Source organism: Rhinatrema bivittatum, chromosome 2, assembly GCF_901001135.1.
Source record: "Rhinatrema bivittatum chromosome 2, aRhiBiv1.1, whole genome shotgun sequence".
Taxonomy (NCBI): Eukaryota; Metazoa; Chordata; class Amphibia; order Gymnophiona; family Rhinatrematidae; genus Rhinatrema; species Rhinatrema bivittatum.
The window spans coordinates 215,257,276-215,328,920 of NC_042616.1; the positions used below are offsets into that span (position 1 = coordinate 215,257,276).

The 71,645-nt window shown below is 46.4% G+C and overlaps 1 protein-coding gene and 1 long non-coding RNA gene across 3 annotated transcripts; both read left to right on the forward strand.

Moving 5' to 3' along the window:
- Positions 1-10,653: 10,653 nt before the first annotated feature.
- Positions 10,654-36,669, forward strand: LOC115084357 (G2/mitotic-specific cyclin-B2-like). Of its 2 annotated transcripts, none has more exons than XM_029589137.1 (6): positions 10,654-10,660; positions 26,212-26,340; positions 26,538-26,615; positions 28,508-28,675; positions 35,690-35,848; positions 36,305-36,669. In XM_029589137.1, exons 3-6 carry the CDS (start codon positions 26,595-26,597, stop codon positions 36,569-36,571), a joined length of 615 nt encoding a protein of 204 aa, XP_029444997.1. In that variant the 5' UTR covers positions 10,654-10,660; positions 26,212-26,340; positions 26,538-26,594; the 3' UTR covers positions 36,572-36,669. The 2 variants fall into 2 exon arrangements, with proteins under 2 accessions (XP_029444997.1, XP_029444996.1); XM_029589136.1 differs by lacking the exon at positions 10,654-10,660 and adding an exon at positions 10,727-10,884 and having other exon boundaries at positions 36,305-36,667.
- Positions 36,670-37,981: 1,312 nt separating this feature from the next.
- LOC115084358 lies at positions 37,982-51,132 on the forward strand. The gene is made up of 3 exons (XR_003854529.1): positions 37,982-38,000; positions 38,410-38,521; positions 50,872-51,132. It is a non-coding gene; the product is annotated as an uncharacterized LOC115084358 (long non-coding RNA).
- Positions 51,133-71,645: the final 20,513 nt, after the last annotated feature.

The following is a 71,645-nucleotide window of genomic DNA, read 5'->3' on the forward strand; positions in this document are numbered from 1 at the left end:
TAACAAAAACGCTTGAAAACAGCGGAGTGATAATTGGCAGGCTTGGGATGTAGCTCAGTCAGCAATTCCCAGGCTCCACTGTCTTGCTAATAACAAAATCTTGAATAAAGAACCAATTTGAGTTCTGAATAGAAATCTAGTTTTCCACAGCTTTAACTCCAGTGCCAAGAAGCAGAAGCTTATCAAATAAAATAAAGGCAGGTCTGTATCTGGTAAGTTCTTCAATATATGCACGTGTGCACGTACACAGCCACCTAGTGTAACATTAGTATTCTCCTTCCCTCACCACCACGTTGGAACAGTTGAATGCTACCAAGAACATCATAAGAAAATTACTTCTTGCCTGCTAATTTTCGACCCTGTAGTACTATGGATCAGTCCAGATGGTGGGTTATGTCCCCCGTCCAGCAGATGGAGTCAGAACAGAACTTTCGAGGGTGCTGCTCTATAAGCCAGTGCACCCTCCGTATGCTCTCAGTATATAGAATATCAAAGCCAAAGCCAGATACATGCGAACAATGTTGAATCAAGCTGTATAAATCCACTGAGTATGGGCAACTCACAAACTATCATTAACAGAGTGATAACGAACCAACTTGCAAAAAGAACTGTGGAGTGAAGCCCCTGAACATAGGTGTGAGACAGTTAAACCGAAGAACTAGAGACAGAGGTTAGTTTGAGCCCTCTAGACTTGATGTGGATCCATCAAGTCTAGAGGGCGTGAATAAAGTGGAGGCAGCAAAACACTGCACGGAGCGGCAGTAGCCACAGAGGCATTCACGGAGCGGGATGCCAGTGGCCAGTAGTTAGTGTTCCACCTTCACGGAGCGGAAGGATGGAGGGCTGCTATCTCCAAAAAAATAAATAAAAACAGGGGTGGGTAAGAGTATGGGGCAGGGGTGTGGCCTGCTTGTTACGGCAGTTGCTACCCCTAATTGAGCTGGATGTCACTTGGATGCAGATACGGCACTGCTCTCTAGATTGGTGGTGGGGTGTAGGGGAATTAGGGCTGGAGGGTACTGGAAGCCAATAGTAGCAGGTGGGAGAGAGAAAAAGGGAAAAAAAATGGATAAAGTGTGTGGCTTGCTGGGCAGACTGGATGGGCCATTTGGTCTTCTTCTGCCGTCGTTTCTATGTTTCTATGAGCAGTAAATCCCCCAACTTTTCCTGAGGGAGGGTGTCTGGACTGATCCTTGGTACTACAGGAATGAAAATTAGCAGGTAAGAAGTAATTTTCTTTTCCTTGTACGTACCAGGATCAGTCCAGACGGTTGGATGTATCCAAGCATCCCTAAAGAGGGTGGGTCCCTAAGAGCCCTGCTCGAACTACCCTGTCCCCAAAGTAGCCGGAAGACGGCGATGGAAGCTACAAACGGTAGTGTTGCGCGAAGGTATGTAGAGACTTCCAGGTTGCTGCTCGGCAGATCTCCTGAACGGAAACCGACTGACTTTCTGCCCAGGAAGCCGCCTGTGAACGAAGAGAATGCACTTTTACCCCCAATGGGGGCTCCTTACCTACTCCAATGTAGGACACAACCATGGCCTCCTTGAGCCAGTGAGCGATGGTTGTCTTTGTGGCCTTATGACCCTTTCATGGCCCTGACAGAGGACAAAGAGGTGATCTGAGAGGCGAAAGTCATTGGTGACCTCCAGGTAGCGAAGTAGTGAGTGCTTGACATCGAGCCTTTGGAGGTCCCGTGAGTCCTCTGCAGAGGAGGGCAGCTCTACCGTCTGATTCAAGTGAAAGGACGAGACCACCTTCGGAAGAAAGGAGGGTACCGTGCGCAACGACACACCAGAGTCAGTGAAGCGGAGGTAAGGCTCTCTGCAGGATAGAGCTTGCAATTCCGACACTCAACATGCAGAGCAGATAGCCACGAGGAAAACCGTTTTGAGAGTGAGATCCTTGAGAGTAGAGAATCGCAGAGGCTCAAAGGGAGACCCCGCGAGGGAACGAAGGACCAAATTGAGGCTCCAGGAGGGACAAGGAGAGTGTACCGGCGGCCTCAAGTGTTTGACACCCTGGAGAAAACGAACTATGTCAGGATGAAAAGTCAAGGACCTGTGTTCCTGCAGACAAACCAAGGAACCTAGGGCTGCCACCTGAACCCGTATCGAATTGTAGGCTAGTCCTTTGTCCACGCCGTCCTGAAGAAACTGAAGGATCTGAGGCACAGGAGCCATCCTTGGACGTATAGAGAGTGAACTGCATCAGGACTCAAATACGTGCCAAACGCGGACATACGCGATAGAGGTGGATGGTTTCCTAGACTTCAGTAGGGTCTCGACTACGGGATCCAGATACCCCCGGTGTTGAAGGCTCTGCCTTTCAAAAGCCAAGCCGCAAGACAACAGCGTTCTGCCTGGTCAAAAAATACTGGACCTTGGTGCAGGAGACGTGGCAGATGTCCCAGGCGAAGCTGTCCGTCCACCGCTAAGTTGATCAGGTCCGCGAACCATGGCCGGCACGGCCACTCCGGTGCTACAAGAATGACCGGACCCTGGTGCCTCTCTATTCTTTGGAGAACCTTGCCCACTAGCGGCCAGGGTGGGAATACATAGAGCAGGAGGCGGGGGGGGGGGGGGGGGGGCCAAGGGAGGACCAGCGCGTCCACTCCTCCTGCGGCTGAAGAATCTGACCGCCTTGGCGTTTTGAGCGGTGACCATGATATCTATGTGGGGGGGTCCCCCAGCGCTGGATGATAAGCTGCATTGCCTCCTCTGAAAGCTCCCACTCTCCTGGATCCAGATGTTGCCGACTCAGAAAATCCGCCCTGGATATTGTCCACCCCGCAATGTGCGAGGCTTCCAGATGGGAGAGATGCCTCTCCGCCCAGGACATCAGACTGTCTGCTTCCAGGGAGACTTGTTGGCTGTTTGTGCCCCTCTGACAATTGATGTATGCCATCGTGGTCGCGTTGTCGGACAATATCCGGACCACTCAATGCTGGACAAGCGGGAGAAACTGTTCCAATGCCAGACGTACCGCCCTTGTTTCCAGCCGATTGATGGACCTCTTGGACTGCTCTGGTGTCCACAACCCCTGTGCCGACCGAGACTGGCAGATTGCCCCCCAGCCGGTAAGGCTGGCATCTGTGGTGAACACCACCCAGTCCGGAACCTCCAGGGGCATTCCCTGGGCCAGCCACCACTGGAAACTGTCTATTAGTTAAAATTTGTAACCTATCATTAAAATCATCCATTGTACCTGAAGACTGGGGGGTGGCCAATGTAACCCCAATATTTAAAAAAGGATCCAGGGGCGATCCGGGTAACTATAGACCAGTGAGCCTAACTTCAGTGCCGGGAGAAATAGTGGAAACTATTCTCAAGTTCAAAATCGTAGAGCATATAGAAAGACATGATTTAATGGGACACAGTCAACATGGATTTATCCAAGGAAAGTCTTGCCTAACAAATCTGCTTCATTTTTTTGAAGGGGTTAATAAACATGTGGATAAAGGTGAACCGATAGATGTAGTGTATTTGGATTTTCAGAAGGCGTTTGACAAAGTCCCTCATGAGAGGCTTCTACGAAAACTAAAAAGTCATGGGATAGGAGGCGATGTCCTTTCGTGGATTACAAACTGGTTAAAAGACAGGAAACGGAGAATAGGATTAAATGGTAAATTTTCTCAGTGGAAAAAGGTAAACAGTGGAGTGCCTCAGGGATCTGTACTTGGACCGGTGCTTTTCAATATATATATATATATATATATATATATATATATATATATATATATATATATAAATGATCTGGAAAGGAATACGACGAGTGAGGCTATCAAATTTGCGGATGATACAAAATTATTCAGAGTAGTTAAATCACAAGCAGACTGTGATACATTACAGGAGGACCTTGCAAGGCTGGAAGATTGGGCATCCAAATGGCAGATGAAATTTAATGTGGACAAGTGCAAGGTGTTGCATATAGGGAAAAATAACCCTTGTTGTAGTTACACGATGTTAGGTTCTATATTAGGAGCTACCACCCAGGAAAAAGATCTAGGCATCATCATGGATAATACTTTAAAATCGTCGGCTCAGTGTGCTGCAGCAGTCAAAAAAGCAAATAGAATGTTAGGAATTATTAGGAACGGAATGGTTAATAGAACGGAAAATGTCATAATGCCTCTGTATCGCTCCATGGTGAGACCGCACCTTGAATACTGTGTACAATTCTGGTCACCGCATCTCAAAAAAGATATAGTTGTGATGGAGAAGGTACAGAGAAGGGCAACCAAAATGATAAAGGGGATGGAACAGTTCCCCCTATGAGGAAAGGGCTGTTCAGCTTGGAGAAGAGACTGCTGAGGGGGGATATGATAGAGATCTTTAAGATCATGAGAGGTCTTGAACGAATAGACGTGACTCGGTTATTTACACTTTCGAATAATAGATGGACTAGGGGGCATTCCATGAAGTTAGCAAGTAACACATTTAAGACTAATCGGAGAAAATTCTTTTTCACTCAACGCACAATAAAGCTCTGGAATTTGTTGCCAGAGGATGTGGTTAGTGCAGTTAGTGTTGCTGGGTTCAAAAAAGGTTTGGATAAGTTCTTGGAGGAGAAGTCCATTAACGGCTATTAATCAATTTTACTTAGGGAATAGCCACTGCTATTAATTGCATCAGTAGCTTGGGATCTTCTTAGTGTTTGGGTAATTGCCAGGTTCTTGTGGCCTGGTTTGGCCTCTGTTGGAAACAGGATGCTGGGCTTGATGGACCCTTGGTCTGACCCCCCAGCATGGCAATTTCTTATGTTCTTATGTCCCTGGCGCACTGGGGAAGCGGAAGGATAAGCTGATAGTCTCGAGACACCAGTTTCCAGCGAGAGAGTAGTGCCCTCTGCAAGGGGTGTAGATGTGCGAAGGCCCAGGATACAAGATCTATGGTGGATGCCATGGACCCGAGGAGCTGCAGGTAATCCCAAGCCGTGGAAGCTGTGAGGGTAGAGAAGCGATGGACCTGCTCCCGGATAGACTGCGCCCGATCCGGCCGCAGATAGACCCTGCCCTTGGCCGGGTCGAAGTGTGCTTCCAGAAAATCCAAGATCTGCGACGGTAGGAGAGTGCTCTTGGAGAAGTTGATGACCTAACCCAAGGATTGGAGGAGCTGTACCACCTGCGAGACCGCAGCATGTCCCTGAGCAAGAGTCTTGGCACAGATAGGCCAATCGTCTAGGTATGGGTGCACCAAGATGCCCTCCTGCCGGAGGGCTGCCGCTACCACCACCATAACTTTGGAAAATGTTCGAGGAGCAGTCGCAAGGCCGAACAGGAGCTCTTGGAATTGGAAGTGTCCCAGAATCTTGAATCGAAGGAACCGCTGGTGCTCCTGAAGGATGGGTATGTGTAGGTAAGCTTCCGTCAAATCCAGCGATGCAAGGAATTCCCGTGTGAACCGCCGCTATTACGGACCATAGGGTCTCCATCCGGAAGTGTAGCACCCTGAGAGACTTGTTGACCGTCTTGAGATCCAGGATCTGGCGAAAGGAACCATCCTTTTTGGGGACCACAAAATAGATTGAATAGTGGCCGGAGCCCACTTCCCGTGGGGGTACAGGTATGATGGCTCCAAGATCTAGGAGTCTGTTGAGGGTCTGACCGACCGCTAGCTGCTTGTGTGGGGATCCGCAGGGGGAGAAAAAGAACCTGTTTCTCAGGGGTCTTACAAATTCCAATGCGTAGCCTCATCTTAAGATGTCCAAGATCCACTGATCCGAGGTGATGTGAGCCCACTCCCCGTAGAAGAGCGAGATGCATCCCCTGATCCTGGGTGTCGAGGAGTGGGACCCTCTGGCATCATTGGGCGGCCTTATTGGCAGCCCCGTGGGGCACCCCGTCCCTGGATGGCCTGCGGCCCCGAAAGGACCGGATCCACGACTGAGACCTGGTGGAAGGAGGCCGGGGTTTCGACTGCCTGGTGGCGCGGGACCTACGCTGCGTTCGGAAGCGGTTTCTGGTGAGAGTGAAGGACCTGGGCCCGAAGATCTAGGTCTATCCGCAGGTAGCCGGTGTACTGCATTTTCCCCCAGAAGTTTGATGATCTGATCCAGATCCTCCCCGAACAGAAACTTACCCTTGAACGGCAGAGATCCCAACCGCGCCTTAGACAATGAGTCCGCTGACCAGTTCCGAAGCCACAGGAGCCGACGTGCCGAGACTAACAAGACCATGGATCTAGCCAGTACTCTCACAAGGTCGTAAAGGGCATCTGCTCCATAAGCGACCACTGCTTCTAGACCAGAGCTTTCCAAACTTTTCATGTTGGTGACACACTTTTTAGACAAACATAATTTCACGACACGGTAATTCAGTCTACTAGTAAACCAGAGGTTAAAGGTTAAACGAACGAAACATATTTTGACAATTTATGTATGTTTCCTTAAATATATACATAAATAAAATGTTTCACGACACAACCTATCTCATGAAAACCTTAAATTTATATTAAAAATATATATTCCAAGATTCATGTTATTGTTATAATTTATGAGAAACAATAATAAAACAAATTGTCTGTCCCCCACACACTCATCTCTCTCCTCCCCCCAGCACGTTTGCCCCCCACTCACTCATCTCTCTCCCCCCGGCACATGTCTGGCCCCCACACTCATGTACCTCGTCTTTTTGATTGTTGCCAGTTAAGTGCTTCACTCCCTTCCATGATCACCAGACACTGCTGCTTGCAGTCAGTACTCCTCATGGCCAGGCCTCATCGGCAGCAGCAGCCAGTGCAAGGATGGCTGGGCTCGTTCCACCCACCAAGCCCCCAAAAAAAACGCGATTGACAGCAAAAATCACCCAATAATAAGCAACCCATAAACTGAAAAAAAAAAGTGAATCTCTAGAAAAAAAAAAGCCCAAACTCGCATCAGAGTTGACCGGGCTTGCGCGACACACCTGCACACTGCAGGCGACACACTAACGTGTCCCAACACACAGTTTGGAAAGCTCTGTTCTAGACGATCTGCCTGTGAGGATTCCTCGGGCGGGAGAGCCTGCGAAATCAACAACTGTTGTACCCAACGAAGACCCGCCCGCTGCGCCAGGGAAGTACAGAGTGCTGCCCGAAGCCCAAGGGCGGAGACCTCAAAGCCCTCTTGAGATAGACCTCCAGCTTCCAGTCCTGCAGGTCTCGCAGCGCCGTGCCTCCAGTTACCAGAATGGTTGTATGTTTCGTAACTGCCGAGACTGCTGAGTCCACCGTTGGGACCCTAAGGAGGTCCAGTACCTCCTCCGGGAGGGGGTAGAGCTTTTCCATCGCTCTGCTGACCTTTAGAGAAGATTCGGGAGCATCCCATTCCCTGGCTATCAGTTGCATAAAGGTGGGGTGATTAGGGAAGGCCCTCGCTAAGGGTCGGAGCCCCACCAGGACGGGGTCCCCCTTCTTCCCCGAAACGGAGGGCCCTGGCCCTTCCTGTGGCGGGTCAGTGTCCAGCTCCTGGAGAATATGAGGAATGAGATCATCTAACTCTTCCTTCTGAAAAATACGCAACACTCTGGGGTCGTCACCTTCCAGGTGGGCCATCAGGAGAGGGTCATCCAGACCCTACAGCGGGTCCCTGAGAGCTGGATCGGCCCCCAGGGACCAAGGGCTGAACTGGGGTGAGAATCGGGGGAGAAATGTCCAGGAGATCCTCCATCTCCTCTTCCTCCGTTCCTGCACACGTTGCCTCTAAACCCAAAATGGCCACCGTTCCTGCAAAGACGGGTTAGGGGCTGACCCAGGCAGAGGCAGGCATGCCGCAGCGTGCGAAGAAGGCCGTCTTGCCGGCAAAGAGGTGCCCTCCCCACCAGGGCGGCACTGCGAACATACCCCCTCTTGGGAGAACCAGGACTCCGGCTCTCCACAGGCAACGCCTCGCTCGGATCGCGGCATCGCCACCGCTATTTCGGGCCGGAGGAGAGGGGGGGCCGTGAGGTAACCAGTGCCGCGGGCAGCAGGCAAACGCTTCTGCTGTCCCCGGCCCCACAGTAGAGAACTTGTTCTCCCCAGTCGGCAGTCCCGAGGAATGCGTGTCTCGGGACCGCGGGCCGAATCGCAGCACGGGGGCAGAGGCTGAGCCCGCCAGCAGTCACCTCCCAGGAGAAAGCAGGTCCAGCCACAGAAAAAAAAAATCTGAAAGAAATCCCACAAACTTACCCCAAGATCGGGAAACAGGGAGAACAAGTGCTGAAGGGGCAGAGCCTGAAAGAAAACCGACCTGCCTTTGCTTTCTTCTTTTTTTTTTGTAAACAAACTTGATTCACCAACAAACAGAAATTGTATAGAAACAGGGAGGGAATACAAATTCTACAATCCCAGGGGAGTTAAGGCTCCCCAGCTCCTATCTGCTGGAGTCAGAAGAATACTGAGAGCATACTGAGGGTGCACTGGCTTATACAGCAGCACCCTCGAAAGTTCTGTTCTGACTCCATCTGCTGGACGGGGGACATAATCCACAGTCTGGACTGATCCTGGTACGTACAGGGAATTCTTGTTCATTCTATTCTGACCTTAGGAAGAGAGTAGTAGCTTTCAAAAGCTAGACAAGAAATATTTCAGTCCAATTAAAATATATCACCTTGTGTATATATTATGTTTTATATTTAATATGTATTTCTGTGCAAGAATAGCAAATACTCAGAGCGTCTATACAAGAGAGGAAACCGGAACCAGCCTTGCCCGGGCAGCAGAGACTTTTGCTGGTATTCCAGAAGATTTTAGACCACTTATCCTGAAGTACACCGCTATCCGGCTGTAACCCATTCTGTGGCATAATCTCCCCCTTTAGCCGCTGATATGGGACTGTTTCAAGGAGTAGCGACCACCCAACTCACAAAGCGGGAAAAATGAAGCAACACTGAAAACTTTCAAGGGGACTGAGCAGTGTTGCCAAGTTTTCATGAAAGAACAAGCACTTTTCTCCAAAAAAACAAGCCCAAAAAAAGTCCAAAACACGTGAGATTGAAACTTTTTATTTTTATAGCATTTAACGCCCTCGCATACTCATTTCCCTCTCCCCACCCCCCTCCGAGCACATCTCTGGCCCCCACACACTCATTCCCCCCTCCCTAACCCCTCCGAGCACATCTCTGGCCCCCACACATTCATTCCCCCCTCCCTAACCCCTCCGAGCACATCTCTGGCCCCGCACACACTGATTCTCCCCTCCGAGCACATCTCTGGCCCCCACACTCTCATTCCCCCCTCCCTAGCCCCTCAGAGCACATCTCTGGCCCCGCACACACAGATTCCCCCCTCTGAGCATATCTCTGGCCCCCACATACTCATTCCCCCCTCCCTAACCCCTCAGAGCACATATCTGGCCCCACACACACTGATTCCCCCCTCCCTAACCCCTCAGAGCACATCTCTGGCCCCGCACACACTGATTCCCCCCTCCCTAACCCCTCAGAGCACATCTCTGGCCCTCACATACTCATTCCCCATTCCCCACCAAGCACATCTCTGGCCTCCACACTCTCATTCCCCCCCTCCCTAACCCCTCCAAGCACATATCTGGCCCCACACACAATGATTCCCCCCCTCTGAGCACATCTCTGGCCCCCACATACTCATTCCCCCCTCCCTAACCCCTCCAAGCACATATCTGGCCCCACACACACTGATTCCCCCCTCCCTAACCCCTCAGAGCACATCTCTGGCCCCGCACACACTGATTCCCCCTCCCTAACCCCTCTGAGCACATCTCTGGCCCTCACATACTCATTCCCCACCCCCCACCAAGCACATCTCTGGCCTCCACACTCTCATTCCCCCCTCCCTAACCCCTCCAAGCACATATCTGGCCCCACACACACTGATTCCCCCCCCCCCCCCGAGCACATCTCTGGCCCTCACACTCTCATTTCCCCCTCCCAACATACTAATTCCTTCCCTCCTGATACCTGGCTGTAGCTGCACACTCTGGATTCCTTTGCTGTTGCGCTCCAATGCTGCGCTGGGACCTTCCCGTTCCGCCCACGTGCGCTGCTGTGCTGCGCTGCCTGGCTCTGCCCACAAAATGTGTCGTGTGCATCAACAAGGCTTGCAGCTGTGCTCTGATTGGCTTACTGCTGCAATATAGGGGTAGGGTGCGCCTGCTATGGACAGGCTTCATCGCAGCAGCAGCAGCAGCCAATCACTGTAACATGATTCAGAGCACAAGTCCCGCCCAACAAGCCCAAAAAAACGCGACTGGCAGAAAAAATAGCCCAATTAAAAGCAACCCGCGAATCGGAAAAAAAAAAACCGCGCTACAAAAAGAAGCCCAATCTCGCGGTAAATAAGCGAGGTTGGCAACACTGGGACTGAGTAACAAGAAATAGCAAGGATCAAGAAAAATACATAAAGCACCCGCACCCACGTGAGCAACACGTTTCCCCCCCCAGCCCCGCAGAGAGCGATGATGCGCAGTCTCCGCCTGCCTGTCGCCCTCGTGACGTTCACGATCTCCTTTAATCTCGTGAGATTTAATCAAAACAAAACTAAAATGGATAAATATTCTCTCCAGTGTACAGTACTGGTTCCAAGAGCGAACCCTTCGGAAGACGACATCTGACAAGCTGCCAGAATGACTGAGTTGTTTTAGCGACTGCTTTAAAAGTATTTTCTAGCGTAGGGCGTATCGCCATGACGACGCATTCCAAAGGCTCCCGGCTCAACCAATGAGGTAAATGCATTCTATGCAGTTGCATCCAATCGGGGGACGCCCAGCGCTCTTTAAACTCGGTATGCTCGGACCGAGCGCTACGTCTGCTACTTATAGCTACCTTTGCTGCAGGGCTTTGAAAAAAAAGAAAAAAAGTGGTCCTTTTAATTTTGGTGGGTGGGGACCCTGTGTTTTTTTTTAGTTGTTTTGCCTTTTTTTCAGAAATGGCGGCTCGTCGTGCTGTTGTAAGTAGGCAATGGTTTGTCTTTAATTTCTGTAGTAGCTTATATTTGTTTCCTTGTCTATTTAGCTTTCTATTGAAAACGCTTAGTGTTGATGTATAGTATGAAGTGGATTCTAGCATTAATATAAAATCCTTTTCCGCTAAATCTGTCTCCCCAGCCCCCCCCCCCCTTTTTTTTTTTTTTTTTTTGGCTTTGGAAGTCGACTAAAGCCCAGATCGTTCAAAAATTAAAGTAGATTTCTGGACTTTTTTTTTTTTTCCCCTTTCTAGTTTAAGGTATTCAGACTTCTATATAAAAGTGATTATTTCATTGTTACAAAGAAAGAGCTCTTTAATGTTTTCCTCGGGTGTCTTCTTCCCTATTAAAAGGCTGGGGGGGGGGGGGGGGGGTTTACGTAAGCTTTAAATAGCTTTATTGTATGGGAAGCTTTCTGTCTTGATCCTATTGTTGGGGGAACATTTCAGTATTGCTTATTCTGCTTTCTCCATACTTGTCTCAATTTGCAGAATGCCCTGCTTAAACTCTTTATTGGTCCCGTTAGGCCTCCTATGGAAACTTTTCTTGGTGTTATATTCTGCCTTTTCATGACGAAGAACTATGCTTGTTCTTGATTTCAATACTTGGGGAAAACTGCTCCAGAATAGTAGAAATACACGTGGAGCTCCGTTCTACCACCTATGGCAGGGGTCGGGAACCCATGGCTCTCGAGCCAGATATGGCTCTTTTGAGGGCTGCATTTGGCTCGCAGACAGTTGCCACACTTTCCCGCTGACCCAGCTGCTCCCCGGTCCTCCTTCGCCCGGGCTTAAAATGCTGTCAGCCCGGGCGGAACGCGGCAGGACAGCTGGAGTCAGCGGCACCGGCGTGCTCTTTTCTCCCCCCCCCCCCCCCGTCCCGGAAGAGGAAGTGGAGAGTATCGGGTGCCTGCGCGGCAAGAAGAGGCCACGCTAGTGCGCTCGGCATCGGCCCGAAGAAAAGAAGACTGCAGCGCGGCTCGGAGGAAAATGAAGAGCTTCAACCGCGGCCGATGGGACTCCGCCTCTGCGAGGGCTGAAAATGAAGAGGTTAGCGTTTGGAGGAGGCTGCTGCTGCTGCCGCGAGTTCCCGGGGTGGGGGAGAGAGAGATTGAATGAGCTCATTCACTCTCTCTCATTCACTCTCTCCCCCCCCCCCCCCCCCCCCCCCGGGGAACTCGCGGAGCAGCAGCAGCCTCCTCCCAACGCTAACCTCCTTCATCTTCAGCCCTCGCGGAGGCGGAGTCCCATCGGCCGCGGTTGAAGCTCTTCATTTTCCTCCGAGCCGCGCTGCAGTCTTCTTTTCTTCGGGCCGATGCCGAGCGCACTAGCGTGGCCTCTTCTTGCCGCGCAGGCACCCGATACTCTCCACTTCCTCTTCCGGGCCGCAGGGGGCGCTGTGCGTGTGTGTGTGTGTGTGAGAGAGAGATTGCATGTATGTGAATGATTGAGAGCCTGTACATGTGAAAGAGAGTATGTCTGTGATTGAGAGCCTGCCTGTGAGAGAGAGAGAGAGAGAGCATGAATGTAAGTTTACCATTGGGAACCTGTATGTGTAAGTTTGTGATTGAAAACCTGTTTGTGTGAAGGAGTATGTGTGTATGATTGAGATCCTTTGTGTGTGAGAGAAATCATGTGTATGTATGATTAAGAGCCTGTGTGTATAAGTAAAAGAGAGATCATGTGTGTCTGTGTGTGATTGAGAGCTGGTTTATGTGATTGAGAGCCTGTGTTTAAATGAGAGAGAGAGAGAGAGACCATATGTGTATGATTGAGAGCTGATTTAGGTGAGGGAGCATGTGAGTATGTGATTGAGAGCCTGTGTGTAAATGAGAGAAAGAGAGGACATGTTTGTAAGCATGTGAATGAGTCTGTGTGTGAGAGAAAAAGACAGCATGAATTTATGTGATTGAAAGCCTGTGTGTGTGTGTAAGCGTGAAAAGATAGACAGCATGTGTGTAAATGTGTAATTAAGAGCCTATATAAGTGAGAGAGAAAAAACATGTGTATATGTGATTACTGAGAGCATGTGTGTATAGGTGTGTCATTGAGAGCCAGTGTGTGAGCGCTGGTATGTGACTGAGAGAGGAGAAAGTTCCAAGCAAACCACCCCGCCTCCTGCTAATTCAGAACAATCTCAGCACACCTGGATATCAAACGTTCCCAGGTATGCAGAGCAAAAAAATTTTTGTATCCTTATTATTTTTCATTACTGGGTCTTTGTGTCTGCTATTTTGAAATATTTTGTTGGTATCTGGAAATGTTTTATATGCGTTTTTAATTATTGGATATTCCACTCATCAGCTGTTTCGAAATATGTTCTTTTTGTTAGTACAGTTTTACTGCTGATGATTTTATATTTATTTATTTAATAGCTTTTATATACCGACGAACGTTGGGAACATCTCGTTGGTTTACAGAGAACAGAACTGAGCAACAGGCTTTACAATTATCATATAATTATATAAGGAACATTAAAAAACATACAATTAACAGTGTAGAATATACAATAAATAATTAACTAAGTGGGATGCATGATGGAGGTTATCCATCTAATCGGGGGGGGGGGGCGGGCAAAGAAATTCTGGTAAATAGGAAGGATATCAACATTTGTAGGCGGCATATAAACATGTGTTTGGGAATAACAAGTTCTTGATTTGTTTTATAAGGATGGGTGATGTTTCTTTTTTCCTTTGTTACACTGCATACAGAGACTCTGGCTTGTTGCAGTTTCCAATTCAGTTTTTTTCTGCATGCTTCTTGTTATGCGTTTTGGTCTCTTTATTCTATGTTGGGTGAGGGACAGCACGTGATTCAGTTGAGGTTTTCTGCTGGCGTGTAGTTTCTGTGTAAGACTCTATAGCAGCCTGACTTGGTCCGTTTTCCTAATAGGAGATGTATTGGTGTCTTAAGGCCTGGTGTAATATTTTCAGAGACTTATTGTACTTTAAAAGTGTGATCTTACATAAAATGCACACATTTACTTGTATTTAGTTTTAAACATATTGTATGGCTCTCATGGAATTACATTTTAAAATATGTGGCGCTTATGGCGCTCTCAGCCAAAAAGGTTCCTGACCCCTGACCTATGGGAACTACGATAGCCAGAATAGTAGCTTTGTACTTGGAATAACTGTCCTGGTTCTGTATTGGATTACATAGTTCTAAGTTAGAATTTCTAAATGGAGTTTTGGTTTTGTTTTGCTACTTTTTAGATTCACGTTTATACCCCATCAGGAGCTATAGATAATTCAGAATTGTGCTAAATAGCTATTTGGCCTTCAGAGTTACAGATCTGGGTAATGCTGTGTCTAGGTCATATATTTTAAAAATAAGGAACATATAAACTTTTAAATATTTTAATTAATTAGGTCTGTATCTAGCTTTCAAGGGCACTTTCTCTAATGTTGGGGTACCACAATGAAGGGTGTTCATGTAAGATGCTGTATCGACCTAATAATTGAGGTCTCTCTAAAACTTGCAATGTAATTGCAGCTAGTGCATATACGATAATCTTATTTGGAGCTGCATAATAGTTTGTGTCCAAAAGTATTCTTTTCTCTTCCCCTTTCCCTCATGAAAAAAATGTGCTTTTGTGCTATTGGTCTTTGTTCCTACCACCATAGATATAGGGTTATCTTTCAAATGGGCTAGTCCACAAACTGACTTGTCAGCAGAGGATTTATTCTGCCAAGTTGTTGCCCCCCCCTTTTTTTTTTTTAGGGCTTAATATGAGAGTGGCAAAATACTGCTGAACCTCAGTATCTTCACCTGAGGTATGCTAATGTATTAAACATAAGCTAAGCCTTTTATTATTGCGGCAATGAAGACACATCAGGCAGGATTCATGGCAAGAAGGGAAGTGAAGAGAAGGGCTGACCACTCCCGTGGGTCCCTTTTTATTGTACATACATCGCATACAAATGTGTGATCACATCATTGGCTCCCCTCTCCATAGCATACAGACATGTCATTATATCATTGGCCTCCTAGCCATAGCATACAGACGTGTCATTAGACCATTCGCTCAGGGGGTGTCTACAGATCATTTCATTGGCTGCTGAAGCCTATCCCATATGTGTCTGCCTTCTGCCTGCATCTGAATACGTGGCAGCTAGGTATCCTCTCCCTAGGCAGTGAGGGTTAATTATAAGCTAGAGCAGAGCTTTCCAAAGTGTGTGTCGCGACACTTTAGTGTGTTGCCTGAGGTGTGCCGGTGTGTCGCGCAAGCCCGGTGCACGTGACACACCGGCAAGTGGGAGCCAATGCGGCCGCCGGTGGACCTCATCCCACTGGCGGCTGAGCAGTAAAGAATCGCTGTGCTGTGTGCCGCGGACACACAGCAGGAAGATCGGCAGGGCCGTGGTGGAGCTCACCTCACCACGGCCTAAAGAACAAGGTCACGTTGAAACGAGCAGATGCTCCGCCTCCTTCCTGCCCACGCGGCCCCGGAAGGAAAATGTTGCCGGAGCCGCATGGGCAGAAAGGGGGAGGAGCATCAGCTGCGTGCAGAAGAGGAGCAGCGTCATTACAGCGTGTGAGAAGAGGAGGCGGCCCCCACCACGGATCGGTCCGAAAAGATCAGGGCCGCTGCAGAGCCCGTCCTGCAGTGACCCGTGAAGAGGAGGCCCAGAGGTAAGAGAGAGGCTGAGGGCCCGTAGAGTGTGTGCATGAGGTGCGTTGAGAGATTGGGTGCGTGTATGAGGTGCATTGAGAGATTGGGTGTGGGAGTGAGGACCTGAATGTTTGCAGAGACAGCATGTGAGAGCCTGTATGTGTGTGTGAGAGACAGCATGTGATAGTGAGAGCCTGTGCTTGAGCAAGACAGCATGAGGGAGTGAGAGAGAGCCTGGGTGTGTGAGTCAGACAGCATTTGCAAGAGAGAAACTGTATGAATGATTGTATGAGAGAGCATGTGAGAGTGAGAGTGTGTGTGTGTGAGAGAGAGAAAGCATGTGAGAATGAGAACCTGGCAATGTTTGAGGGAAGAAGACAGATGGAGAGAAAAGAAATAGAAAAAAAGACATTCCCTGTACGTACCTGGATCAGTCCAGACAGTGGGTTATGTCCCCAATCCAGCAGATGGAGTCAGCACAAGCTTTGAGGGGGCGTATCCATATATACTACTACCCCCTCTGCAGGAGTTCAGTATCTTCTGACTCCAGCAGATGCGAGTAGGGGAATCAGACTTCCCCTCCTTTTCCTTCACTTTCTTGCTTGATTATGGCTTGTTGTTGTCTTTTTCTGTGGATCAAGTTTGTATCAAGTTTGTATTAAGTTTAAAAAAAAAAAAAAAAAAAAAGGCAGAGTTCTTTCAACTTCTGGGGAGTGGCTTATCTTCCTTGTCTCTTCTCTGCGGCCTTGCTGTTTATTTCTCGTTGCAGCCAGGGGTAAGTTTGTTTTTCCTTTGTAGTTTTTTCCTTTACAGCTCAGCCCCCGGTGCCCGCGAAAGCCGGTGGAGCCGGCCTCTTCGCTCTTTACTCCCTCACCCGCGGCCATTTTACAGCTCCTCATGGGCTGCTGAGTCATTTAGGGAAAGATGTCTGGGGCGGGTCGTGTGGCCAGGAAGGCCCCCCCGCGGCACCCTCCTCTATTTTCAGACAGCGGGCAGTGCGGGCCGACCGGGCCCCCCCGCAGCGGCACCTTTGTGCGCGTGGCCCCCCCCGTGGCTTTTTCTTTTCTCCTGCAGCGATCCCGATGCCGCGGCCGTCCCGCTGTGCGGCCTGCGGAGACCCGGGGTCCCGGATTTCCCGGGAGGGCATCTGTGCACGATGCCTTCCCGGGGGGGAAGGTACCTCACAGTCCCTGACTGATTTCTCTTTTTTGCCCGGGCGGTGCGGGCCGGCCACTCCGCCATTTTTGGCGGGAACGGCGGCCATTTTACATTCTGAGCGCCCTGAGGCACAGGCCACGAGGGGGAACGGATCCCTGGAGGCCACGAGGGAGAACGGATCCCTGGAGGACTCTACCAGCGGGGGTGTTCCCCCGATTTTGGTGCAGGAACCAAGCACCCAGAGCCAGGGAGCAGGAACCACGCCGCCCCCGAAGCGCACCCGAGCAGGCCGGGGTTCTCTCCGGAGTTTATCCTGCTCATGCATACCGCTTATCTGCAGGGGCTGGAAGCACCTGTGGGACCCCCCCCCCCTCCTAAGATCCCTCGGATGTCGCCCTCGACGCCGGCCCCCCCGACCCTCCGGGAGTGGGGGCCTCCCGCCTTCCTACCCGGGTCCGATCCACGCTCGCGGCAGTGGGGGCGGTGCCAGACCCAGCGGGACATGGACTTGACCTCCCGGACGGGGGACAAGGGGACGGCACACAGGAGGGGGATGATCCGCGTACCCTACGCCTCTTCCAGAGGGAAGAGCTGGACGACCTCATCCCGCAGATCATCCAAGAATTAGATTTGGATCCACCACCAGACCCGCCTGCCCCAGTAGCTCCCGCTGTCATCACTTCTTCAAGGAAGGGAGATCCTGTCCTGGCGGCACTCCGGCCGAGGGCTCGGGCTTTTCCTATTCATGACTCGTTTTTACAACTTCTCACCAGGGAATGGGACACCCCGGAGGCCTCCCTGAAGAGCAGCTGGGCTATGGAAAAGCTGTACCCGCTCCCCGAAGATTTTCTGGACCTCATCAAGGTCCCAAAGGTGGACTCCGCAGTGTCGGCGGTCACGAAGAGGACGACTATCCCAGTGACGGGAGGTGCGGCGTTGCGGGACACACAGGATCGTAAGTTGGAAGTTTTCCTTAAGCGGGTTTTCGAGGTCTCCGCTCTGGGTATGCGGGCGGTGATGTTCAGTTCGCTTGCCCAGCGGGCTAGTCTCCTTTGGGTGCAACAACTCCTCACGTCTCAGAACCTGCCGTCCGATGAGGCTGCCCAGGCAGATCGGCTAGAAGCCGCAGTGGCGTATGGGGCGGACGCCTCGTACGACCTTTTTCGGGTCCTCACAAGATCCATGGTTTTGGTAGTGGCAGCACGACGACTACTGTGGCTACGCAATTGGGCGTCTGATACGTCCTCTAAGTCCAGTCTGGGCTCTCTTCCCTTCAGGGGCAAGTTCCTCTTCGGGGAGGATTTGGACCAGATCATCAAGTCCCTGGGGGAGAACGCTGTTCATCGGCTGCCGGAGGATAGGTTTCGACCATCCAGAGCGTTTTCTTCTTCTCGGACCAGAGCCAGAGCGCAATGGCGCTACAGGGGCTACAGACAGACGGGCTCCCGGCCATCCGCCCCCAGGTCTCAGCCCTGGTTGCGCGCCTTCCGCGGGCATCGGCCCGCACGCACTACTCCCGGAACCGGGAACCCCTATACCAAGTCTTCACAATGATGCCAGTCTCGCCCACTCCCCTGTCCCCAGGATTGGGGACCGACTAACGTATTTCTAAGCGGAGTGGGCACGGATCACCTCGGACCAGTGGGTCCTGGATACCATAAAACACGGCTACGCATTGGAATTTGTCCGCCCCCCGCAGGGAAGGTTCATCTTTTCCCCCTGTGGCTCGGACCTCAAGAGAGGAGCGGTGCAGCTGACTCTGGACAGACTCCGGGAGATAGGCGCTACTGCGCCCGTGCCCTTCGGAGAGGTGGGCTTGGGCCACTATTCCATCTATTTCGTCGTACCAAAGAAGGACGGTTCCTTCCGGCCTATCCTAGTCCTCAAGGAAGTCAACAAATCCCTTCGAGTCGTTCGGTTCCGCATGGAAACGCTCTGGTCAGTGATTGCGGCGGTGCATCGGGGGGAGTTCCTCGCCTCCCTGGACTTAACGGAGGCCTACCTGCACATTCCCATCCGCCTGGACCACCACAGTTTCCTTCGTTTCAAAATTCTGGACCAGCATTTTCAGTTCACGGCTCTCGCGTTTGGATTGGCGCCGGCGCTGCACACCTTCACCAAGATCATGGTAGTTGTGGCGGCAGCTCTCCGGAAGGAGGGCATCCTGGTTCATCCTTATCTGGACGATTGGCTCCTCCGGGCGAAGTCATTCGATCATGGACGCTCAGCGGTGACTCGAGTAGTACGGTTTCTACATTCCCTGGGATGGGTAGTGAACTTCTCCAAGAGCTCCCTCATGCCCTCGCAACGCTTGGGTTTTTTTTGGGGGCAACTTTCGACACCCTACTGGGCAAAGTTTTTCTGCGCCAGGACAAAGCTCAATCCTTGCGGGATCACACACGACGGTTCTCTGCGTTGCCAGAGCCCACCTCCTGGGACTACCTGCAACTCCTGGGAGTGATGGGGTCCACCATCGACCTTGTACCTTGGGCTTTCGCGCACCTCAGGACCTTACAGTGGGCGCTCTTCTTCCGTTGGAAACCAGTATTGCAGGACTATCAGATGATTCTCCCGCTCCCACAGAATGCCAGGGACAGTCTGGGCTGTTGGTTGGATCCGCCGAACCTGGCCCGTGGCATGTCCCTCGATCTGCCAAATTGGGTGGTGGTGACCACCTATGCCAGTCTAGCAGGCTGGGGTGCAGTCTGCGATCGAAGCACCACGCAGGGGACGTGGTCCACGGTGGAGGCGAAGTGGTCAATCAACCGTCTGGAAACCAGAGCGGTCCGGCTAGCTCTGCGACATTTCCTCTCGCTTCTTCGGAACCGAGAAGTCAGAATCCTATCGGACAACGCTACCACCGTGGTCTACATCAACCGACAAGGAGGCACACGCAGCCCGCAGGTCGTGCTCGAGGCGGCGCTGCTGATGCAATGGGCGGAGCGTCATCTCGTCCGGCTAGCGGCCTCGCACGTCGCCGGTGTGGACAACGTCCAGGCGGACTTCCTCAGTCGTCAACTGCTGGACCCGGAGAGTGGTCTTTCTCCGACAAAGCAATGCAACTTCTCGTCCATCGGTGGGGGGCCCCCCACTTGGATCTGATGGCGTCCGCTCTCAACACCAAGGCTCCACGCTTCTTCAGTCGCCGGAGAGAGCGCGGAGGGAGTGGATGCCCTGGTCCTCCCGTGGCCGCCATATCTTTCTTTTCCACCATGGCCCCTGGTGGGCAGGATGCTCCGCAGAATAGAAAGCCATCAGGGGACCGTGGTTTTCGTCACCCCAGAATGGCCCAGGCGACCCTGGTTTGCGGACCTGCTACAGCTGGTGATCGACAGGCCAATCAGGCTGGGGCACCTCCCCCAGCTCCTACATCAGGGCCCGGTATTTTTCGAGCAGGCAGAATTCTTCTGTCTTGCAGCCTGGCTTTTGAGAGGCGCCGCCTCCGGCGTTGGGGCTACCTGGAGGCGGTAGTATCCATGCTGTTGCGGGCACGAAAGACATCGGCCTATGTTCGAGTCTGGAAGGTGTTCGAGCTGTGGTGTACCAGCCAGGCCACGAGACCCGCTAAGGCTTCTGTACCTCAGATCCTTCAGTTTCTACAGGCGGGGGTGGAAAAAGGGCTCACCTATAATTCACTACGGGTTCAGGTGGCCGCCCTTGGTTCGCTGTTGAGCGATGGGGGCTCTCTTCTACAGCATCCTGACATTGCTCGTTTTCTCAAGGGTGTCAAGCATATGCGTCCTCCGTTACGGGACCCTTGTCCCTCCTGGAGTCTTAACCTTGTGCTTTGCTCCCTGTCGGGACCACCGTTCGAGCCGCTGCGCAGCGCAACAATAAAGGATCTCACTCTCAAGACTGTATTTCTTGTGACCATCTGTTCCGCTCGACGCATCTCGGAGATGCAGGCTCTGTTGTGTAGAGAGCCCTATCTCCGTTTCTCCGACTCTGGAGTTTCGCTTCGCACCGTTCCCTCCTTCCTTCCGAAGGTGGTTTCTGCGTTCCATGTGAACCAGACGGTGGAGTTGCTGTCCTTCTCTTCCTCAGAGCCGAAGTCTCTCCGTCTCTTGAATGTCAAGCGCACTCTGCGCCTCTATCTGGAGGCTACAAATGAGTTCCGAACCTCTGACCATCTCTTTGTACTCTGGGCCGGTCCTAAGAAGGGGTCTCAGGCCTCGAAGACTACCATTGCCAGATGGCTGAAGGCCGGCATTGCTGCTGCTTACATTGGGGCGGGTCGGACTCCCCCACCCGGAATCGTAGCGCATTCTACACGTTCTCAGGCGGCTTCCTGGGCGGAGGTTCGCTCGGTATCCTCGCAGGAAATTTGTAGGGCAGCCACCTGGAAATCGTTACACACGTTCTCGAGGCACTATCGTCTGCACCTCGCCTCTTCGGTCTCTGGACACTTTGGCGAGCAGGTTCTCCGAGCAGGCCTCGCAGGACCCCACCCGATTTAGGGAAGCTTGGGTACATCCCACTGTCTGGACTGATCCAGGTACGTACAGGGAAAAGAAAATTATTATTTACCTGCTAATTTTCGTTCCTGTAGTACCATGGATCAGTCCAGACGCCCACCGCGTTTGGGTTCTTGATCCTGCTCAGCTCTGCGCTGCTTCTTGCTCGCAGTGTTCTGTGTCTTCACAGTTGTTTCTTTTCGCTGTTTTTCACAGCTCCCTACAAGTTGGTAGGATGTTTGCAGTTACTTGTTGCGGTTACAATTGTTTTCATTATCTGTTTCCACAAACTTGATCCTTCGGGGGTTTCTACTCGGGCTTTGATATACTCGATACCGAACTCCTGCAGAGGGGGGTAGTAGTATATATGGATACGCCCCCTCAAAGCTTGTGCTGACTCCATCTGCTGGATTGGGGACATAACCCACTGTCTGGACTGATCCATGGTACTACAGGAACGAAAATTAGCAGGTAAATAATAATTTTCTTATATGAAAGGAATTGGCAAAAAAATAAGAAAGGGGAGGTGGAACAAATAAGCCTGTGACCAACCGATTAGAAAACTAAGTTCAGACAGCAAAGGTAAAAAAAAAGAAATTACTTTTTACTGATTGGCACATGTAATCTTTGGAAATGTGCAAGAGTAGCACTTTCTCTATGCGGATCTCACAATGTACAAGATCAACATGGAGGAAGTGGAAACCCACGGGGCCTGCACAGAGGAGGCAGCAGAATGGGCTTCAGCGCCTCCCCAATAGCCATGCGGCATCAGTGACACTGGCAGTAGAGGAATGAGAGAGGCTCTGAGGTTGCTGGCAAAAGAGGGGGTCTGCCTTTAGTGTGCATGTGTATGAATGGGAGTCTGCCTAGGGGTGTATGTGTGTGAATGCATGGGTGCCTGCCTGAGGGTGTGTCTGTGTATGAGAATGTATGGGTGTCTTCCTGGGGTTTGTATGTGTGAGAATAGGTGCTGGCCAGTGTGTAGTATATATGTGTGTGAGAATGAATGTGTGCATGCCTGGGGGATGGTGAGGGAATGCCTGGGGGTCAGTTTCAGTGTGTGAGTGACTGGAAGCTTGTCTGGGTGTGTGTGTGTATGTGAGGGAGCCAGAGAGAGTGTGTGAGAAAATCCAGAGGAGTAAGAGTTTGTGTGGAGGGTGTGTGTGGAGGGGGAGAGTGTCTTAGAGCCTGAGAGTGTGTCAGTGTCTGTGAGAGCGAGAGGTTATGGTGGGTATAAGAGCATGAATGTGTATGTATGTGGCAGTGTATGTGAGAGAGAGAATGGACATGTGAGTCTGTGTGAGAGAGGATAACCTAATCCTGGACAATATCAGGGTGACTGGAAATCAAGAGCTCCCACGTATGGACAGCAGGGGCTTTTTAAAATCCTTATTAGTTTTAATTATTGGGTGTTATTTGATATGTGCTGTTTTGAAATATTTTATTGGTGTTTGGGAAATTGTAAAAAATGTATATGATTTTAATAGAAATTCTATTTATCAGTAGTTTTAAAATATTCTTTTATTAGTATGGTTTTACTATTATAACTGATGCTTTGTTTCTTGATTTTATTTGTTTTATGAGGAATGGTGGTTCTATTTTTCCATTGTTAATACACAGTCTGGCTTCTTGGGGTTTCCATTTCAGTTTTTGTCTAATTTGTGCTCCTTTATTTTGTATTCTGTATTTGGTGAGGGTCTGTCTCTGCTCTGTGTGTGTGACCATTATGAAAGATTCTGCTAGCATAGGGATCTATAGCAATCTGGTTTGTTTTGTTTCCTCAGTAGGTGGTATATTGGTATTCTAGGACCCAGTGTAATATTTACCCTTGCTTTTTCACAGGTAGGGTTATTGTTGTTTGAGTCCTTGGTGTTATTACTGTTATGTTACAATGGGATTGCAGTATAGATTTTGAGTGTCTTTTTTATGAGGTTTTATTTTAGTTCACAATGTGCCTGGCAGTGGAAGGTGTTTGTGCTGCTGTTACTGTGAGGTGACACCAGCATTTGAAAATATCTTTCAGTATGATGAGCTGTAAGGGAAACATTCAAGCTCCATTGTTTGGGGGAATTTCAGTGGATGCACAGTTACAGAACTGGAGGTGCAGGATTTATATTGACATTCTGTCCCTTCATATAAATTCCAGACTTCACTCTCATAGCCATATATAATTAGTTGAATGAGGCTATCAATAATTTTATAGTGTGAAACTGGCCAGCTTTTTAAAATTACGCACAAGACCCTTTGGACTTTATTAACACCAAATATTCAAAAGCTGTGTTCATCCCATCAAGCTCATATATCTCATTAAAGAGGTAAATTGAATAACACAATAACTTTGTTTTATTATTGTTGTTCATAAATTATAACAATAACATTAATCTTGGAATATTATATATTTTTAATATAAATGAAAGGTTTTCACAAGATAGGTTGTGTCGTGAAACATTTTATTATGTATATATTTAAGGAAACATATGTAAATTGTCGAAATACATTTAGTTCGTTTAACCTTTAACCTCTGGTTTGCTAGTAGACTGAATTACTGTGTCCCGAAATTGTCTAAAAAGTGTCACCAACATGAAAAGTTTGGAAAGCTCTGAGCTAGAGATTTAAGATGAGCTAGTTTTGCTGCATTCAGTGCAAAGGTCAGAGAGAAGGGAAGTTAGTTAACCCCTGACATGGCCTGCTGGCAAAGCTCATAATTCCCCACATTTTATATATATTTTTTTGTGCTGAGCACATATGTAATGCTATTGGGAGAAACAAGTGGCTCAGGTTGTGGCAAAAGTACTACTTTTGTGCAGAAAGCATACTCTGAGTACATTATGTACACACAATGCTTTCAGTGTGAGAAGTATATATAGCATATTTTATACATGCAAAAATAATTTGTGAATAAAACATGTTTGGTGTGTAAAATCCTGACTACAGGTCCTATAGCACTGGCACTCTGGTTTATACCCATAGATTAACAGCCTGGGAACTTTACGCCACCTCTTTCCAGTACTAAGAAAACATACATCTCTGCATGGGGGGGGGGGGTAGGTATAATAGTTTGCATTAACCTATGAGACTGTCTTCCCAATCCTCTCCTGGAGGTATGCCTAACTAGTTGGATTTTCAGGATATCTTTAATAAATATGCATGGAATGATTTGTGTACACTGAGTGTTCAGTGCATGCTAATATATCTTGTGCATATTATGGTAGTCCTGAAAACCTGACTGGATAGGTGTGCCACTGGGAGAGGGTTGGGAAATGCTGGGGGGGGGGGGGGGGGGGGGCGATGCAATACGGTGCACTGAGACGAGCGCACTGTTAACCTGCAGTCTGACACGAGTAGAATAGACTCTAATCAATCCTATAATGCAATAAGGGGATTAGCGCATATTCAACACACGTCCAACATGGAGTGAATCTAATAAACGATCATCAGATGCAAATGCATGTGAATGAGGCTATTAGTCATTCACTCCCGATGCAAAAAAAAAGTGCGTCTCGGATGCACGTTTAACTGTCATCTGTTAACGCCTGCCTGTGCTTTTCTGTACTGCCTCCTACTTAATATCATTGTGATATTAAGTAGGATGAAAACCAAAAGAAAAGTGGAAAAAAAGTCTGTCCATCACAAAAATCAATGCTGAGATTATCGATGTCTGTTTTCCTTGCCGCGGACGGTAGTCATGAAAACCTACACTGATAAAGTCTGCGTCAGTTTTCGCATACGGCGGTCACGAAAACAGATTGGGTTCGCGTTAGCAAGGATGCACTAACGCAGCCCCCTAATTTTAGTATTGCATGGCACACCCCCCCCCCCCCCCCCCTTGGTGCCTGGGGCACATTAAGAGAGTGGGCGCTGACTGTTCAGTGCCTGCTTTCTATGTGACTTTATTGCATGGACCCCTGGGTTAGTGCCTTCTTATGCAGATCCCCCTGTACCCATTTTTGTGCAAAACTTCTTGTTGCATTGGCAGTAAAGCCTTTGCAAAACGACTTATTAAACTGTATACTCTACCAAGTGCCTCTTATTCCAATAGGCTCTTTAATTATGTCCCTTAACCTTTAGTACATAGGCACCTAAAGTTTTCTCCCACTTTGTCTATGGGAAGTGTAGTAATAAATGATGTAGGTGATGTGCTTGGTATTTCCATTAAATTTATTAGCAAATTAGTTTCACAAAATGCTCCCAAACTTCAGATGTACAATTTTATCTAACAAATACATTATTCCTAGTTGTCCCTGCCCGCACTTCCCTCCTGGGTGTGGTAGTGTAGGTTTTGCACAGCTGGGATACTATCTGCTTATGATATTTTTTATGGAGCATACAGTTCACTTTTTTCAGCCTGTCCCTTCTGGAAATCCTAACCAAGCAGGGTGGACTACTTTATTATGGAAAGCCTCTGATGGCATGGAATGTACTAATGCTTAGGGGTGTGCATTCATTCCCTACGAATTGGCAATCCACAACATATAAGGACATATTCGTGGGGATGTAAAACGTATAGCGGTTCCCCACGAGTACAACAAATCTTCGCCAAATTATTCGGCCATCTAAAGGAGCCAATTTAAACAAACCCCCCCCCCCCCCCCCAAGACTTACCAAAATTCCCTGGTGGTCCAGCGGGGGGTCCGGGAGGCATCTCCTGCACTCACACCCTCAGCTGCCGGTTTCAAAATGGCGCCGATAGCCTTTGACCTACTATGTCGCAGGGGCTGACCAATGGCACAGGTAACCCCTGTGACATAGTAGGTCAAAGGCCATCGGCCCCATTTTGAAACCGGCAGCTGACTGTGAGTGCAGGAGATGGACCACCAGGGAGTTTTGGTAAGTATTGGGAGGGGGGGATTGTAGTCAATTTAATTTTAGCCGTGTCTAATAAGAATTAACAAACGTATCGGGGGTGGGCCCTTGCCGAATGCAACGTATGGCATCCCTCTGCACATCCCTACTAATTCTTGTGATTTATTAAATTGCAGATGTGAAAGGCTAGTGCAAGTCTTCATAAAGCCCCTTGAATACTTTACCCATAGACGTATCTAACTGCGGTTCATATTGTTTCCTAATCTTTATATCTTTCTCCTAGACCAATAGAGAAGTGGATTATGCCATCAGAGATGGCATTCCCAAGGCTAAAAGCCAAATAACCACAAGGAGGGCTGCTCTGGGAGATATTGGTAACCATGTTACTGTCGGGGGACCTCAGGCACATAAGGTAAGGTTCTGATAAGGATGGAAAAAATAGAGAACTTGAGGTGCAGCCAAAATGTATAGGTTGTGGCATTCTTTTTTTAAAAACTGTTCCTCAGCCTTGTGTTGTAGGAACTCGTAGACTAGTGGGGTTTACACTACTGGGTCTAAAATGCAGTACTTGTATGTATTCCACTTCAACTTTTTTTTTTTATTTGGTAGAATTTCAAAGCACCAGCTGAAGTTACAAAAGTGACACAGAAACCTAAACCTGAAGCAATGACCACTATTCTTCCGAAGGTAAATATGTCAAATATGGAAACTGTAGAGTCTTGCATGAGGTCTTTTAAAATGGTGATACTAGCAAATCTTTAATTTAGATGCTGAAACTTTCATTTCATCCCTAAGGTCAGTATCAACTAGCTTCATTAAAAAAAAAAAAAAAAAAAAAAGAAATCCTCCTGTTGTAAGGTAGGTCTGTGAGTTGAGAATTTTGCAGAGATAGTTTACTGGGTAGTTATGGCTTATTACTAAAAGTTGATAGCTAGTGGCTGTCTTCTATTGCAATGAACCCCCCCTGATTGTGTGTGTGGGGGGGGTGAGATTAACTAAGAGAAGCTGAGGGGTGATGTGTTAGGTGATGGGAGCTTTTGAGAGAGAAAGGTGAAGCATGCTGGGGTGGAGGGGAGGGTAAACAAAAAAGGTTGTGAGGAGAGAGATGGGGTGGTACTAGAAGTGAGAATCATCTGATATCAAGATCCACATGGAGAAACACATGAGTCAGAAAATTATGTAGGGGGAGGGGGAAGGTATGAGGAGACAGGGAAACTATAAAAAAAAAAAAAAAAAGTGTAAGCAAAGACAGATTCTAACTACATGCAAAGGTCTGAAACTTGTTTGAAGATTTTTGGTGCTAACTGGGTAGAGTCAATGATGGGAGTAAGTGGGGCTGATCTATTTGCTCTTTAGCCTTGCAGTCACCAGAATAAATAAAGCAGACTTTACTGGAACGATGGGAGGAGGGTGAATAGTAGTGTTGCCTTTTGGTTTCCTTCTTGGAGGAGGAGAGCCCTTGGTATGATGCCCAACTCTGGCCCCTGTAACTAGATACCTGGAAGGAAGGGGGAGATGCATTCTTGGCCCAGTATTCCACTGGTCTGTTGGTTTGTCTCTGAGCAGTTTGTTTTTGAGAGACTTCTAAGTGTTGAAGATTCTGTTCTGCCATTAGGTGACTTTCCTTGCAAACTGCCCCTCAACCTAGAGGAGCGGTGCATGCATTGCTTCCACTGTATGCAAATTTATCTAGTATTCATTATGGATGACCTGCTTGTGGCTGAGGACCGGAGTTGGCCTCCCCTGCTCTAGTGTTCATAACCTTAAATTATGCTCCGAAGAGGCCCATAATCCTTTGCAAAAGGAAAGCATTTTCAGGAGCAAGATAAAAGCCCTGCTACATTGTCTGCAGGCCAGAAACTTGCTCCTGTGGGGTTCCTCTGCATTTGAACCTAGTTATCTAAAATAGCTGCAGTTCTGAAAATGTTAGATCTTTTTGGTACTGAGGGTCATATGTCAGAGCAGCCTCAAATGTGAGCACTTCAAATGGCAGCATGTAGTGTCTTTTAATTAGAATACCCAGGGGCAGTTCTATGGTGAGGCAGTTGCTTCAGGTGGCAGAAATGTGAGGTAGCAAAAACATCTCTCAGAACGCTGCCGTGGCACCTTCCTCAGGCTGGTGGCGGCTAAAAAACGAAGAAACCCCATGTGAGAGAGGCAGCTTGGGGGGGATTTGTGGGTGCCAGAGGGAGACTGGGGGAGGGGGATGCCATCTCTTCCCTTTCCTCAGGCAGCAGATTGCCTTGAGCTGCCCTGAGAATACCTATTGAATATTTCAACCTGAATAACTTCAGAGGGTTTGCAGAAGTCTGCATAGATTGGACTATCATACAGGCTTTTTTCCTGCAAGACTAAACAAATGGTATCCTTAGAATAACACTTCACAGCTGTGTCCTAGAGGCACGCCTAGCTGGCCTGGGGATATTCACAATGAATTTGCATACACCTTTTGTATACATTGGAGATCCTGTGTTATGCATACCATGAATATCCTGAACCAGGCCAGTTAATGTGCCTTCAGGACTAGGTTGGGAAGGTACTGACTTGGAGGCTGATCCATTCTCATGGCTTATACTCAGGTTCTATCGCCAGCTCCTATGGATGTGTCTGTGAAAGAAGAGGAACTATGCAGAGTTTTTTCAGATACCCTACTTAATGTGGAGGATATTGATGCAGGAGATGGTGGCAACCCTCAGCTGTGCAGTGAATATGTAAAGGACATCTATGTTTATCTCCGAAATTTGGAAGTAAGTGTTAGACCTCTTATTATGGAAATCAATCAGATTTTTTAACTGATTAGATATGAGGCAATTTTGGTTCAGTTAACTTTTACTGAAGAGAAGTAGGATTTAAACTGTAGCTTTCATTTAATTTGAAATGAAAACTTTATTGTCCCCCAGACTAGTCTAGATGCATGGATTTTCTTTCCTTCCAGCAGATGAAGACAGAACAAAAGCTTCACTGCACTCTTGGCACTTAAGCAACTGTGCCACCTGCAGTCTCCCAGTATTCTCTAACCGATGGTAGGGATGTCTAACCTGGGATCAAACATTCTGGTGTGAAGAAATTGCTTCAAAGGGTGTTGGGTCCAATTTTGGGTTATTCTTCTGGTAGTGTAGGGTAGGGGTAAATACCTTCTGGTTGTTCTGAATGGAGTGATAGCTAGTGGGACTAACTCCCTTAGACTTGGTCCTCTTCCTCCCCTCTGAAGCTCCTGACTGCCTTCATAGAAGGAATCTGCTTCAGGGAACTATGAACGTTTTTTGACTATTGAGTGTTTTTAAGCAACTTAAAAAAAAAAGTGACTGGGAGTAGTTTGAAGGTGGTCAGCAGGAACCTGCTGGGAGAGGGGGCTGGCCTATTCTGGTTCATGTTGGTATGCCTGGAGGATTAGGATTTTTTAAATATTCATTTCTCCAGTTCCCATGTGGCATTTGAAGTTAAGATGGCTGCATCTGGGCTGTGCAGGAAGTACTGCATAGCTTGTGGAGACCAGAAGGTGACTTGTTCTTGGGCTTTTGTAACATGTGCAAGGGAAGGCTGTTCAATCACAGAGGTTAAACAGGGAAGAACATAAGGTTACCATTCTGGGTTAGAAGTGAGGCTCCATCAAGCCCAGCATCCTCTTGCCAACAGTGGTCAATCCAGGATGCAAATACCATGTTACTGATACCAGTACTAAGTAGTGACTGTTTCTAAGTCAATTTCATTAATAGTTTATGGACTTCTCCAGGAACTTATCAAAATTTTTTAAACCCAGTTATGTTAACTGCCTTAACCATGTCCCCTGGCAATGAATTCAAGAGCTTAATAGTTCATTAAGTGAAAATGTTCACATTTGTTTTAAATGTGCTACCTGCTAACTTCATGTTAGTCCTTATATTATCTGAGTAATTCACATTTACCATACTAGTTCTCAAGGTTTTTGTAGACCTTATTATATATCCCCCCCCCCCCCCCCCAAGCTGTATGTCTCTTGCTCCAATGATGAACAGCCCTAACATCTTTAGCCTTTCCTTTTTTAGGAGAGCAGTTCTAACCTCTTTATCACTTATCTGCCCTTCACTGAACCTTTTCCAGTGCTGCTATTTTTTTTTTTCTTTTTGGCAACCGGAATTGCATCTAGTACTAAAGGTGCAGAGCAATACAGAGGAACTAGGACATTCTATTCATGACTCCTTTCCTAATTTCTAACGTTCTGGTTGCGGTTTTTTTTTTTTTTTTTTTTTTGACTGCTGCAGAACACTGAGCTATTTCAATGTATTGTCCACTGATGCCCAGATCTTTCTTGCATGGTAACTTCTAATATGGAACCTAACCTCGTAACTACAATGTAGGTTACTTTTCCTTATGTACATCACTTTACACTTGTCTATTTTCAATTTCATCTGCCATTTGGATGCCCAATCTCCTGCAACTTATTGCAAGCATCCCACTTTCATGTACAAACTCTTGGTCCATATTTGAGTGGTCAGGAAAGGGGAATTTCTGGCATCTCTTGATGTTTTGGAGGCTTCCCTGCACATCCCTATCCAGAGATCATCAGATTGTTCAGGTTTGTAGTATTAGGAGGGCATTTCCAGTTTCAAGTACTCCCCTTTGGCCTAGACATGGCTCCATGCGTGTTTACAAAGATAATGGTGTTGCTAGTGCTGACCTTGCACGGAGATGGCATTCTGGTACCTCTGTATTTGAACACTTGGTTGATTTGAGCAATGTCTGAGGAGATTCATTGGGCTGAGAGCAGGGTAGTCACTCTCCTACAGAGCCTAGATAGGACCATCTTGCTCTTGGTGAAAGATACTCCAAGCTCAGATTGGTTTTCTGTGAGCTTGTTTTCCTTACCATGAAAAGCCAGTTAAAACTTCAAGAGCAGATGCAGCAATTGTTGCAGTTAAGACTTCCCAGAGACTATGATCTATAGTATCTATGCTGGATTTGGTCCCCATGGATGTCTGCTCATATGAATGTTGCAGAGATCTCTTCTCTTGCATTGCAGTCCTTAATGACAGGATTTTGAAACTGGACATCTTTGGGGCAGGGGATGCAGCTAGTCTTTCCTGGCAGCTGTTGCAGGACAGCTTGTCAAGGGGCATGGAGTTGGAATCCTGTATGGGGATAACATCATCAGTTTGACAAGCTGAGGGGCTATCTGTCAAGGACAAACCATTCAGGCATGTCTGTGATGGAGGCTGCCTAGTCAGTCATTTGGAAACCCAAACAATTTGGAGTGTTGCTGGTCTTCCATCCCCAGATCAGAAACTAGACAGTGATAGCAGTAGCTTATATAAACAAGCAGGGAGGAACAAAGCCTTGCAGTTTTCTTTGAAGCAGTATTGCTCCACTGGATCAAAAGGCATGTGATCAAAAGGGCTACCAAAATAAGGGGAATGGAACAACTCCCCTATGAGGAAAGACTAAAGAGGTTAGGACTTTTCAGCTTGGAGAAGAGACGGCTGAGGGGGGATATGATAGAGGTGTTTAAAATCATGAGAGGTCTAGAACGGGTAGATGTGAATCTGTTATTTACTCTTTCGGATAATAGAAAGACTAGGTGGCACTCCATGAAGTTAGCATGTGGCACATTTAAAACTAATTGGAGAAAGTTCTTTTTTACTCAGCGCACAATTAAACTCTGGAATTTGTTGCCAGAGGATGTGGTTAGTGCAGTTAGTATAGCTGTGTTTAAAAAAGGATTGGATAAGTTCTTGGAGGAGAAGTCCATTACCTGCTATTAAGTTCACTTAGAGAATAGCCACTGCCATTAGCAATGGTAACTTGGAATAGGCTTAGTTTTTGGGTACTTGCCAGGTTCTTATGGCCTGGATTGGCCACTGTTGGAAACAGGATGCTGGGCTTGATGGACCCTTGGTCTGACCCAGTATGGCATTTTCTTATGTTCTTATGACTATGTTCTTTGTTTTGTGTGGCCAGGGTGGAAAATGTACAAGCAGATTTTGAGTAGGCACAGGCTGGATCCTGGGGAATAGGAGTTAGCGGAGGAGGTATCCATTTTCTTTCTTTCTTTCTTTCGGATTTCAATGCTGGGGTTTAGGGTTGGCCTCGGGAAGCTCTTCTGTATGTTGTGCACCCCTTCCTTTCTCAGGGTGTTGAGGCAAATGGACAACTAGAACTTTTTCTCAGTGGCCCAGGTATCCATTGTATTCAGACTTCGTAAGTCTCTTGCTGGCAGGCCAATTTCATTTGCATCATGTCCCTGGATTGCCATTTCAGGGTCTGACTTTCTTGAAAAGGGGTAACTGCTTCTCTCCTGTGGCCTGCCACTTAAGAGGAAAAGGTTGTTTGAAAGAGGTCATTACCACTTGTAGGCCTCTTTCTGGCTTGCTACCATCTGTACGTGTTTGGAAGGTGTTTCAGTCTTGGTGTCAAAAGTAGAGTTGGTTTTTGGGTTTTTTTAGCCTTTTTCAGGCTTCCATCCTGGAAATATTCTTGCAGAAAGGATTGCAGCAAGGCTTAGCCTTATTCTCTAAAGGTGCAGGGTTAAGGTTTATGGTTCTATCGCTATGACAACTGGATGTGGCCTGTTTTCTGAGGGGCATGAAGCATTTTGTTCCCACCCCCACTTCCTGTTAAACTGGTGGTATCACCATGGGATCTTAATCTAGTCTTGAAGGCTCCTATGTAAGCCTCCCTCTGAGCCAATTAGGAAAGTGTTTTCTTTTTTTCTAAAAGGCCCTTACTCTATTAAAACTGTTCTTAGTAACTATCGCTCAGCAAGAATTATTGTGTAGGGATCCTGTCATTCAGATTTTGGAGACTGGGGGGGGGTGTCTTTGTACAGTGTCTTGTCTAAAGTGGTTTCAGCGGTTCATCTCACTCAAGTCATTTGAGTTGCTGGCATTTAATAGATCAGAAGGCCATTCAGCAGAGTGGAATAAGGATCTTCATATGCTCAGTGTTTGGTTTCTTCTGAGAGATTTAAAGGTCTCATAGTTTTTAAGAGATCAGTTAACCTTTTTTGTGCTGTTTAGTGGCCGTATGGGCAGAAAGCCTCTCCTATTGCAAGATGGATTAAGGAAGCAATTGCATCAGCTTACATTCCTCAGGGCCTAGAGGTGCCATTTCCCTGGGGCTTAAGTGGCATCATCAGGGGAGCAGTAGGGCAGGCAAGTGGTGCTTATGGCACACAAATATTATAAGAGGGCTTTTCAGGTTTGTTTAGGAAGGCTTGAGGATGTCCCATGTGCCTGGCCTAGTTTGGGGATGAAGAAAACTGGTTCTTTTCTCTGCATTCTGGCAAATCATTCCCCCACCTGTGGGTTATGCCCTTCTGGCAGCAGATGGAGACTGAGCAAAAGGTGACTATGTGGTTATATAGCCCTGCCAGTATTCTGTCTCCAGCAAATAGTGGACATGCATTTCCCTATGGCTGACTGCATAGTATAAAAGAAAAGGAAGTACAAAAGACATCACAGATGCTACAGCTATGTAGCACCACTTGCCTTCTGAGGTGATAACATTTGGTCCCTCCCTCAGAGTGCCTTCAGTCTGGTAGCCTTGGGTGGTGTGGACTTAAATTTAATTAGCAGTTGCAGGCCAATAGGCTCAGCAGTGAAGGCTTTTGCCTCTCCCCTGTAGCTGGGACCTGTTCTGCTCTAAGCTAGGGAGGGCTGAGCTCAGGTACTTTATATAAAAAAAAAAAAATTTCCTCTGTTTTGGCCTTCTGCTCGCATCTCTGGGGAGTTCTGTGAGGTATGGAAGGTAGTTCAGGCACAGTGGGTGGTTGAGGGCTACGCCCTATTCTCAGGCTTCTCCCTCTTTGGCACTTGGTAGGGTGATTTGTGTGGTTTTTCAGTGTGCACCTACTCATCCCTATTGTGCATCCGTTGCTGACTTGTTTCTGGATGCACACCTTAGGTGCCTAAGGTGTGGGGGGTGTGTACACCTGTACCTGGATACTAAGTTTTTGGACATTGTGTACCCTTTGCTTGTACCTGGATGTACATTTTGTCGATTTTGGGCACAGCTTTTACTCGCGGATACCGGACAACTTTTGTGCGTCTAGCTACCTATAACATCACTGAGTGCTTTACAACCATGGCACTCTGCAAAGAAGTCTAAGTGCTTATCTAAATGTGCTGCATACCACATCATGGCAATACAGCCAGAGCTTTCTTTAAGTCTGTCAGCACTGCCTGGATGTTTGAAGATTTTACCTCCTGATTTTGCAAACAATGGTCCATCTCTGAGTATGACACATGCTGGTATCCACTCCTTCGGTTATCCACAGGCTGACTCCTCAGGGTAAACTCGCTCTCAGGATGTCAGGTTCAGACCTGTGGAATTCTTCCAGGGATAGACTATATCTACTGGTTTAGGTCCATGTGCTCAGTTCTTCTGTGCCTGCCACCATGGTAAAGAGCTGTGGCACAGCTCGACAAGACTCGAATGCAGGTGGATCAGGATGATATGACCCCTCTCCTGTTGAGGAAAGGAGATTCCCTCAGACTTGGAGCCACATAAAACTCTTCGGTTTCATAGAGATGAGTGGCCAAGCTTGATCTTAGACTCTGAAGGCCCTTGGAGTGGCTGGGACTGACTCCTTGGGGGGATAGGAGGACCCACTTCTGGTTGCCTACACAAGGCCTCATGTTTACCCTCCTGGATGTGATTCATTGCTCTGGAATGGAGTTAGCCAGAGGGGTGTGGCTTTTTTTTTTTTTTTTGTAAAGGACATGCCTTGCCGGGTTTATATTCCTTGGATCCACAGGCCAGAGAGCAGTTGTGTTTTCTTAAGGTGGATGCTCTGTTCTGTCACAAAAGTAACCATCCCAGTAGAGGGAGGTGCGGCTCTTAAGGATGCTCATCATAGAAGAATTTAGTCTAGCTAAAGCAAGCGCAAAAGGGGTGCTATACCGGCCCACCCCTCTTCAACAATCTGGCACTTCTGCACATGTGGCCAGGCTATTTTGAAAATGTGCTCGCCTGGCCACACGTATCTTCTGGTATGTGTGTGTGTGGGGTTTTGAAAATATACCTGAATGTGTATATGACAGTGTGCCTGTGTGTGACAGCATGTGTATATGTTGGGAAGAAGAAAAGGTCACGTTCCTGTTGCCGGCTTCCACAAAACACTGCTGCCGTTCCCCTCTGGGCTTGAATGTGCTGATAGCCTGGGCAGGAATGGCAGCAGTGCTTGTCTTGCTGAGGTGAGGGGGGGGGGGAGAGCAGTGAGTGCTCGACACCTACTGATGCTTCGCAACATACCGGTTGAGAACCACTGCTTTAGACTATGGTGAAATGACATTTGTGTGACTTTAATGTTTGTGTGACAACTTACAATGATATTTACATGATATATAATGTAAATTGTGGAACTATTTAAGTGGAAAAAAATAGAACCTTTTGTATTAAACAACTTTATTGAAACTTTGACATTTAAGTTACTGGAGTTAGGATGAATGAGAATGTTTATAAGAGATGTTAATTGATATGATTCCCACAGTTGTGCTATTTAAGTATTTTGGGAATTTTGATTTTCCCTCTAGTATTACCAAAATGGGTGCAATTCTGGTTATCGCATCTCAAAGGATATAGCTGCACTGGAGAGTGCAGAGAAAGGTGACCAAAAGGGGCATGGAACAGCTGCCCTATGAGGAAAGGCTAAAGAAGTTAGGGCTGTTCAGTATCAGTGCTTAGATCACAACCTACTATTGCTTATCTAATGTTTGGGTACTTTTTTTTTTTTTTTTTTTTTTATAAAGGTAATACAATAACTTTAAGCATTCACTTGGCTTTAGGCTCAGCAGAGAGTGTATCCCAAATATCTTGAAGGAAGAGCGATCAATGAACATATGCGAACTATACTGGTGGACTGGCTAGTGCAGGTCCATTCTAGGTTCCTGCTTCTCCAGGAGACACTCTACATGGGTATTGCAGTCTTGGACCGTTTCTTGCAAGTAAGTGTTCTGTGCATCAAAGGTGGGTCTCTTGTACATTGTCACTGGAGCACCAGGCTGGCCTAGTCAAGTAGTCTTCCTAGTTTGTAGGCTGTGATGGAAAGATGAACTCTCTCTCCTTGGCTATGGAATCTTCAGAGCTGAACCAAGCCCTCATATTGAGCAAGGATCTGATCCTTAACTGTCCAACTCTCCAAATGGTAAGAATCTGTATGCTTGACTTCCCTTAACTCTATATATATTTTTTTTGCTTGAATTTGGCAGTGACTATTTGATTATAAAGCCTTGTATTTAACATGAGATTGTGTATCAGATGCAAATGTTCAAGAACAGCTCAAGAGTTCTTGCATCTTTCTAAACTGAAGCCAGCCCACCCCACCCCCTCCAGTGTCTCTTTAAATCTGCAGTGTTGGGATATGAGAGTTCTAACATTCAGTGTTTTGTCTCCTAACTTAGGTCCAGCCAGTTGGTCACAAGAAGCTTCAGCTGGCTGGTGTTACAGCACTGTTGATAGCATCAAAATATGAAGAAATGTATGCCCCTGAAATTGGAGACTTTGTTTATATCACTGATCATGCATACTCCAAGGATCAGATCAAGGAGATGGAAATGATGATTTTGAGAGAGCTCAACTTTGATCTAGGACGACCTTTGCCACTTCACTTCTTAAGACGTGCATCAAAAGCATGCAATGTGTGTGCCAATCTGAGCAAGTTTTACTAAGTCTACCAGAAAATGCAGCTTTTTAAGATTGGATCAGTTCTGATTGGACTCATTCTGATCAAGTTTTTTGTTAAGAATGAGAACTTCATTTGTGATGCACAATTGCTGTCTATCTTGGCTCCCTACTCATGGAGTATGAGCCTCCATGTTACAGGCTATTGACTATTAGCAATTAGCCAGACTGCTATAGGCAAAACTGCACCACTTTCAGGGGACTGGGGTCAGAGTAGGCAAGTTACTGGATAGCCACCCTGTTTATGACTTAAGAGATCTTAGAATGGGGTGGGGGAACAGTGTAAATTTTGAGTGGGATAATGGTCATGGTCTTACAGAATTTGGCTATTTCTTTTAAACCAGAGGATATAAAGCTAATTGTCTCAACTAAGTAAGCTTAACATCTTCTGGTTGTGGATGGGAACTTAATGTCTTGACCCTAGATGCAGAATACTGTCACAGAATTGAAGGACTTTCCTGCTTTTACTAAACTTCAGGTCACAAGTTTAAAGAACTACTATATCTTGTCAAACCTTCCAGAAGTAGTAGCAGATGTTGCTAAAACTACAGTGTTATGTGGTGGGGGGTTTTTGTTTTGTTTTTTTTTTTTGTGGTGTCCCCCAACATCACTTGGTACATGAGCTGGCACAATAGTAACCTAGTCAGTAGTCTTATCTTCAGCAGGTGCAGTATTTGAAGAGTTCCCAATTGACCCTCCTTGGGAGGTCTGCCAAAGCCCAAGGGGTGAGGAACTACCTTAAGAGTTGGAAAACCTCCTCTCAAGCTGTGGGCCTATTGTTTCTCTACTCTACTCTCCCAGGGCTGGTGTTTGGACTGGATGATGATAGGAGCAATTTTTTGATCTCCTGACATTTTCTTCCTCAAATCCTGCCATACCATTCCAGAATCCTCCCATATCTGTTTAGGCTGGCAAAAATACAGAAATTACAGCAGATTTGTTTGGGAGCAGGACCTGCTCTTTCCTAAGAGGGATCCCATTTCTAATGGAAGCTTACTCACCTGTTCATTTAATCAACTTGACAAGTATACTGTCAAGATAACTGCTGCACCAGCTCATGTATTGTCATACTTGGCTTTATCTCTACCCTGCTGGCAGGGAGACACTTCATTTTTGAAGTAGGATTCAAGTAAGATTAATTTACACTATCTGCCTTGATCTACTGTTGCTTTCCCAGTGTAGCTTCTCTTATGGTCAGGTTGCTTGACTTTAATAATCTGATTTGTAACGCTGACCCTAGTTTAATTGTACAACATTTGATTTTTCAGGCAGATTATTTAAACAAGCACCCACTAGCAAAATACCTGATGGAGCTGGACCCTTGTGGACTATGACATGGTTCATTTTCTCTTCCTTCAGAAATAGCAGCTGCTGCCTTGTGTTTATCTCAAAAGATTCTGGGGCAAGGGCACATGGGTGAGTTTTGCCTGGTTTGGTATGGCTGGGAGCCATCTTAAGCTTGCATCTAGCTAATGTATGTACCACCCATTGTCTAAAAACTGGTTGCATTTTGATGTGACTAACTTTTCTACAGTTACAGCTTTCTCCTCTCAGATCTCTAACTAGGTGGTTCTTCCTGTTTTTTATATGGGAATGCTTGTCTGCTAATGTAGTCTGAGCCAGAGTAACTGGTTTTGACCATTGTATAAATCTTTAGAACACGAATTAAATCTCAATGTATAAATTGACTGGCTTTCTCAGGGAAAATGCTACTGGGAATCCAAATGGCATAAGCTTGATCAAAGCTTGATGGCATTCTACAGAGGACTAATTTTAGCTATGAGTGATATATATCTGTATTTGACAACCTGCAATTTCATTTCAGGATTTGACTCAGCAAGTACTATACTGGCTATACAGAGGATGGTCTGATGCTTGTCATGAAACACATGGCCAAAAATGTAGTTAAACTCAATGAGAACACAACAAAATATGTTGTAAGTATCGTCCCCCCCCCCCCCCCCCCCCCCCTTTTCCTTTAGTCCTCAATGAGACTCCATCAAAAAGGAAAAGCTGCTATCAGTAGGGGATGTGCAAACAGTCTTGGTTTGGGATCCCATATTAGATTTAATTGGGAAAATGAATGAAATTAAACTATTGAAGTACTTATTCTGTGCTCTAGAAGAGGAAGAACAGTGTAGGTTTGAGGATGCCAGCCCAGCACTAGTGTCATGATAGTTGTATGATGAGGAACAAGTGGCATTAGCACCCTAAGGAACCATGAAGGGGAATGAAGCAGAAAATCCCTCGGTAGAGATAAATGGACCAAGAATCAGAATAGTATCAAGACACACACACACCCCCCCCCCCCCCCCCCCCCAAAGCATGGGAGAAGGTGCAGAGCAGCACCCTAGATTAGCAAGAAGTCTTCAAATTAAGAGCTGGAGTGTGGCAGAAAAGTGAAGAACCCCAAGGTAGAAAATCTGCATATGGCAGCAAGGCTGAGCAGCACAAGGATCCACAGGTGTAGGTTGAGGGGTGTAGCATGGAAGATGCCTGCATTGGAGCATACAACCGTAAAGGGGGATGCCTCTTCTTGTTGAAGTATGGCTGGCTGCACTTGGCTGATCCTCCAGTCCAGTAGGATATTTGTGTCAGTAAGCCATGCAGGTAGGTATCCAAGGTGTGCATCAGAACAGTTGAGTGGTACTGAAATTGCTTACAGTTCATGGAGCATGCTTCAAGTGTGCAAAGAATGGATAGCTGGCAAGAAGGTGAGTACAATAGACAATAGTATCAAAAATTCTGGACTAGTTTCAGTAAGTTTACCAAGTAATGTATGGCTAGGCCATAACAATGTGCAGTACTGTAGGGGAAGGATACCTGGCAAGAACCTAAAACACAGCTGGAATAATAGGAAAGAAACACCCTTGGGTACAAAGACCTGCCTTGAAAGGTAGTGGTGGTAGGAGCAGAGCAAGGCAATGAGAAGGGTATCTGTATAATGCCCCGAAAGGTGTCTGTCAATTCATGCACAGAGCAGTAGCGTGAGGTAAGCACCGTAATGTGGTAAGAATAGCTTGGCACAGCAGAAAATTGTCCGTTAATTAAAAAAAAAAAAAAAAAAAACTGGAAAGGTAGGAGTGGAACCATGAGCATGCATCGTGTAACACCCCCCAGCACTTATTTTTTTAGGTCCATGTAGCATTCCTAAGGCCTGCAACGTTTATTGGAAATTAAGAACCATGAGCCTTGCTGAGACTGTTTGGATATGGTTGTAGGATGACAGGTCCCAGGGGTTTTGGTTGGAGCAAAGCAGAATAAATCAGGAATGAATGCATATGGTGGAGCATGGGATACTGCAGCTGGAAGTGACAGTCACAGTGATTATGGTTAGACTAGGGCAGGGGTGGCCAACATTTCACACATTGAGAGCCACAAAGCCACTATGCTTATCACAAGAGGGAATGGGAAAGCTCCACCCTCACATACCCAAAAGCGTTGCTCCCAAACACACCCACATACTCCTACTCTCTCTTCCTCAGAGGCGTGCACGCATACTATTCTGCTGCTCGTGTTCACTCAGTGAGTGCCCCTTGCCCTAGTACTACCAAATGATGTGAAGTCCTTGCTTGCTGGCAGCCTTTCCACAGCCCTCACCAGCCTCCCTCCATTATCCATTCCCACTTCTTCCTGGCAACATTCTCTCTCCAAGAGACTTGATAGTGCCACAGCCAATGGACCTGCAAAACACTGGGTGGCCAAGCTTGCATTAGCAGAATACCTCACACATGCAGAATAGAAGCATAAGTATATAAATAACATGCAGGCAAAACTGAGCTGGAGGCCATTACAAGCCAGACCCTGTTCCCTGTATGTACCAGGATCAGTCCAGACTGCTGGGTTATGTCTCCCTTCCAGCAGATGGAGCCAGAGAAAAGCAATCCCCTATATAGTAACAAAAAGAGTACATATTTCAAAAATAGCTGAATAGAGCATCAAAAATTAAACATTTAAATAAAAATTCCAAGAACACAAGCTATGGCCATACTAAGTCAGACCAGGGGTCCAAGCCCAGCATCCTACCTCCAACAGTGGCCAATCTAAATTACAAGTACCTTGCAAGTACCCATCTGTTAAAAAGATCTAATCTATTATTGCTTATTAGCAGTTATGGATTTTTTTTTCTCTATGAACTTATCTAAACCTTTTTTAAATCCAGTTATACTAACAGCCATAATCACTTCCTCTGGCAATGAATTCCAAAGCTTAACTATGCACTGAGTGAGAATTTGCTTTCTTTTTTGTTTTTAAATGAGCTACTTAACTTCATGGAATGCCTCTAGTCCTATTATGTGAGTAAATAACATTTACATTAACCTGTTCAGGTCCTTTCATGATGTTAAAACAGAAGACTCATCAAATACCCAATAAGTAAAACTAATAAGGATTAACCTTTGCCAGGTGTGGAAATTGGGGTCTTGATTTCCAGTTACCCTAGATTGTGTTGGTGGGAAGGGGCAGGTACACAATCCTTTCTCTTACACATGTACGTTAATGTTCATTCCTGCATGCACTTTCTCATGCACATTGAATCACTTACTTACTCTGATACATGTTCACTACTCAGTGGGGAGCACTGAGAGCAGAGGATCACCTTGCTGGTGGCTGAAAGGAATCAGTAAGTTTTTGCTTGGAACATTTGTCTGTTTTTTTGTTGTTTTTTTTTTTTTTTTTTTAAAAGTATTGGGGGCAAAGCTAACTATTTGGGAATATTATTTAGTAGGAGATGTGAATTGTGTCCTCGATCGTCTTAACGATCGATTTCGGCTGGGAGGGGGAGGGGAATCGTATTGGTTGCCGTTTGGGTTTGTAAACTATCGTGAAAAATCGTTAAAATCGTGAGCCGGCACACTAAACCCCCCTAAAACCCACCCCGACCCTTAAATTAAATCCCCCCCACCCTCCCGAACCCCCCCCAAATGCTTTAAATTACCTGGGGGATCCGCGGTGGTCCAGAAAACGGCGGCGGTCCGGAACGGCCCCCTCAATAGAATCGTGTTGTCCTTCAGCCGGCGCCATTTTTCAAAATGGCCGCCGCAAATGGCAGCGGCCATAGACAAAAACGATTCGACGCAGAAGGTCGTTCCGGACCCCCGCTGGACTTTTGGCAAGTCTTGTGGGGGTCAGGAGGCCCCCCAAGCTGGCCAAAAGTTCCTGGGAGTCCAGCGGGGTCCGGGAGCGATTTCTTTGCCGCGAATCGTTTTCGTACGGAAAATGGCGCCGGCAGGAGATCGACTGCAGGAGGTCGTTCAGCAGCGGTAAAATGGCGCCGGCTGAAGACACACGATTCTATTGAAGGGGGGCCGTTCCGGACCGCTGCCGTTCTGGACCACCGCCGGATCCCCAGGTAATTTAAAGCATTGGGGGGGTTCGGGAGGGTGGGGGATTTAAATTTAAAGGGTCGGGGGTGGGTTTAGGGGGGTTTTAGTGTGCCGGTTTTCCTGCCCTCCCCCTTCCCCCCGATTTAACGATTTTTTAACGATAAATCGGGGGAATTGGTATTGTATCGTGGCCCTAACAATTTTTGACGATTTAAAATATATCGGACGATATTTTAAATCGTCAAAAAATGATTCACATCCCTATTTAGTGTGTTTGTGCTTTTAATAGGCAGCGAATAAACAGAATTAGTGTTTGTATATTAATCAAAGTAAGCCAGAAGCTAGAAATAAGCTAGGAGCAGTGAATACCTAAGTAAAAAGGTTGAACAAGTTGTTACTCACCTTGGAAAAGTGTTTAGTGTGATTTCGTTTGATTAGGTACCAACATTTGTTAATCAAGAGAGCAGTGAATCACTCTGACTAACAGCAGTCCAGCAGCAAGAGGGGGGCTTCCCAGTCTTCTGCATAGTCACATGTATGATTTTTTACCCACTGGTGAGAAGTTGTGCATGGGATGCAAAGAGCTCCTGGCTCTCAGAACGAGTCCAATGTCTGGAGGATCTGAGGCAGACAAAGGTATACAGATGAGACCTTCAGGGACATAGCCAAGTTCCAACTTCAGACTGGCAGCCCTGGTGCTGCCTTGGAGGAAGGTCTCATGATTGGAGAACATCAACCTGGTGCAGCAGGAAATGATCCTGTAGCAAGGACCTGCTCTCCAGGTGCTGCATTATCCTTTTGCACTGAGGATATCTCCCCAAGGCCTACTACCCAGGAGGGAAGGGTTAGGTCGGCCATCATAGTTGGTGATTTGATTATTAGGAATGTAGATAGCTGGGTGGCTGGTGGGCATGAGGATCGCCTGGTAACATGCCTACCTGGTGCGAAGGTGGCAGACCTCATGCGTCACCTAGATTTTAGACAGTGCTGGGGAGGAGCTGGCTGTTGTGGTACATGTGGGCACCAACGACAGGAAAATGTGGGAGGGAGGTTCTGGAAGCCAAATTTAGGCTCTTGGGTAGAAAGTTTAAATCCAGAACTTCTAGGGTAGCATTCTCTGAAATGCTCCCTGTTCCACCCGCAGGTCCCCAGAGGCAGGCAGAGCTCCGGAGTCTCAATGCGTGGATCAGACTATGGTGCAAGGAAGAGGGATATACAGGTTTTTGTTAGGAACTGGGGGAACTTTTGGGGAAGGAGGAGTCTCTTCTGAAGGGATGGGCTCCACCTTAACCAGGGTGGAACTAGACTGCTGGCGCTAACCTCTAAAAAGGAGAGCAGATCTTAAACTAGAACAAAGGGGAAAGCAGACAGTCGCTCAGCAGCACATGGTTCAGAGAGAGGTATCTTCAAAGGATACAAATGATGCATTAGAATTAGGGCATCCTGACGGTTCCAGTAATAAAGGTAGTCGGTGCCAACTTATCCCTATCAATTAAAAAGCAGAATGAAAATACAAACAAACAAATTTGAAATGTTTGTATGCTAATGCCAGAAGTCTAAAGTAAGATGGGAGAATTAGAATGTATAGCATGTCGGAGACATGGTGGAAGGAGGACAACCAATGGGACAGTGCTATATCGGGGTACAAATTATATCCAATGACAGAGGAGCACCCGGGAGGCGGTGTGGCGCTTTATGTCCAGGATGACAGAGTCCAACAGGATAAACATCCTGCATGAGACTAAATGCACAATTGAGCCTTTATGGGTAGAAATATTTGTGTGTCAGGGAAGACTATAGTGATAGGAGTATACTACCATCCACCTGGTCAAGATGGTGAGATGGACAGTGAAATGCTAAGAGAAATTAGGGAAGCTAACCAAATTGGTAGTGTGGTAATAATGGGAGACTTCAATTACCCAAATATTGACTGGGTAAATGTATCATCGGGACACGCCAGAGTTCTGGATGGAATAAATGGTAGCTTTATGGAGCAATTGGTTCAGGAACTGACGAAAGAGGGAGCAATTTTAGATCTAATTCTCAGTGGAGCACAGGATTTGGTGAGAGAGGTAAGTGGTGGGGCTGCTTGGCAATAGTGATCATATGATCGAATTTGAATTAATGACTGGAAGGGGGACAGTAAGCAAATCCATGGCTCTCATGCTAAACTTTCAAAAGGGAAACTTTGATAAAATTGAAAGAAAAAAAAAAAACCAAAGGAACAGCTACAAAGGTAAAAAGTATGCAATAGGCGTGGATTTTGTTTAAAAAAAAAAAAACAAACAAACCTCCTAGAAGCACAGTCCAGATGTATTCCACACATTAAAAGTGGAAAGAAGGCAAAACAATTACAGGCATGGTTAAAAGGGGAGGTGAAAGAAGCTATTTTAGCCAAAAGATCTTAATTCAAAAATTGGAAGGATCCAACAGAAGAAAATAGGATAATGCATAAATGTTGGCAAGCTAAATGTAAGAGATAAGACAAGCTAAGAGAATTTGAAAAGACGTTGGCCATAGAGGCAAAAACTCACAGTAAAAATGTTTTTAAATATATCTGAAGCAGAGAGCCTGTGAGGGAGTCAGTTGGACCGTTAGATGATCGATGGGTTAAAGGGGCAATTAGAGAAGATAAGGCCATCACGGAAAGATTAAATGACTTCTTTGCTTCAGTGTTTACTGAAGAGGATGTTGTGGAGGTACCCATTCTGGAGAAGGTTTTCATTGGTAATGATTCAGATGGACTGAACCAAATCTTGGTGAACCTAGAAGATGTGGTAGGCCTGATTGACAAACTGAATAGTAAATCACCTGGACCTGATGGTATACACCCCAGGGTTCTGAAGGAACTAAAAAATGAAATTTCAGACCTATTAGTAAAAATTTGTAACCTATCATTAAATTCATCCATTGTACCTGAAGATTGGAGGATAGCTAATGTAATCCCGATATTTAAAAAGGGCTCCAGAGGCGATCTGGGAAACTACAGACCAGTTAGCCTGACTTCAGTGATAGGCAAAATAATGGAAAGTGTTCTAAACATCAAAATCACAGAACCTATAGAAAGACATGGTTTAATGGAACAGTCAGCATGGCTTTACCCAAGGCAAGTCTTGCCTCACAAATCTGCTTCACTTTTTTGAAAGAGTTAATAAACATGTGGATAAAGGTGAACCTGTAGATGTAGGTTTTTCAGAAGGTATTTGACAAAGTTCCTCATGAGAGGCTTCCAGGAAAAGTAAAAAGCCATGGGATAGGTGGTGTCCTTTCATGGATTACAAACTGGCTAAAAGACGGGAAACAGAGTAGGATTAAATGGACAATTTTCTCAGTGGAAGGGAGTGGGCAGTAGAGTACCTCAGAGATCTGTATTGGGACCCTTACTTTTCAATATTTTTATAAATGATCTGGAAAGCAATACGAGTGAGGTAATCAAATTTGCAGATACAAAATTGTTCAGAGTAGTTAAATCACAAGCAGATTGTGATAAATTGAAGGAAGACCTTGTGAGACTGGAAAATTGGGCATTGAAATGGCAGATGAAATTTAATGTGGATAAGTGCAAGGTGATGCATATAGGGAAAAATGACCCATGCTATAGTTAAACGATGTTAGATTCCATATTAGGTGCTACCACCCAAGAAAGATCTAGACGTCATAGTGGATAACACATTGAAATCAGTTCATTGTGCTGCAGCAGTCAAAGCAAACAATGTTGGAATTAGGGAATGGTGAATAAAACGGAAAATGTCATAATGCCTCTATCGCTCCATGGTGAGCCCGCACCTTGAATACTGTGTACAATTCTGGTCGCCTCATCTCAGATATAATTGCGATGGAAAAGATACAGAGAAGGGTGACCAAAATAAGGGGATTGAAACAGCTCCCCTATGAGGAAAGACTAGAGGTTAGGACTTTTCAGCTTGGAGAAGAGTCGGCTGAGGGGGGGATATGATAGAGGTGTTTAAAATCATGAGAGGTCTAGAACGGGTAGATGTGAATCGGTTATTTACTCTTTCATATAATAGACTAGGGGGCACATTTAAAACTAATCAGAGAAAGTTCTTTTTCACTCAATGCACAATTAAACTCTAGAATCTGTTGCCAGAAGATGTGGTTAGTGCAGTTAGTATAGCTGTGTTTAAAAAAGGATTGGATAAGTTCTTGGAGGAGAAGTCCATTACCTGCTATTAAGTTCACTTAGAGAATAGCCACTACCATTAGCAAGGGTAACATGGAATAGACTTAGTTTTTGGGTACTTGCCAGGTTCATCTGGCCTGGATTGGCCACTGTTGGAAACAGGATGCTGGGCTTGATGGACCCTTGGTCTGACCCAGTATGGCATTTTCTTATGTTCTTATGGTAGTGTAAGGCTGCTGCTGAATGTGCTGCCAGACCCCTGTGCTGTTGATGTTGGGGTATGCTAGTGAAAAACTGTTACAGGTTATGCAGCTAGACCCCTATAGTGTCAGGTCCCAGTATTGTTGGGGGACATAGAAGGAAGCAGGAAGAGTAAAGCCCCAGTGGTATTGATGTCTCTGGAGGCAGCAGGGTGTGACAAGCCCCAGTTTTCTGAATGGGGATAAGTGGGGGTCTGACCAATCCTGCTACCTCCTAACAGTGCAAAGCAGGCAGATTGTTAGTGCATGTTGGCCCCTGTACTGTCTCTTTTGGAGACATGGCAGGAGAAAGGAGTGTGGCTCAACTGGTGGTGATCACAGCATTCAGTTGCAGTTAGCTATTGGCTGCTGAATATAGGCCCCTTTGAGGCAGAGCAGCCAGCTACAGGCCCTTCAAGTACATTCATTCATCTTTTCACTCATGGCAAATCTGAAAAGCCAAGCAAAGGCAGACTAATTTTAAGGAACACTAGCATCTCAATCAGGTGTGGTGACAGCCTGGAGCAATGTGGGCTTATCTCCTGTCATAGAAAACACTTTCACGGTTGGTGGGCTTGAGAGCGCTGAGTCACTGTTGCTATATGCTGGACTTGTGGGACCAATATGACAGCACATCTGTGTCCATGTCCTTGATGGTCTCTGCAACATAGCATGTTACTGAGATTTGAGCTTGTTTCCTTTGCTGGTATCGGACATGTTTGTCTTCCCAGCTGCTTTTGCAATTGCAGTGGACAGAAGTGTGGATTGTCTGTTTTTAATGTGTTGGAGGGAGTGCTAGGTGGTAACGACAGGGTGCTGCTGTGACTTGTTCTACTGGCTGACCTGGTCAATGATGTTTCCTCCTGTGCTACATCTCTCCTATGCCCAACCGGTGCTCTAGCTTAAATTTTCTCTGTCAGTATACTCTTTATATGTCATTGTTGGCCTGAAGTGAGTCTCTCTTTCACAGGTGGCTCACAATGTCGCAAGCATGCTTATGGGGTCTGTGGTTAGTCCTAGTCTCACCTGCTTTTACAAAGACACCAAACCTCACACCTCATTCCCTCTTGTAGAAAGCCCACTACCTTTTCTAACAGGATATTTACTATAGACATGACATCTGTGCCTCCCAGCTCCTCTGTGGCATTCTTAAAGAGCTTCAGGATTTTCACAAGCTCTCATGTCTGACTAATCGTGATGCCCTAGGGGAGCCTGCACGCTCCACTAGACTCTGCCACATTGTGTAGGTTGAATTCTGGCAAGTGCTCTCAATTCCTCCTGCTTTTCATAGAGAAGGTCCCCTGCCTTCACACTTCAGTGGAAGTGTCCAGCTATTTTGCTACACTTCTCTAGTAAGCCATGCAACTAAACATGCTGTAGGTCCCTGGACCCCAGCCCCAGGGCCTCCTTCATTGCTAGGTGCAGGGTATGAGCAAAATGTAGTACACCCTGATATCCCCTGTCAGATACTGTCTTTCCCATATTAGACCCATTGTCAGTGACAAAGAACTCTACATAAGACTTCTGTTTCTCTGATCCAATTGCCAACTCTCCAGCATTTCTAATAGCTTCTGAACCAGAGGCGCGTGCACCAAAGCCCACCTGCCTCCTGTTGCTTTGCCCGTTCTGTAGTGTGACATCAGAGGAAGGAGTGAGGCATTTGTGGATGTCCAGGTTTCACTTGTGAAATGTGCACTCCATCTTCAGCAGCAGCACCTGCAGATGGCAATGCTTATACAAACTAGGCATGACCTTCCTGATGAAAGGGGTCCTGAAGGACACTCTTCTTAGTTTGGTGCTAAGAGCTGCAGCAAATGCCTGAGACACACATTCTCCATGCCCTGCAGGAGCTGATCATCTCACCAATAGTCCTAGTTACCACTTTAGATACTGCCTACCCCTTTTCCTGTGACCATGTGACTGACCACCCCACTTCCTCCATTGTGGGCTGTTGCTGCCTAGGTATGGCTGAGGACTATCTATGCCAGTCTACCCCTTGACTTGTAGAAGGAGCCAAAGTCTTGGAAGCAGCTTGAGGAACACTCGTCCTCTTTTGTTTTTTAACACTAGTATTCTCTGTCTTGCAGAAGGGGCCCCCTGACTACTGCCACTACCATCCCCAGGTGCATACTGAAGGGGATGTGGCTCAGTTGCTTCCCTTGGCAGAAGTCATTTGTGCAATAGTTACAATGCACAAAGGCATTGGCTACAGATCACCCTTCTTGTGATCCCTTGCCTCTGTCTGCATCCTTGGGGGTGGATGCTGTTGCTGGCACTAAAATGGTGGAGACGGATGGAGCCTGAAGAACTTGGGCAGAGGACTTGCACATTCTTCTGTCAGTGAAGCAAAAGCTAGCACAGTACTGACTAAACCTCATAATACTGGGTCTTCATCTGATGCCTATCCCATCTCTGCTTCAGGATATTTGAAGGGAGACTCTTCAAGCTCTGATTCAGAAGAAGTGGATGACAAAACTGCTTTTATGGCCTCTGCACTGACTGCCCTGCTAATGCTTTAGGTTTTAACACTTGTACTTCTGCTTCTAAAGGCATTGGTAGTTGTACGCTGGGGCTGCTGCTACTTGTGCATTCCCTTTCTATCTCCTTTGACATAACAAGATCTGTCTGGCACTGAGACTGGCATATCCTCCCCAAACTTCAATTTTTTTTGCAGCTTTGACATGCCTGCCTGCCTCTCCTGATATTTTGGAGTTGAAAAAATCCTCTTGGTTGGGGATCCACTGACTTGCTAACAACTGCGGGCTTCCTATGTCCTCTAGTGTCTCTGCCTGACAAAGGGATTTAATCTTTCATTTCTTTAAGTAAACTGGATGTCACACTAGTGCAACTACAGTGATCCCTCTGTGCAACATTGAACATACAGAATACACTATAGTTAGAATTTTAGTATTTTGCTCTGCTGCCTACATGTATCACATGTATGCACACATTGAGAAAAAGCAAAGAATGGTATAATGTGAGTACAGAATTCTACACTAGTAACAAATCCATAAAGTGGCTGGCACACTGTTCTGTGTGGAGGCACTGACTCTTCTACATGTAGACAGTTAAAATTTTGGTACTGTGGTTTAGCTAGTAGCACTGGTGCTACACTGGTTCACATAACAGGTTTAAAATTCAATAATCACTCCAAACACAGCAGCCTGCCTTCCCCCCCCCCCCCCCCCACAGGGGAGAAGGGGATGAAAAGAAAAAATGAAAAACATGCCAATTAGCTCACTCTTACTGATCTAGAGAGAGGTTAGTCTTTTCAAAGTGACAGTAGCTAAATGGATTAGAAAAGACTAAATGTACCTAATGTTGAACAAAAGCACTGAAACAGAAGTCAAATACAAGCTGTAATTGCCTGGGAATACTATAAGAATAAACAGCAGTGATTCGTTGACATAAAAGAAGGGAATGTAGCAAACATTTTTGTCAGTCTGGTTTCCTTGATAAATCCTGTTTTCTTTTTTCTATGACTTTAAATGTCATAGATGATGGGGCTGGTTGCTATGGAAACTCCCACATGAGCTTCCCAGACTCGGGCTCTTATCTTGCCAATGTTTTTCAATGGGAAACGACATCTCATCTGTACTTTAACTTATTTTTTGGGACAAACAAATTGCACACTTGTTGCGGATTGACCATGTGTTTTAAACAAATGCCCATCCCTAGCTAGCAGTAGCCATGCTGTCTGAGTTTCTGCATATCACTTGAGAGATTAATATGAACTTTAACTGCACTGCTTTTGCAACAGAAAAAGCACAGACTTAAGGTTTTAGTTCTAAAGCATGTGAAATGGGGCACAACTCCTTAGAATGGGAAAACTCCAGGAGTCACATGAGGTGTGAACATCTGCCATTTATGTTCAACTTAATAGGGTGATACCTCATAAGCAGTAACTTTCCTGTAGGAGTGAAGCTTTCAATTTCTTATTTCAAAAAGTGAGTGATCCCTCTGTTATCCCAGGTGAACAATACCCATTTGCTCCTTCTCCACACACTGGTAGCCATATTGAAAATCCAACTTGGGTGAACTCAAGGCATTATGTTGTACAGGAAAACCTGGTTGACTGGCAGCCATCTTGAAAATCCAGAGCTGCAGGGCATGATTGACATGGGATTGCTCCTGCCCCTGGGGTGGGAACTGGGAGGGGGAGGTCAGAGGGAGCTTTGCATTTTTAAGTAGGTTTGGTGGCCAGGAAGGACAGACCTGGTGGGGTGGTTTTAGTGGTGGCTCTTTATTTAAAAAATAAAAAAAAGTGTTTGAAAACAAAATAGGAAAGGTAATGTAACACTACTTCATGTCTAAAATGACATCCCTATTTTCCTACTCATTGGAGCAATTGTACTTTAGCCTTTCTACTGAAACTAGTATGAGGCAGCATAAACTGGCTACTGTTCCATACACCAACACAAGTTCATTGACTTCAATGCTGAGCTACCATTCTCAAAAGAGCAGCAAGTTAAATACCACTCTGAATTAGCTGGAGTAATTGTGTGCAGGTTTGTGTTTTCAAGCACCAGTGCATTGCATAATGTTATGGTCTAAATGCTAAAATATGTTCCTTCATATTTCAGGCTGTGAAGAACAAATATGCCAGCAAGAAACTAATGACTATCAGTACAGCTCCTGAGCTGAAGGCACAGCTAATTAAGGACCTTGCTGCTTCTTTACAAGTATAGTACCATGAGGGTAAAATCCTATCGATGCACTTTTTTATAGTTTTAAACTATGCCTGTAATGGCAGAATTGCTGCTTTTTGTAAATAGTCTGTCCTTGGGCTAGCTTGCCTCTGTATAGCTTTTCAGACATTCTGTAAGGGTTTTTGTAAATCTGACAATAAAGAACTTTTTTTTTTGTTACAAAAAAAATCTCTTGCCTTAATTGTGGTTCAAAATGCTGGTCTCTTTATATAATCTCTAACACCACTGGAATCTTGTCCCAGGAGAAGGGCCAGCAGACAAATCAAACTTTAAATCCCTTTCATGTGACTGGAGGGGACCTCCCACTATTCTGGAACAAAGCCTGCATGGATTTGATGTGTGGGCTTGTCTTATTGCCTTTCCTTGTCATTCAGTCAGACCAGTATAGGTTATGTCCACCAGCCAGCAGATGGAGATATGCTTATAAATGGGTGACATCAGCAAAGCTAAGTGATGAGCTTAGCTTGCCAGTATGCTGTCTTCAGGAGACGAAAGGTGAGCATACCATACTGTGGACTAAGGCCTGATTAGGCTAATGGAAACTTGCTGGTAGGAGGTGGAATATTAGCTCTTTCTCCCTCAGTTGAGCATAGTCTAGGGTATGTGAGTACAACCTTATTCATTGAGTACCTCTTAAGATAAGACTTGTTCGACTGGAGCAGGAGGCTACCAGATTCAGCTTTTGTTGGATTCTCAGAGGCCAAGCAGGATGGCAGTTCTCATACATGGGTGTTGCCATCTGAGATCCTGACACAGAAGCTGACTTTTTTTTTTTCTCCCCTAGAGTAGACAGATGGACTTGGGACCAGTGGGTTATGCTCCCCTGCCAGCAGATGGAGACAGCAAGCTGATGTCACAGTATATATACTCCTGAGATTACACCAGCTTGCCAGTATTCTCTCTCTCCAGCAGATGGAGGTTGGACATTGGAAGGCCTGGATCCAGCAGTGAGGGAGCATTTATAGCTTCCCAAAAAGTGGGTGCATGGGTCTGTGCCATCTTGAAGTGGATGACTATCCCAAGGAGGGAGGAGTGGCCTTGAAGGATGCATATAAGCAGAGTGAGGCTATCCTTAAGTAAGCCTTTTGAAGTAGTGGCAATGATTTTACAGATAGCTTCTTTTTGCACCCTAGTGGCCCGATCTTGTCTTCTCTCTCGGGAAGCTTGTTCTGGAGTGAAGTCCAGAGCAGTTATGGAACCTCCTGCTGCCTTAGCTGATGTGTACTGCAATTTTGGTCCTTACCTCTGCAGAGGAGTGGCTTTGGACGTGGACATGCATAAAGTATGGTTCCCTGTACGTACCAGGATCAGTCCAGACACCTGGGTTGTGACTCCGCACCAGCAGATGGAGACAGAGCAAGACTTGTCTAGCACCCTCACATATAGTAAGGCGCCACCCACAGCTCCTCAGTCTTTCTATGTCTCCAGCAGATGGGGCAGGTTCACCCACAGGCTCTGGTGGTCCTTGGGTAGTTGGTAGCTAGTCAGGGATTTTTGAGTTTGGGAAAAAAAAAAAAAAAAGAAAAAAATTTAGAATAAGAAGAAAAGGAAGCAGAAGACAGCGTCGCCCTCATCCTGACAGCCTCCCAGGGGGGTTGTAAGGTTCTGAGGGGACCATCCCCCCCCTGGTTGAGGCCGCTGCTGAGGGTTGAGGACCCAGCCTGTCTGGCAGCAGCGTCGGGGGTGACACCGGGGAGCCCGGTTCACTCACCCCCGCTGGAGCAGGAGGATCAGGACCAGGGTCAGCGACAGTTTCTTCCTTGTAAACCGGTGTGATATGTATACTTTACAGGAACATCGGTATATAAAAAATAAATATAGGGAAAAAAAAAACAAAACTGTATTTACTTTTGTTTTTGTCTGTCTCTGCCGGTGCACCGTCCTCACTGTTTGCCCTTTTGTTTTGCCGTTCGGGGGAAGAGCAGGCTGATTTTTTTTTTTTTTTGGTTTTAGGTGGCTTCTTCCTCGTTGCGTCGGGCCGGTGCGAGCATGCCGAGGGGGGCTACGTGCCGCGCGTGTGTCTCGCGAAGGAGTTTGCTCGAGCTGCATTTCGGGCAGCGAGGGGCCGTCAGAGGTCGGTCGGGGGGCCCGATCTCGGCCGGCGCGATCGCCGCCGCGCGCTGGACCCGACAGGGAAGGCAGGGCTGATCCGTTCCCGCTTAGCGTGGGAACGGCAGCCGTTTTGGAAACCATGAGGGAGGCCACGAGGAGGGCCGTAGAAGATGGCGGTTTGCCTCCGGCGCTGTCTCCACAGCAGCGGGACCCTGCGGGGGGACCCCCGAGGGGGGGGCTGCGTTGCCGGGGGATCGGAGCCGGGATGAGGCATCCTCGGATTCAGAGGCCTCATTTTCTTCAGATTTTGCAGTCCTCTTGCAGAAAATTTTGAAGTATAAACGTTCCAAGAGGAAAAGAGGTAGGTCAGAAAATAAAGGGGGTTCAGACGGACGGTCAGAACCCTGGAAGAGAGCGGAGGAGGCTCTCCGGAGATCCGCGGACCCGCTTAGGGAGCGGCACACGGGGCGAGGAGCTCCCCAGGATACAGACTCCGAGTCGGCCTCCTCAGAGGAAGCGGACCCAGAGGTGGGGCCCCTGGGGGAAGATGGAGCGCCCGCCGAAAAGGATCCGGTCCACTCTGGGACCAGCAAGGGCACTCCCGTGGTGGAAGGGGACGACCCCAAGGTGGTGCGCTTGTTCCGGAAGGAGGAACTGGCACCTCTTATCCCGGCTATCCTGCAAGAGGTGGGGGTGGATGCTCCACCCGTGGAAGCCCGGAAGGATGCCAAGATGGACCCGGTCTTGTTGGGCCTTACGGGACCGGCGGTGGCCTTCCCTTTCCATTTCTCTGCCTCTGATATTCTCTTCCGGGAATGGGATACCCCGGAATTGGGCCTGAAGGTGAGTAAAGCTATGGATAAGCTGTATCCATTGCCGGATGATGCGCTGAAACTCATTCGGCTTCCTAGAGTGGACGCCGCGGTGTCGGCGGTCACGAAACGATCGATACCAGTTACAGGAGCCACAGCGCTCAAGGATATTCAGGATAGGAAACTGGAGGCTCAACTCAAAGTGTTTGAGGCTTCGGCCCTGGGTGTCCGTGCGGCGATTTGTAGTAACTTTGCTCTCAGGGCCGGTTTGCGCTGGGCACAAGTGTTTCAGGCCAATGCGGGCCTCTCGGGAGAAGAGGCTGCGCAAGCCGACAACTTGGAGGCGGTGATCACGTACAGCGCGGACGCTATGCATGACCTTCTGAGGACTTCGGCCAGGGCCATGGTCTCGGCGGTTTCCGCTCGTCGTCTCCTTTGGCTCCGCAATTGGGCGGCGGATAGATCCTCCAAGGCTCACCTGGGCTCGCTCCCATTTAAAGGGAAGTTGTTGTTTGGCAAGCAACTGGATGACTTGATGCGGTCTCTGGGGGAAAACAGGGCTTTCAAGTTACCGGAGGACAGGTACCGGGCTCGACCATCTTTCGCCAGTAGGTCCCGTTTCCGGGGGCCCAGAAAGTCGCGGCCGCAGAGGTCATCAGGGGCCTCTTATCGCTCTGGTTCCTCTAGGCCGTCGTCATGGTCCCAGTCCTTTCGTGGGAGGAAGTATGGAAGACAAGGCGGTCCCACGTCAGGAACCGGCCCGAAAGCTGCCGAATGAAACGCGGAGGGTCCATTCCCCGCAGCTGGCTCCCATGGTCGCTCCAAACAGAGCCAGGTTGACGCGTTTTTACGGGGAATGGGCCAGGATAACCACGGACCAGTGAGTCCTCAGCGTGATAAGACAAGGTTACGCGTTAGATTTTGCTCTGATTCCAGCGGACAAGTTTCTGGTTTCCCCTTGCAAGGGTCACAACAAGCAAGTGGCGGTCCGGGATATGCTGCGACGTCTAGAAGACCTGGGCGCGGTAGTTCCCATACCTCCGGGGCAGCGCCGTCGGGGCCGGTACTCAATTTATTTCATCGTGCCAAAGGAGGAGGGCACTTTCAGGCCCGTCTTAGACCTGAAAGGGGTCAACAGGTGTCTTCGCGTTCCTCTATTCAAAATGGAGACGATTCGGTCAGTGATAGCTTCGGTTCGACCGGGCGAGTTCCTGGCGTCCCTGGACCTCACAGAGGCTTATCTGCACATAGGCATTCAGCCGTGTCATCAGCGGTTTCTGCAGTTTTGTATCCTGGGCAGACACTATCAGTTCAAGGCTCTCCCCTTCGGTCTCGCCACTGCTCCAAGGATGTTTACGAAGGTAATGGTGGTGGTGGCAGCCGAACTTCAGAGGGAGGGGTTCTTGGTTCACCCCTACTTGGACGATTGGCTAATCCGGGCCAAGTCCGAAAGACAGTGCCGACAGGCAGTCGACAGGGTTCTACAGCTTCTGTGCTCGCTCGGATGGGTGGTCAATCTCTCCAAAAGCAGGCTTGTCCCCACCCAGACCCTGGAATACTTGCGAGTGCTGTTCGACATGAAGCGAGGCAGGGTGTTTCTGTCCAAAGAGCGTGTGTGCAAGCTGCAGTGTCAGGTGCGCCGGTTATTGTCCCTACGGATTCCTCAGGTTTGCGATTACCTGGTGGTGTTGGGGGTCGATGGCGTCAACACTGGCGTTGGTTCCCTGGGCTTTTGCTCATCTATGTCCATTGCAATCCGCATTGCTCTCCCGCTGGCGGCCAGTGTCAGAGTTTCACCTTCCACTCCCACTCACGGAGCAGGCGCGATCCAGTCTACAGTGGTGGCTCAGCTCCGACAATCTGACACGCGGAGTGTCCCTGCTCATGCCCAACTGGACGGTAGTCACCATGGATGCCAGCTTATCCGGCTGGGGGGCGGCGTGCATGGGCCGCTCGGTATAGGGACAGTGGTCCAAACCTCAGTCACAGTGGTCCATCAATTGTTTGGAGACCCAGGCGGTCACATTGGCACTGCAGTCTTTCCTCCCATTGATTCGAGGGGAAAGCTGTCAGTGTTGTCGGACAATGCGACCACGGTGGCGTACATCAATCGCCAAGGAGGAACGCGGAGCCGGGCTGTTGTGGAGCAGACGCGACAGCTAATGATCTGGGCGGAAAGAAATCTAAGCAACATCGCAGCGTCCCATATCGCAGGAGTAGACAATGTCCAAGCGGATTTTCTCAGTCAACATCGGTTGGACCCAGGGGAGTGGGAGCTGCCGGAGGTTGCTTACCACCTCATCTGCAAAAGGTGGTGAATGCCACACATGGACCTGATGGCCACTGCTCAGAACACCAGGGCCCCAAGGTTTTTCAGCCGAAGGAGAGAACGCGGGGCTGAAGGCGTAGATGCGCTGGTTCTCCCCTGGCCCACAGATGTGCTCCTCTGTGTTCCCTCCTTGGCCACTGATCAGCAAGGTCCTTCGGCAAATAGAGATGCATCCGTCGGTGATCATGTTGGCGCCGGAATGGCCACGGCAGCCTTGGTTCGCGGACCTCCTGCAGTTGACAAGGGACCCCCTCTCCGGTTTCGAGGGGCGGCAGCACTCCTCCGTCAAGGACCCGTCTGTTTGGAGGACGCAGATCACTTCTGTCTCGCGGCTTGGCTTTTGAGAGGAAACGTTTGAGGAATAAGGGGTATTCGGATGCGGTGGTGGCCACCTTGCTGAGTTCTAGAAAGCGGTCTACGTCCTCCGCCTACGTTCGGGTGTGGGCGGTGTTTGAAGATTGGTGTAGAACTCGGGAGGTGAATCCTGTGTTACCATCCGTGCCGGATGTCCTCGCTTTTCTTCAGATGGGACTTGCAAAAGGTCTCTCTTGTAGTACTCTTCGAGTCCAGGTAGCGGCGCTTGGTTGTCTCAGGGGGAAGGTGCAAGGTAGGTCCCTAGCACATCACCCGGATGTGGCGCGTTTTCTTCGGGGGGCGAAGCATTTGCGTCCTCAGTTACGTCATCCTTGCCCGTCCTGGAATCTCAATTGGGTGCTTTCTGCTCTGTGCACGTCGCCTTTTGAGCCCAAGCAGGCTACGCTAAAAGATCTGACTCTTAAAGCGGTGCTTCTCGTAGCAATTGCATCGGTGAGACGAGTCTCAGAATTGCAGGCATTATCATGTCGGGAGCCATTTTTATGCTTCTCGGATTCCAGGGTTTCGCTACGGACGGTTCCCTCTTTTCTTCCGAAGGTGGTGTCCGCGTTTCATATGAACCAGACGGTTGAGCTGCCTGCTTTTCCAGAGGGGAAGTTTTATGCTCCGGAAGCTAAGGCGTTGAGGAAACTGGATGTCCGCAGAGTGCTACTCCGTTATCTGGAAGTAACAAACCCGTTTCGGGTCTCTGACCACCTTTTTGTCTTGTGGTCTGGCCCAAAGCGGGGTGGGGCTGCTTCCTGGACCACGATTGCGCGTTAGCTCAAGGAAGCTATTTCTTCAGCGTACATACTGAAAGGAAAGTCAGTTCCAGTGGGCCTTCAAGCTCACTCGACGCGAGCCCATGCCGCCTCGTGGGCGGAATCTTCGCAACTATCGCCGCAAGAAATTTGCAGAGTGGCAACTTGGAAGTCATTGCATACTTTCGCTAGACACTACCGGCTGGATGTTCAGGGCCTGGATTCAGGAGGTTTCGGAGAGAGAGTACTGCGAGCGGGACTCTCTGATTCCCACCCTCGGTAATTCAGCTCTGGTACATCCCAGGTGTCTGGACTGATCCTGGTACGTACAGGGAAAGGAAAATTAGTTTCTTACCTGAATTTTCATTCCTGTAGTACCAAGGATCAGTCCAGGCGCCCACCCACATAATCGGTGTTCGTTTTCTAAAATAAGGAGAGTCCGCTCGGTTGGGCTCATTGTTTTCATTGAAGGTTGTTGATCCCCTGGTTCTGGGAGTTCTGATCCAGCTGGGGGTCTCATGAATCGGCCCTGGTGGGGGCAGTGTAGTTAGTTTGGTTAGTTCAATTTGCTTTGACATTCCGTAAGACTGAGGAGCTGTGGGTGGCGCCTTACTATATGTGAGGGTGCTCGACAAGTCTTGCTCTGTCTCCATCTGCTGGTGCGGAGTCACAACCCAGGTGTCTGGACTGATCCTTAGTACTACAGGAACGAAAATTATCAGGTAAGAAACTAATTTTCCTTTGTGACATTGGTCAGCTGATATGCATCCAAGGCTAATCTTACAATAATGTCCTTTAAAGGCTCACTCTTGTTTGGAAGTGAGTTGGAGAAATTGGCCAGTAAGTGGGGTGAATCTCTGGTCCCATAGTTGCAATGCTCCTCTGGTATGAGGTTTGGAACCCTGCTGATGACCTGTTTTGTTTTTTTTTTTTTGTCCCTACAGAGGGTTGCCATTTCAAAGGACTCTGCCTTTTGGTAGGTCTCGGTCCTCTTATGCCAGACAGTCCAAGGGGGGGGGTGGATCCTCCTGAGCTTCCTACTGAAAGTTTGCCAGCCCACCTTTTGAGGATGCCTGCTTTTTTTTTTTTTTTTTTTTTCCTTCCCTATCAGAAGTGGGTTGAGATCACCTTGGAGTAATGGGTCCTGGAGGTGATACAAGAATATACTGTGAAATTCCAGTGCATTCCTCTGGGTGTGTTCATGTCATCTCCTGGCCATGCCCTGCAGACAATGGCATCTACACTTCTAAGGCTTCTCTGGGTTAATGTCCAAGAAAACCATATTCCACATCTGAACAAGCCCAGCACTGCTGCATGTGGCCCATTGCAAAAGAGAGATTCAATTATTAGACTTCTTTGATGTTTGAAAACCATGTCAAAGCCTAAACAAGCCATAGTAGGACAACTATGGCAACCTTTCATCGACATTTTATCAGAATTTTAAAAACACTCCAAGCACTGTAAGCACCTGTAATCTGTAAAAATCAGGCCTGACCTAAAAATAACAGGAACCAAGTTTAAGGTTCTTATACTTTATAGTAAAGCTGTATTCTTTAGGGTGGGGGATATGCTCTCCTGATGTTACCCTCCTTTTCTACCCCCTCCCTGCTCACTCCCTTGATCCGTTAAGTTCTTTGAAAATGTTCTCTGCCATATTCTGTTATTCAACGACTAAGAAAATATGTTGCTTGTTCACAAAACCCTACTGTTCCCAACTACTATTAACTCCATTTGATTGTAAGATAATTGCATATGTTGGATGATAATTGCAGATTTGTAAAGTTATGATGGCTCTACCGAATAACTGTATATAAAAAAAAAGGCTCCACTGTCTCATCGGAACACCCTAGATGGTCTGGAAATTCAGGACGCAAGCAACTTTTGTCACCTTTTTTAATGTGTAATAATGTACACTTGAATTCTCTTCCTTGTTTGTACTAATAAACCTCGTCTCTCATTCAAGATCTCAATTCAACCACCCACAATCAGCGACAACAATCATTCATAACAGGAATCCTAACAAACCACCAAGCAACTCAAACATGAACCATATGCTACGAAAATCCAACCATCTCATTAACATCCCCCTAAAGAACAACATCAGAAACCTAACCTATCTGACCTTCTTCTTAATAAACGCTCAATCCCTAACCAAAAAATATATCCTAATAAATGACCTAATCCAAGACAAGAATCCAGACTTCATAGCTATTTCAGAAACCTGGTTCAAAACCACTGAGCAAGTTCTCGTAAACCAACTACTTAACAACAACTACTACCGGTTCTCCATTCCTCGTAAAGCCCGAAGAGGAGGCGGCCTCTTACTAATAATAAAAAAAGAGCTCGCAATCAAACCAATCTCCAACAACCTACCAAAGAAATACGAAATCGCCCTCTTTGACTCAGAACACCTTCAAATATGCCTAGTCTACTGCCCTCCAAACCTTCTAGAAGATGACCCATCCCCCCTTCTGGAATACCTATCTTCAAACATCAGCACAAAAAAACCTACCATAATACTGGGCGACTTCAACCTCCACACAGACATCAACAAAAAAACTCATAGCTGCCAAACCCTTCTAGACATGCTATCTAGTTTCAACATGACTCAACAAGTGAACACCCACACTCATAAAGCTGGACATACTCTTGACCTAATTTTCACCAGCCACCACTTCTCAAATATCCACACCTCTGCCAACCCAGTCCCCTGGTCTGATCACTTCCTCATCCACTGTAAAACCCAACTACAACCCAGTATCTCAACTAATTCAAACATCCCTACCTCTTTCAAATTCAGACCACATTTTCATCCAGACAAACTACAAAAAGAACTAGGAAAACAACTCTCTAACATCGACCTCTCCAGCATCAAGAGAGCAACTCAATCTTGGCACCATCTAACCAAACTAACAGCCAACAATATAAACCCAGTGAAAACTAGACAGCGAAAACTAAAAAACGACAAAAATAACCCGTGGTTTGACTCAAACCTAAAATCAATGAAAACAAACCTCAGAAAACTGGAAAAAGAGTGGAGAAAATCGATGTCCTCAACTAACCAACAAAGATACCGCACTCACCTTGCCATCTATAAAAGCACGATTTCAAACACGAAAAGAAACTACTACAGCCAAAAGATTAAAAACTCTCCTAATAATTCAAATGCCTTATTCAACATCATAAAAAACCTCACAGAGGACAAAAACACTACCACCCACTCACACAATGATACCAACTTAACTCAAGAACTTGCCACGTTCTTCAATGACAAAATCAACAGACTAATAAGCTCTCTCAACAAATCTACTACCACTGATGACTGGTTAGAATCTAAGAATATACCCCAGTGGTCACATTTCAACCCTGTCTCCAACACTGAAGCCGAAAAAATGCTAAATAAAATAAATCCTGCACGTCATGAATTTGACACTATCCCAACACGGAACCTCAAAGATATGGCACATATCATTGCCCCCATCTTAGCCGCCATCATGAACAAATCATTAGAAGGCGGCGAACTCCCAACTGAACTAAAATCAGCAACCATCACTCCCATTCTAAAAAAGAAGAACCTAGATCCGTCAGACCCGAATAACTACCGCCCCATCTCCAATCTACCCCTACTAGCCAAATTGACAGAAAAAGCTGCTTTATCCCAACTAAACGAACACCTTGAATCAAACAACATACTACACGCGAATCAACACGGATTTAGAAAAAATCACAGCACGGAAACACTTCTCGCCAACCTATCCAATGAAATTCTAAGAAGTGCTGACATCAAGATTAACCACCTCCTAATACTCCTAGACCTCTCCGCGGCATTCGATACTGTTGATCACAAAATCCTTCTATCTAGCCTCACAAACATCGGCCTCTCCGACACCACCCTCAAATGGTTCACCTCCTTCCTAAATAACAGATCCTTCAAGGTCACTATGAATAACATCTCATCAAAACCCCTCCCTCTAGACACCGGTGTACCACAAGGCTCTGCCCTTTCGGCCACCCTCTTTAACATCTACCTAATCCCTCTCTGCCACCTCATCTCCAGTCTTGGAATAACTTTCTTTCTGTACGCCGATGACATTCAGTTCATCATCCCTATAACCAACTCAATAGAAGACGCTCTCTGCACTGCTGCCAAACACCTAACCACAATTAGTAATATGCTCAACAAGTTAAAATTATGCCTAAACATGAATAAAACTGAATGTATCCTCATTGGAAGAAACATCTCAGACCAAACCATCTCCCTCAACTCTCTTCTAATCAACAACATCTCCATACCTCTAAAAAGCTTAACAAAGGACCTCGGCGTATGGATCGACAAAGATCTTAACCTAAAAACAAACATAGCAACCAAAACCAAGGAAGGTTTCTATAAACTTCATGTACTAAAACACCTAAAACCACTCCTCCACCATCAAGAATTCCGAACAGTACTACAATCCCTGATCTTCAGCAGCCTAGACTATTGCAACTCAATGATACTAGGTCTCCCCAAATCCACCATAAAACCACTACAGTTACTGCAAAATGCCGCTGCTAGAGTACTGACCGGAAATAAAAAAAATCGGATCACATCACCCCAGTATTAAAAAGTTTACACTGGCTACCAATCATTCAGAGAATAGAATACAAAACCCTGACGATCATCCATAACGCAGTACACAATACAGATAACTCTGCAGTCAGCAAAATGTTCCACCCCCACAAACCTCAACGGAACACCAGAACTTCTGACAAACGACTTCTCGAAATACCCACATATCCCATGGCAAAGCTTACGATCACCAGAAATAGAGCTCTCTCCATAGCTGGGCCAAAACTCTGGAATGCCCTACCATACTACCTAACCAATATCATCGATAATAAAGCATTCAAAAAAGAACTGAAAACCTGGATCTTCAGCCAGACTTTCAATGATGACTTAAGCAAATTACAATTATGATGCCTTAAGCCTCCACCTACTTCTCCCCTCTTCTCTTTTCCGCAGATATTTACCCCTTCCTCCTCCCACTGCCTCCCCCTCTATTGTATATACCTTCCTCATTTTTCGTTTCTATTTTCATTTTAGTTATTTGGCTTAAACTATTTTAGTTATTTCCTGTTACAACCTGCTCCATGACCTGTTATATATACTTTTGTTTCACTACTTGTTCTATGTATCATTGTTTCGTTTCAATGTAAACCGGGGTGAAGGGATGCGCTAAACCTCGGTATATAAAAGCTTCAAATAAATAAATAAATAAATAATATGTACAAGTGTGTAATTTCTGATGCCTATAAATAAAGAGGAAAAAAAAAAACCCTCAATCTTCCTCTGCCTAAGCCAATGAAGTTTTTAATTGACCTGATGAGGATCTCTGCTGCGGCAAGTTTCTTAAAATGTGGCCCCTGGTACTTTAGGAGTGGGAGAGGCTTAAGTTCCCGAAGTTCCCCTTATTTAAGAAGACTGCTGTACCAGTAGAAGGTAGCATGCCCTTAACTGATGTACAAGATAGCCTTGATCTTCCTATCTTGCAGGCAGCCTTCAAACCCTTTAGCATGATGCTTCAGATTGCTGCTTGCACTGTTATGCAATGTATGAGTTATATTTCTCTCAGATACTGGAGGTGGTTTCTGGTATTGATGGGGAGGTTTATGGAAGGGATTTCCTACTTTGAGCCTGGACCAGCATACTTGGTCCATGCTGCTTTTTTATGTAGTGAGGGGTATGGTCTCCTAGCAGATATTTTGCTGGTTGTAGAGTAAGATTCTAACTTTTGATTGGTTTGTTTTTTTTAAAGGGACCTTGGTTGCAGAAGAGCTGGAAAAGATGGCCAAGGTTTGGGAGGACTCTAGGGTCCTGAGACTTCAGGAAAATAGGTCTAAAGGCCTAATGGTGTATGGGTTTTTTTTAAGGAACTGATCTTAAATTCAAGAGGCAGCTGCTCATCTGTCTTATCAGAGATGGGTCTGCATTACCTCTGGTCAGTGGATACAGGTCACATGATATCAGTGGCAGTATTAAATTTACTTTAGGGAACTTTGCCCCTGAAGCTGTTACTTCTATCCCATGGTTTTATGATTTTTCTGATTTATTGTCCCCCTGAAATTTTATCACACAATTGTTTCCTCCTTATCGAACTGCTAAGTTTAACACTATTGGATAATACCAGAACCATTGGCCTTGGAGACTTCACGTTGACCAGCCTCCTCCCTCTCATCCCTGTTTGACTATAAGCTGTCCTTGCATCCAGAAAAAAAGTGGGGCATACCCTTGATATAATCTTTACTAATCATCTTCTCCCCTATGCCAAATAGTCCAGTAACTTTCTAGGTACCTTGCTCTGACCTCATCTTCACCTTCCTTTCCTCCCCCACCCTCCTGCATGGGCATAGTGACTAATATTTTCAAACAAGAAGTCTAACCCCTGCTGGCCGATATTTCCATTACTAACTTAGATGACATGGCATAGCATCATTGGGAAGATTACTAATGAGAGAGCCCCCTTGAAAGTGCATACCATTTGTTGCAGACAAATCCCCATCCTTTAACACCATTTTCAATCCCTGAAGTGTGAGCTAATCTGATCATATAAATGGCATAAGACTACCGCTAACAGTCTTTCGGTAAATGACTAGTAGACCTCCCCCTCCTTCAAAAACTGCAGCCTTCCTACCATGCCCTCTATGCAAGAACTCTCCAACTTAATTGCTGTTTTCTTTAGCTCTAAGATTTCAGTTTTTTGTGTCTCTTCCTTTGTGATTCTATTTTATCACATCCTTTAAATGTCTCACAACCTGAAATTCTTCACATCATTGAAAATCTATCTTCTGCCTCCTGTCCTTTTGAATCCTTGTCCCAGTGCCCTTATCAAGTTAGCCTGTAATGTGGCGATTGAACCTATTTCCTCGAAACTTGAATATTTCCCTTTCAAATGGTACCATCCCATGCCTGCTGAAATGATCCTTCATGAGACTAATCCTAAAAGAAACCAAGTGCAAAAATCTATCAGACTTCAATAATTGGCTCCCATCTTCTTCCTCCCATCTTTAGCCAAAATCATTGAATCATCATTGTAAAACAGCTTTCACTATAATTCCATACTTGGACCAATATCAGTTTGGCTTCAGGCAATTTCACGGTACAGAAACACTCCTGCCCTGCACAGATGTCATACTCTGGTGTTTTGACTCATGTTTCATATTTACTCATAATTCTTGACATTACCTCCAGCATTTGATGCTTTCAACCACTGTATGCTTCTTGCTTGTCTTTTGCAAATAGGAATCACAGCCAAAGTACATTCATGGTTCAAACCATACCTCTTTAACAGAATGCAGTAAGCACAGTAGTGTCCACCTTCCTGCTACCATATTATGCCTGGTTTTCCACCAGGCACTGCAGCTGCTGCAACTCCTTCTTTAGTATAACAGGTGATGTGCCCAGCACACCCTGTAAAGGCTGGCACTGATCCAGATTTTAAAAAGTGACACACACCCTACCTCTGAACCCACCTTTAGCCATCCATGGCCCCAAAATCCCCACCTGCTGACATTTAAAAATAGCATTAGTTGACCCTGTTGTCAGTGCAATTTTGTTGCTCAGAGGTACCCTACGCCTGCGATAAGATGGGAAAAGGGGTATGTGTAGCAAGCTTTTACATTTTGGATCACTGCAGCTGGGTAGCTTCTTCTGGTTCTCCACCGTCACCTCCATAAACTGACTGTTCATGCGGCTGCCCCTGTAATTGCATGACTGTCTCATGCCAGGCCTGATCCTAACTAGTTTGGAAGAGGATCTTGGAGCTGTGAGTTGTATGAGTTATTCTGTTGGTGTATGAGTGTGTTACAGAGCAGCCAAAACTAGAAAATGTAGCATGTTCAGTTGGAGCTAAACTGTATCATAGGCAAGCTTTTTCTGTATTTCATTTCTTATTTATATACGGTCTTCCCAAGCCAAACCTGCCCAAGGTAGTGTACAAAAATGTAATCAAATGTTCTGAATGGTTGTGCTAATAAACAAACAAAAAAAGCTGTTTTGCTTTGAAACTCTCCTGCAAGTAACGATATATAGAAATATTACAATAAAAGAGGGCATGCTCTATGAAATAGATTGCCTAATTCTGTGCATTTTTTCATTAAAAAGTTTTCTTGGGCAAACATTTGAGGACTCAGAACAAAAACAGAAGGGAAGTGTAAAGGAAACAAAAAATAGCAATAGTTCACTAAACAGTTACAAATTCAACAGTGCTTGGGCAATGTGACTAAATTTATATTTGTTAAAAAAATAGGAAGAAAAGACCTTGGTGCTGCTGAGTAAAACCATTTGCTAATGACCTTATATAATGCATTGCTGCCTCAAATTTAGTGTTGGTGCTATTTTGAAGGCATGGAGATGCTGTCACAGTAAAATGCAATTAATTAGTGGTTGCTGGCGCAATGTGTTAGCACCAGTATTTCAAGCAGCGCATTGTATAAGTTCTTTAGTCTGTTTGTGGCTGCTGAATGAATCGGCATCGTTGCATTTAGGAATGTTAATTTTAAAATGGCTGTGCGTGTGCCCGCGTTTGTACGTATGAACAAGTGAGAGGATGTATATTGGAATTTTAAATCATCTGTGCAGGTGGGGAAATGATTGCCATATCTGACCAGCCCCCATAGGTGGTTGAGAAGGTGGGATTTAAATAGCTGCTTCATGTCTTAGCCCTAAATTCAAAAGTTCCATTCAGAACAGCATTTAGTAGGTGAATGATCCCTATGCTCTACATGTGTGCCTGTGAGCAGATGCAGCAGCTGTAGCAGCTGCGTCCTGATACGGTGGGACATTTTAGCCAGAGCATGAAGGCAGGCAGCAGTTCCAAGAGAAGCAGGAAGTAGTAGAGGCACCTGTGCATCAGTTTATTCAGGATGGATGTGACAGGTGCCATTATACTTATCTGATGACAGCGGGATTAGTGGAGCAACAGCCACCCCTTCACAAGCTGTCTGTGGATCCCACAGTTATTGGGAGTTGTGCCCTGGCCCATCAGGATTGGTTATACCTGATGCAGGTGATACAAGTGCTAAAGCACTTTGCAGATGCTTCATGGTATCCTTATTCAAAAGGGGCTGGAATGATTCTCCTATGAGGAAAGACTAAAGAGGTTAGGGCTGTTCAGCTTGGAGATGAGATGGCTGAGGGGGGGATATGATAGAGATCTATAAAATAATGAATGGAGTGGAATGAGTGAACATTAATCAGTTGTTTACTCTTTCAAAAAGTACAAATACTAGGGAACATTCAATGAAGTTACTAGGTGATACAGTTAAAACAAATAGGAGAAAATACTTTTTTTACTCAAAGCATAATTAAAATCTGGAATTAGTTGCTGGAGAATGTGGTGAAAGCTGTTGGTGCAGCTGTGTTAAAAAAAAAAAAAAAAAAAAAAGTTTGGAGAAGTTCCTGGAAGAAAAGTCCATAAACCATTATTAAGATGGAGATGTAGAAATCCACTGCTTACCCCTGGGATAAGCAGCTTGGAATCTATTAACCTTTTGGGATCCTGCCAAGTACTTGTGACCTGAATTGGTCACTGTTGTAAAAACTAATTAAACCATCTAGAAACTGAAAGACAGGAACTTACTATCAAGCACAGACAAGTCAAAGGATATCCCTACAGAAAGCCTAATGTAGGTTTCCTGCTAACCCATGGCAATCTCAGGGCATAAGTTCTTGGATAAGTTTTTGGAGGAGAAGTCCATTAACTGCTATTAATCAATTTTACTTAGGGAATAGCCACTGCTATTCATTGCAAAGTAGCATGGGATCTTCTTAGTGTTTAGGTACTTGCCAGGTTCTTGTGGCCTGGTTTGGCCTCTGTTGGAAACAGGATGCTGGGCTTGATGGACCCTTTGTCTGACCCAGCATGGCAATTTCTTATGTTCTTATCTGGAAATCCAAAGTTCCCAGGTATGGAATGTGGAAACATGTTTTTATCCTTATTAGATTTAATTATTGGTGTTATTTGATATTTGCTGTTTTTAATATTTTATTGGCATCTGTAAAAATTTTATATGAGCTTTTATTATTGGATGCTCTTCTATTTGTTAGCTGTTTTGAAATATTTATTCTTTTTATTAGTATGGTTTTACTATTATTGATTTATACTTTTTTATTTTATTTGTTTTATGAAGAATTGTAATGTTTCTGTTTTTCCATTATTGCACTGCAAATTAAGTCTGGTTTTTTGCAGTTTCCAGTTCAGTTTTTGCCTGCATTTTCTACTTATACTTTAGGGTCTCTTTACTCTGTATTTAGTAAGGGTCTATCTGTGTTCTGCTTGTTATGACCAAGGTGAGGTATTCTGCTAATGTGTAATTCCTGTGTAGGGATCTTTAGCAGCTTGGCTTGATCTGTTTTCCAAATAGGAAGTGTACAGGTGTTTTAGGGCCTGATGTAATAGTAACAGTGTTACCTTTTCATAAGTAGGATTGTAACTGTTTGAGTGCTAGCAATTAGTGTTGTTTTGTATGAGAGGTTTACTATACTGTATTTGAAATTCAGTCTTTTTACGTCTTTTTGAGGACCAACCCCACATCCGACGTGTTACAATAGGCCTAATCCCAAATAGGCTTCGTGTCTTTTTTGTTGGGTTTTCTGCTTGTTGTCAGACCAGTGCATGTAAATATAATATACATGTTGTAATTAATACTTTTACCTCAGACTGTACTTTGAATGTCCTTTGTCATGTAAAATTTGTTTTTATAAATACATGATTTTTTAAATTGTGTGTGGGGAGTGCATGATGCAGGAAGGATGCAAGGCTGTAAGTTTTGCTTAGGGTGCCTGAAATTCTTGCATCAGGCCCTGCTCACACACTCACACATGCTGGGTGTATGACCTGACTCCTTTTGCACACACAAAGTCTGTGTTATGACCGTTGGCCGCAGACGGCTGCGACCGCTATTACTCATTTCGTGCCTCACTGCCCTCTCCCCTCTGGGAAGACTCACAGCAGCGGCAGATAGCCGCCTCTGACCCTCATGGCTCTGCTTCAGGCCTCCTCTGTGTGGCTGGGACACCGCCGGCCGCCATGTTTCTTCCGGATCTCCTTAGGCGTGCGCACGCACCCCATGGTCCTTCTTTATGGACACCAGGGCGGGAACCTCAGAGGCGTCTCCCCTTGATGACATCACTAGCCCTGGACTCTTAAGCACCATCGGGGCCTGCCTCTCATTGACTTGGCAACGAGTTCCCTCCTTGCTGAATCCTGCTATGCTCTGTACGGACATTGGTGCCTGCTTCCTGTAGCGTGACACACTTTCGGGTACCCGCTCCTCAGGGTCCCTGCACCTGTCTCTGGCTATCCGCTTCTCGGAGGGCCCTGTGCCTCGGATGCTGTCTACCTTTCTCCTACCTCGGGGATTGCTTCAGGAACTACTCTGCTCGTGAATCTCCACTTTGGTGTACCCTGCTCCACGGACCACTGCCGAACTACCCAGCTTATGAGCCTCCACTTCGGTGTACCCTGCTCTGCAGACCACTGCCGACTTCCCAGCTCATGAGTCTCCACTTCAGTGTACCCAGCTCCACGGACTATTGCCATACTACTCTGCTCGCGAGCCTCCGCTTTGATGTACCCCGCTCTGTGGACCATTGCCATACTACTCTGCTTCGTGGAGAACTAACGCTGGTGAACCACGCTCCACGAACCACTGCCATCGCTAGGGACCTGCCACGCCTCCCGTCCCTCAGGATTGCACTTGTGAACTGTGACTGTTTGACGCCTTGTTGTTGCTATTACATCTTGCTCCCCGCTCCTCGGGGTAGCATTCCGCCAACTCTCTGAAACTGTGAAACACTTCCCCGTTCCTCGGAGTAGTGTTCCTTGTATTACCAGAGACCCCTGGGTTCCCCGTGTCTCTGATCACCTACGTCATTCCTTCAGTAGTAGACACTCTCCGTGGCTCTGCCCCCGGGGTCGCTCTCCCCGCTCCTCGGGGCCTATTCAGTACTTCACCACCAGGGGGATCCTGTCTGGCTCATTTCCTCCTTAGCCCAGCTTTCCACTCTCTTCCTACTTGCTGGCCTGTGCTATACCTAACTCTGACCTCGCCTCCCGACGGTGAGGCTCAACGGGGTTCCTCCCCGTGGGTGGTACCATCTCTCACCATGAGCCAAGGGCCCACTAACCCACGAATCCTAACAGTCTGAGACAGAGAACAGACAAGGCTCAGGTTCACTGCACTGTAGAATGTGAGACTGAGACAGAGAGACCCTACCCTAGTGAACAGACAGAACTGCAGTGTCTCTATCTCTCATATAGTGAAAGTAGAAGTGAAGAACAAAGCCTTTTGCCAAAATTCTCTCTTCTTTCCAAAATCTCTTTTTCAAAAGTTTTTCTTTAATTCAGACAGAGCTTCAAACATGCAACCTCTCTCTAACCTTACTCTCTAACAGTAAGGGGTAATAGCGTGTCCAAAACGCGCGTCCAACCCCCCCGAACCTAATAGCGCCCGCAATATGCAAATGCATCTTGATGACCCTATTAGGTATTCCCATGCGATTCAGTAAGTAAAATGTGCAGCCCAAAGGTAGGCGCTAATTTCTCCGGGCACCGGGAAAGTGCATGGAAAAGCTGTAAAAACTGCTTTTCTGTGCACCCTCCAACTTAATATCATGGCGATATTAAGTCGGAGGTCCCGAAAGTTTAAAAAAGTAAAAAAAAGAAAATAAAAATATGAAATAGGCCCGTAGCTCGCGGGTTGAAAATCGGACGCTCAATTTTGCTGGCATCCAATTTCCGAACCCGTGGCTGTTAACGGGCTCGAGAACCGACGCTGGCAAAATTGAGCGTCGGCTGTCAAACCCGCTGACAGCCGCCGCTCCTGTCCGAAAGAGGCACTAGGGATGCGCTAGTGTCCCTAGCGCCTCTTTTTACCGTCGAGCCTAATTTAAATAAAATTATTTACTGTATCGTGTGCACAGGAGAGTGTCCTGTGCGCGCACCGGGAGAGCAGGCGCTCGCCCACTCTCCCGTGTTTTTCACTGTATCTGCCCGTATGTGACCTAGCAAATAAATGATTCTGACCTTAAAATAGTGCAAGGTTTGCACATGTTCAAAAAAAGAGAAAGTCAGCATCAATCCATGCAAGTGCCAGTTAGGATAGGCTGATTAAATACATTCTTGACTTTGATTGGTCCTGCTTCCCTGCTCCTTCCTACCCTGGTTCTGATGACACAGGGTCACTGTGACATCACTAGTTGGTTGCTAAGTCACCTTGAGCAGAAAAAAAAAGCAAGCTCGCAGCTGCAGTTTTACTTGACCCATAGACTACAATGGAAAATGAAAACAAAATGCAATCAAAAATTGTTGTCATTTTCGGCGGTGCCCTCCATTCGTTTAGGGGGACCAAAATAAAAACAAAACTGGCTTCATTCATCCTGTTTAACCCGTTTGTTTCCAGTGAATGCACTTCCCTACTTCTTCACTCCCTCTAACCAAATATTTATCTTGATTTTCATTTAGAATTACATTTTTAAAAGTCATGAACATGAATTTTGTTTTCAAAAGGTTTTCTGAGGTCAATATTTAAAGTGTGTTCTGCCTATGTTCAGCAGCCGTATAACTTGTGGGCAGATCCTTAAGTTATGCAGCTAAGTTATTCGTGCCATAGAGCAGGTCTAAACGTAGCTGGTTATAACATATAAGGCTAAGTGCAGATATATAAGCGTATATTCAGTGGCTTAGCCATGCCGCTGAATATACCTTATAATTTAGCTGGATAAGTTATAACCGGCTAAGTTACGTGAACAGCCAGCTTTGAATATTGACCTCATTGTGTCTAATTATTGTGATAAAAAAGGCAATATAACTATTTAGCAACTGGAATTGGGATTGTCAGATGGGCAACATGCATTTATAATGAACAGTAAATGTTTAAAATCTGAAGAATCCAGAGGGTCAAATGTTTTGTTTTTTTTTCTCATGTTGTGCCTACAGCTAAATTCTTTTGAAGAGGGAGTCCATTTTCACATGCTCATTTTTCAAGCCCACAAAGATAATTGTTTAAACAATGCCATATGTCATGGAAACTGCTGAGTTCGTATAATCCCACATCAGAAAATGTATTCTCCAGATCTAGATTGTGCACCAACCAGATAATTTCACCTTTGAAAACCCACTATACAATGGAATTATTTTATGCAATCTCACCTAAAAAAAAAACAAATGTGTGAAATTATTGCCTTCCATTTTTTATTTTTTTATTCTTTTTTTTTTTCCTTAAAGTTCTAATGGGTGTCTGTTCAAGACTGAAAATCTTTCAAGTGTAGAGCAAAATATTGACTCCCCTCCATAATGCCTC

Coding starts and splice junctions, on each gene's coding strand:
- LOC115084357 (XM_029589136.1), top strand. CDS start 10,864: ATGGCGGCTCGTCGTGCTGTT. Junction 26,616..28,507: donor TGACCACTATTCTTCCGAAG/GTAAATATGTCA, acceptor GCTTATACTCAG/GTTCTATCGCCAGCTCCTAT. Junction 35,849..36,304: donor TCTTGGACCGTTTCTTGCAA/GTAAGTGTTCTG, acceptor CTCCTAACTTAG/GTCCAGCCAGTTGGTCACAA.